The sequence below is a fragment of the Ambystoma mexicanum genome, chromosome 4q (genome assembly GCF_040938575.1).
Source record: "Ambystoma mexicanum isolate Mex_15411 chromosome 4q, UKY_AmexF1_1, whole genome shotgun sequence".
In the NCBI taxonomy this organism is placed as follows: Eukaryota; Metazoa; Chordata; class Amphibia; order Caudata; family Ambystomatidae; genus Ambystoma; species Ambystoma mexicanum.
Window position 1 is genome coordinate 487,392,063 of NC_090928.1, and position 72,089 is coordinate 487,464,151.

Genomic DNA, 72,089 nt, shown 5'->3' on the forward strand with positions numbered 1-72,089 from the left:
TCTCGGTTTCCATAACTAATGGGTTTCACGTCACATTCACTGCTGGGGCCTGTGGGACATGTTCATATGTGTCAGGGGTTCCCTGTTGCAGGGCTTCAGGGGGCACATAGTTGTGATTAGTATAACCTGCTACTGCTTACATGCGGTAATCCCCCTGTGGGGGTGACAGGGCTGTGGGGGATCTAGGGGTATCACATGATACAGAACTACACAAGGTGCAGGGGTGACTTTCGGGACTTCTGGCACAGCCTCCAAATCCTCTACCATCCTCCAAAACTCAAGAATGCTCTGTCTTTTCTTAAACCTCTTTCCTTATATTTTGTGGCAGAATAAGTATACATATGCAGACCCAGCACATCCTTATTATTTGTTGCTTCTTAGGGCCAAGTGTTATACATCCCTCCTCTCGTATCAGTGACCCACTCATAATGGTACTTAACTTTCTTTTCCTGGTATCGTGAAAGCGTGGTACACATGTCTTCAATTGGGGTAAAAGTACTCATGGTTACTTCTGGTTACGCACTCGTAATATTCTTTTGTTTCCTAAACAACAATCCAACAATGCCAATCTACCCAGAATTCCCTACACTGCCCACCCTCCCTGTTCCCCCTTGCCTTTTCTTTGCACCTCACACACCACACATCTTTTACACCACAACTCTCTTCACACACTCACACACCACTCTGCACTATAATAATTGTATAAACACCACAAACCACAATTCAATAAAAAACAATTATATACACAATGGTTTGGACCCTTCCTAAACCTCCTCTTCAGGATACCTCTTGGTATCATGAAAGCGTGGTACACATGTCTTCAATTGGGGTAAAAGTACTCATGGTTACTTCTGGTTACGCACTCGTAATATTCTTTTGTTTCCTAAACAACAATCCAACAATGCCAATCTACCCAGAATTCCCTACACTGCCCACCCTCCCTGTTCCCCCTTGCCTTTTCTTTGCACCTCACACACCACACATCTTTTACACCACAACTCTCTTCACACACTCACACACCACTCTGCACTATAATAATTGTATAAACACCACAAACCACAATTCAATAAAAAACAATTATATACACAATGGTTTGGACCCTTCCTAAACCTCCTCTTCAAGATAAGGGAATTTACTTCCTTACGTCCCCTTGTGCCACGTGAAGGGATCCCAGATCTGCCATATAATGGACCTACACATCAAAATCAGACTTATTTACACACTGGTATAGACCCTTCCTCTGTCCCCTTGCCTCAGTACGAGGGAATGTTCCCTCCTCGCACTACATTTTGTCAGGTGGAGGCATCCCAGATCCTACATATACTGGACCTCTACTCTACTTGCAGTGCTGCCTTTCTCCTGTGTTGGAGGAAATCTTGTTTCCTCTCTGTTATCTTTTTTCACACTATATTACTGTGACGTCACCTTTCCTCTCGATGGAAGAGATCCCTCTATCCATCTTTCTATATAAAAGAAAGCCACTTTATATTGCCACGTGGTCTATTACAATCCAAACACTCACAATCAGTTCACTCCACACACATTCTCCTCTCGTTGATTTCTCCTGCAAAGGTGCACTTACATCTATGCATTCTCTCAAATGCCTATGATACAAGAATCCCCAGCAATCTCCCTACACAACTGGGCACAGTGACCCACTCCAAGGAGCAGGCAGACCGTTTGGCAACATGGGGCTTGCAAACCTCTTCAAGTTGTGCACAGGGTCTGATCAATGCAGAAGTGTGCTGCAACCCAGGATGCCCATCTGGCACACCCCCAACATCACAGAAAGTCTGGGATCGCATCAGGCAAACGTGGATCGCATCAGGCAAACGTGGTGTAAAAAACATTTGTGTACGAGCGCGATAGAAATAAAATATCAATCAATCAATCAGGGTCACCAATTTTGTAAAGAAAGACATAACCCAAAACTTGTATGAAAAAAATAATCCAAAAGGTCAAAGAAACAACGCACCACTTTGAAAGGGAAAGCAAGGTATATTACATGGGAAAAAAGTCTCAGACGGTCCTCTAGAACCAAACTGACGCAGAGCACATCACACCCCAAGATGGTACAGGTTATATAGCAGAACATGGCATATTTGCATACATAGGTTGCAATGTCATCCCACCACCCTCATTGGTTACTGCCTACAGCACATGCTAACATAACCTATATTCCCTGGAACGATTGGCCACACCTCATATAAACCCAATCCCCTATCCACGTGGCCCACTACATGACCTTGGGACCCTGGAGTTCTACCCCATCTATTCTACCCTGTGGCATTTCCCAGGGGTTCTCTCTTTTCCCTCTTCTCTTCAATCTAAATCTACATTCCTTAGCAGATCTTGTCGCCACCATGGAGTGCTTTTCCACACCTCTGCAGATGATACACAACTGGTTTTCTGTCTCAACTCCCCTCCCTGGGTTAGGACCACCCAGGCAAACTAAAATCTTCTCTATCTGCAATAGATAAATGGATGACGGAAAAATATCTGAAATTAATGGTGATGAAACCGAGGTTCTACGGGTTGGCTCCCATAGCCCCAACTTCAATTGAAGCTCTGAATTTTGGCCTGAAACCCTGGGACCATGCCCCAATCCAAGTAGTTATGTCAAAAGCTTGGAGGCAAAACTTTTATCATCAGGCTCAAGAGATGCTCAGATTACTGCAGTCTGTCATGCAGGCTTTGTCAAGATGAGAGTTATTAAGAAAGTCCTTCCTTTTCTTCCTCCTGAGTGTAGAACTCAGGTAGTCACATGTTCTATTATGGGGGTGCTTGACTACTCCAATGGGATCTATCTTGGCTAGCCCTTATTCCAGATTAAACGACTACAAGTCCTCCAGAACTCAGCAGCTTGGCTAGCTCTTAATGCCCTTTGCTTGTCTTCAGCTCAGGCTTTGCTGTGCCTGCTCCACTGGCTCCCTGTCTGCTCCTGTAATACACTTAAGGTGCTGAGCATGACACATCATACACAATGTTGGAGCCTTATATTTGCAGGAGAAAGTATCACATTTCCAATCTGGCAGGCCCTTATGGTCTGCCTTCGAGAACGTGTTGAAGGTCCCCCATTATCCTACCTTATTTCCCGAAACACTTTGGGAAATAACCAACCATGTTAATGAAAGAAAGGGTCTAAAAACGTGTCTGTTTCAATTGCGGTAATGGCATTTCTCTCTCGTGTGTTTCGCTGCAGTCTTCCTTTTCTGCTTCCTATAGCGCCTTGATGCCCTTGAGCCTTGGAAGCGATGTATAACACTCATATACATACATACATGCATATACATTGGGCCTCATTACACGGATGCCGGTGGACCAAGGTGCTATTAGCACCTTGGTCCATGCCGGTAAAATACTGGCACCGCCTTGGTGGAAAGGGGAATTACCGCCCTATTCCAAGGTTGGTGGGGCGGTAATTCCCCTTTCCCCCATTCCCCTTCCCCATTCCCATTTTTGCCCCATAGGGCTCTATGGGAATGGGGAAGGCGCTAATTACGATGCCGCAAATTGCGGTACCGTAATTAGTTCCCTGGTCCCTTTGCGGGTTGGTTTTTAACGCCTGCAAAAAGCAGGCGTTAAATTCTCCAACCCGCAAAGGGACCTCGTAGTAAGGCGGTAAGGTTTTACTGGTACTGGTAAAATACCGGTACCGGTAAACCCTTACCGCCGTCCGTGTAATGAGGCCCATTGTCACTATTGAATCCAGGTACATGATTGGATGACACATACACTATTACACCATTAAATTGTGACAGTCACATAATGTGCTCCCCTTCCGACTCAGATGCTTTAAAAGTAAGACTGGCGAGGCCAACTATGCTTTGAAAGACAATAGGCATCGGGCCTCATTACAAGTTTGCCGGTAAAAAAATAGAATTACCGGCATGCCTGTGCTACTGTGTCCGTGTAGCACTGCTGCCGGAATCTACGGTAGATTCTGAGTCAGCGTTCATGCGCATTCCGGCATGCCGGTACTGGTAGCACTGGCATGCCAGTAATACCCCCAAACCCTTGATACCAGCATCCTCAAATTATCGGTACCCCGATGCCGGTAACACTGGCACCGAAAGCAACGTCATTGCGCCGGTACGGGAAATGCACTGGCAGCCATCTTTAAAAACGCAATCCATTGCAATCCTCAGCCCACAGCACCTGGACCGGAGAAAAGTGCAGTCAGGAAGCAAGCTGAGGAAGATGGCAACAAGACAATGCACAGTCCGTCGCAGAAAGCCAAGGTTCAGCGAAGTAGAGCTGAATATGCTGGTTGACACCTTGGTGGAACATACTAATGTTTTTTGTCGCCAACCAGCACCTCGCAGCCCAACTGCACAAGAAAGTTGTGTGGAAGGAGGTTGCCCAAAAGGTATCTGCAGTGGGGACAACAACCGGGACTGTCCGCAACTGCCACAAGTGGTGGGATGACCTCAGTCTGCGGGTCCGCAACCTTCCCTCCGCTGACCGCAGCCAGGTTCTGGGCACAGGAGGTGGACTACCATCCCCAATCAAACTGCTACCGTGGTTGGAGACGTGCAGCACATTAATGAATATGGAAGGCATTGAGGCCGTGGGGACCGTCGAGATGGGAGTGGCAACATCTGACGATGCCTGTGAGTGTCCCTTAGCGTAATACCAAAGTCACAACACACACCTTCAACCCCAACGTCAATGCCGAAGTCCAAATGGCAAGTAGATGGGAGCAAATAAATGCTGCATAACCTTCCACCTAAAGCCACCTCCAACATAACCACATGTCCCTGCCACAAACACACCCAGCAAACCCAAATGACACAACCCCATGAGTCCACAGTTGCCAAAACAAGCAACATCTGCATGTGCACAAACACATACACATCACTGTACAGATGCAGGCCTCACCACCGTGCCATCTCATGACACGGTGCACACATCACCACTGCCAATTGCACACATGAACCACCCACCATGATGATACACGCAATGTTAACATCAATGCATCCATGTACAGAATTGGAGCACATCAGTTTCACAATTAGACAACAAATGGCACACAGCCCCTGTGGCATGGTCACAACACACACACCACTAGACAACTGTAGGGCGCCCAACAGACACCATGCATGACATGGCTGCAACAGAAGGATGCACCGACACTGCACCCCCCCATTCCTGTATGCATCATGCCTGGCCTACGAACATGTCCATGACAATGTGCATGAATCGGAATGTAATACCATCAATGCATGTAGCATATATGATGATCCATGACTAATGCCCTTCCTCACTGTCCCCCACAGGCACAGGAACAGACAGTGAGGCAGAACATGCCATAACACCACAGACAGCCGCTGCACGTCGGTTCCGACAGCAACATGGAGGAAGTAATGTACAGCCCTGAAGCCCACAAACACTGCCTCCCGTGCCAGCACCTGCTGCACAACAAATGATCGAAAAGCTGGGGCGGCTGTCATGCATTAATGGGCGGCAGCAGGCCATGCAGGGCATAGTGCAACAGTATATGACTGATGTCCAAGCAACAAGGCAGGCCATGTAGAAAGCCCAGCAGGAGAACGCAAGGGTTTTAAACTGGGCTGTGTACCGCGTGGCATGGCGCGTGCACAAAGGGAACACTGTGATGGCAGCCATGGCCCAGACCATCACACAGTTGGTGTCCGCTATGGTGGAGCAAAGAAATGCCAACACCAACCCCCAACCTGCTCCCTCATGGACCACGACACGGACCAGGTCCACCCAAACAAGTCTGGTGCGTCGTTCTCAGCGATGTTTGCACCGCTCAGACCCTCCACCCCCACCTCCAAAAAGGGGGCATAAGTAGTCATACTCACAGGTGCATGTTGGGAGGGGGCAGCAGTCAAGTAGTAGTGCGGTCACTTGTGTTGGCGGTGGGGGAGTTGGGGTAATGGGTGTTGGGGTAGTGGGTGTTGAGGCAATGGGTGTTGGGGTAGTGGGTTTTGGGGTAATGGGTGTGAGGGCACCAGGGGATGGTATTGGGGCTGGGTCTGGTGGGTTCAGGAGTGTTTGGGATGGGGGTAGTCAGTTCTATTATTTGGTATTGTGGTGCACGTGGAGTCATGGTAATGTGTGCACAGTTCAAATACAGTTGGTGTGAGTTGAAAAAAACATGACTGGACATTGATTATTGGTTGTGTGTCAATTTAATTGTGTACAGTGCCCAGTGCCCAGTGTGGCCCATTCCCAGTGCCTTTTGTTCCACAGTGAGAAGTATTGGGCAATCAGATCTTGGCGTGACGCCCGTCCTTCATTCACATTGTAGCGCAGAGGATTGCCAGCATCTTCCCCATCATCCTCATACTCAGGGGGCATCAGGTCCATGTCAGGGGGCAGGGGTACGTTGGGAAAGATGCACATGTTGTGTAGCATGGCACATACTACCACAATCTTGCCCACCTTCTCCGGACCATAAATGAGTGCTCGACCCGACCTGCTGAGGTAGAGAAACCGGGCCTTCAACAGACCAAAAGTCTGCTCAATTGTGACACGAGTGCGTGCATGTGCACGCTTGTAGTCCTCTTTGTGCCTGTTGACTGGTTGCCTGATGGGGGTCAGAGGCCACAGCTTCAGGGGACACCCAGCATCACCTGCATATGAGCAATAGGAAGCATACTTGTGGTTAATTCAGTTATTCCTTGTAAGCACTGTCTATACAGTGTTTGTGTTCACATGCAACCGAATAAACATGACTGCACATAACATTTTCCTAATTCAAAGAACCAGGTAAGTGTATCCACGGAAGATCCATCTTTGGGGAGGGGTTGGGTGCTGTTCACGTCTCAGGGACATTCCTATCTGGTATAGCACTCTCACACATGAAGTAAAAAGGTCCACAATGTCCTCACATCTGATGGTTGTGTTTCCCAAGTTCACGGAGTATGCATGTACAGGTCATTATGACACATTAACCTGATGTGCTACATGATACACAGTGGTTTGCAAGTCATGCTTTTGATTACTTGATGTCACCATGTACATGTCCATCAACGCCTTGCCCCATATGACTTAAGCACATTCACATTTGTAGTATGGGCCGCAGGTGAAGTGTTACGTTTCTGGGAGGAGGCTGGGTGGGTATTGGCATGGGGGACATGAGGCACTGATGCTGAGTCCTCTGCCACTCTATCATGTGGTAGTGGTGATGATTGATTGATGATTGCAATAGATTCCATGCTTGGCCCATTGTACTTGAGGTGTCCCTTAAGGTGACTGCACAAGTATACTGGTCTACGCTGTACCCGTGGTGTGGGTGCAGTGACTGAGATTTCGCTCTGTGCCAGTTGTATCTAGCTCCGGCATGGCAGCATGACTTGTAATTTCCTTTGCTGCGATCATGTGTCAGATTTCTGTGTCTGCAGGGTGATGCATCGTGGTACCTGTGGTTCATGTCTTCTGATGTTCCTGATGCATGTGCTGATGTGGGCACTGTGTATGTTGCTTGCATGTATGCACAGCTGTGTAGGCATACCACTGCTGCTTCCATTGGCTGTGTCCCACACTCTGTTGATTTATCTAGGATCACAGTTTCAAGCACCCTGGACGCTGTGTGTGGTCTTGTACCATGTGTGTAAAGTGTCATTGTGCAGGTGGGGGATGTGGAGGTATGTAGGTCTGGTTCCCCATGCGACTTCTATCTCTATAGCCCAATGCAGACTGTCTGCAATACATTTTCAGGGGTGATTATGGATACATGCATGTAGTGTGCACTTGTGCTGCTCATGCATGCAATTCTTGTGCTATGTTCCTACGCCCCTCATGGACCAGCCAGCAGGCAGGTTGCCTATGCTTGTGGTACCGTCCCCCCATCCACACCCCTCATGGCCATGTGGTTTTACTCACCCAGCAGCCAGGTACGTTGTGCAGCATGTCGTGCCAGGTAGCGGGGTAGTGTGGAGTTGCGCAGCCCCATGGCATCATGTGTGGAGCTAGGGAATCCTGCACAGCAATGCGTTATAATTTTGCGTGCATTGCACACCATCTGGACATTCATGGAATGGTAGAGCTTCCTGTTGCGGTACACTACCTCCACACCATGCCAGACTACAAGCTCTACATGGGTGCAGTCGATGGCACCAATGACGTTTGGCATGCCTGCCAGTGCATGGAATGCTATTTTGGTTGCATTCACCTCCTCCGCGGTCTGTGGTAGCTTGATGTGGTCCCTGGCATGTTTCAGGAGTGCATCTTCCACCTGGTTCAGCACACGGGAGAAACAGGGTTGTGAGATTCCATGCAGCTGCCGCACTGTGTGCTGGTAGGTGCCTGTGGCAAGGAAGTGTAGCACAGACACTACCTTCAGCAAGGGGGGGGTGTGGCTGTCCGGATGTTGATGAGACTCACCAGGTCATCATGGATGAGGTCCACTATTGTGGTGATGGTGTCCCTGTCCAGGCAGTACAGGATGTGGGTCTGTGCAGGGGTTAGGTCAAATGGGCTGGCCCTTTGGTGAGGGATAGGTGGCTGCCTGCGGGGTACAACTTCCTGCGCTATTGGTATTTGCTGGCCAGTCTCGCCCTCCTTCTCCTCCTACGCCTCTGCTGCATTCTCTGGTTCACTGCCTGCTCAAGGATTAGCAGTGCAGGCATGTCCACCAACCCCAATATTGCAACTGCCAATGGTAGCATTGTCGATTTGTGAGGGGTGTGATGTGTGGGAGTGCTCCATTTGTGCTGTGATTGACTCCATTGGCTCCGCCTCTACTGATTGCGTGCACCTGTGGCAGGTTTCTGCACAGCAGATTGCTATTAACGTCTGCTCTGCGATGCCGGTGTTGACAGCATCAAGTTATCCGTAATTACTGGCATCTCCATGCTGGAAATTGAATGTCCGTGCAACTCATAATGTGTACTTTGCAGCTGCATGCCGGTGTCACAGGCAAGGCTGCCGCATGTCCGTGCTCATTCCAGCAAGGAGGAGCCTGGTCACAGTGGGTCCCTCCCGATGCCGGTGACACCGGCATCGCTGCTCGTAATACTCCGGTCTGGTAAACAATGCCAGTATGACCGTACCGGCATCATTTTTACCGGACCCGCAACCTTGTAATGAGGCCCATTCTCATTATACCAGATGCCATAGCGCATAGATGCTCCCCTTCCAAATTTGTATTAACTTTACTGGCATCACCTCTGCTCATCCTTTACCAAATCTCAGAACGTTCCAGACATGGCTCCACCCTTATCTTCTTTAAATCCTAGGTGCCCAGTATTGATGTGATCTGGGCATCACTCTTGAGTCTGAATTTCAGGGATTTTTTTGCTTTGGTTATACATTTACTTGTAATTCAAATGGGATGACTGCTCCTTGGGACAGCAGTAATCTTTATCTGGCCTATTGGAATCACAAAACCTCATGCCCAATGCTCATGAATTTGTCCTTCGAAGGGCGCATCCCTAGCTTCTCTCCCACATCTAATAATCCATTCCCACCACATTCAGGCTCTGAAGCTGGATACAATTAGTGTTTATCTTTCCACCGGAGGTGCCTCAGATCTCTATTTCTTTGTGGGGAAAGGGATTTATCTTGGAACTAATCTAACCCGAGCCAGCCGCAGCTCCACATCAATGTCTTCATTCCGTTCATTGTGTACTAGGCGTTAAAAATCCAATATGGCGGCACACCTGCCATGTGAACACGCTAACCATGATGCAACCACAGTACCTTTCTGATTCCATCTTCCAGCTACTACAGCTCTCTCCTTGTACTTCATTAAAGAAGATAACTGTGTGTACTATGTCTAAACATGGGGCCTATAACAGTGCCCTATCTATAACCTCTGCAACCGCAACATTAATATGTGTTGCTCCTTCTGTATTACTATGTGTAGGTATCTATCTATAACCTCTGTAACCGCAACATTAATATATTTGTTGCTCCTTCTGTGTTACTATGTGTAGGTATCTAGTATGTGTCAAAACTAACTACAAGTGATATGTGCGCCTTCTGTGCTGCAAAATTTTACCTGCTCTCACTGTGGTACATGCCAATAGGTGTTTCTCAGCCTAAACCTTTTTGACTGTCTGGGACACTGTGAGTGCATCCAATTATCTAATTATTCTCTATTTCTAGATGGTTTTCCCTGCCTAATAACCTAATAAAATGCATGGGTTTGTCAGATCATCCATCAAAAGTAATGTTCTTTCCATACTCTGTCCAATTACCTTCGAGTTTTAACTAATGTAAAGTCTGTGTTTCCTTCATCAGGAGAATTACTCCACTCTCCTGGTTTTTACACTTCAGTCTCACAATGGAACAGTAGAATGGATCCCGTCTCGTGGTCCTTCTGCAAATGTTTTTCACAAAAATGGTCTCTGAGTTCTTGAGCAGAAACTCTGGAGAAGTCTCTTTGCCTCCTTTCATGAGGCATACAAACCTATGGCTTATTTGGCGTCCATGGCGTACTCTTATGACGGAAACTATTCACAGGACTCTTAGTGCTTTCTGTATATGTCTCTTTGTAGATTTCTTCATAGGGCGGCACTGTGAGCAGAGAGCTGACTCCCGAGGCAGACTGATTTAATAGTGTTTTTTCTTGCTCCACCACGCTGAGGCAGATGACTCCCGATACCCACTGTTTCTCTAGCGTTATTTCTCCTGCCACTGCACCAAGGGAGATGACTCCCGAGGCACTCTTCTTCACTGGTGATATTTCGGCTACCACTACACCGATGGGGATAAGTCTGGATATGCAGTTCACAATTCCTGCTTTCAGAAACCTTCCTGCTGCTACTATCACAAGGGAGTATATTCCTGATACATAAGTCACAGTTTCTATTCCAGTAGACTTCCTTTTGCTACTGTCATGAGGGAGTTCACTCACAATGCAGAATTCAGTCTCTGGGGTCTCTTATAGTTGCCCCACCCGACCCAATCGGGTCTCCCTTGCTTCCTGTTGTCTGGTTTCACCACAGGACATGTCACCAGCTCTTCCAGGGTCCTTGCTCCATTCTGCTGATGTCTTCGGCTCTGCCATGTTTCGCAGCACCCCCACAGGTCTTTCCAGTCTCTGACGGCTTTGGCACCATTTTCAAACCTAATGGTCCACCTTCCTAAGGTCGTGCCACTGCCTTTCTGCTGTTTCTTCCCAGGGTTACCCTTCCTCGTTCCGGTTCAATGCCCACATGATTTCCTGATGGGCGAAGGTTCTGCCAGTGGAGAGAAATCAATTAAAAAGTGGCATCAGCCTTTGTTTCCGCAATGCACGCCGAAGTGAAATCTGAAGGACATTCTACCTCTTTCTCTCCGCTGTCAAAAATGCCCCTAGTAATAGTGAAAGGTGAGGTGAACAAGCTAGAGTTTGCCTCATGGCTAGATTACCATAAGGTGCACAACTAGAAGCTGGATGTCGGTCTCTTATGAGCATATTAGTTCAACCCCCTGCCACGAGAGGAATGAGGGGGGGAGGCTGACATTTTAGATGGTGATCTAGACTCCCAAGTGGACACATCAGGGTGAGGTTAACGGATATAGGTAGATAACTGCAATATGCAAGATGAACGTAGATTCTTTAAACACGTTTTGTCAGCTCAGGCATGGTGGAGCGATTGCTTTCCTAAGCAATTCTGACTCTTGAGTTTTCCAAGTTGTTCAAAATATATTGTTCATAGTCCCTTATAGGAAGAGAAGATTCCATAAACAGTTTCAACACTTTCATTGATGAAAGGTGATATCCTGCTTCTGTACCATGACCATATGCACAAAAGATGTGGCACAGTCACCCAAAGGATTTGTACTGTCACCTGGTTCAGTTTAGCAAAGTGCATTTATTACATCAAGTCATACGACAATCGGGTTGAAAAGCAGAGGGAAAGTGTGAGTGGCTTTTTAAGGGTTGGTTTAGCAATCAGCATTTGGTGGAGAAATGCAGAGCTATCCTTTTTATATGTTTCAGCACCATTAGTGGATGCAGGGAATTTAGTTATGTTAGTAGTACAAGAACATATTGTCAATTCTGTACTTGGTGGTAGCAGCTTGCAGAGCTCCTAGATTGCACAGCAAGGCAAACACACGTGTACATAGCTTTGGCCATGAGTGATTGTGAGTGGTGACCTGTCATTTCTCCAAACTGGACAGAGGAAGAGAGTTCCATTCTAATTATTTCTATTGTAGCATTAATGTAACAGTTCTCAAACTTAAAAAAAAGAAAATACATATTGAATAAGGTAAATCTTGTCTGATCGTCAGTGTTTCTTCTTTTGCAAGGTCATGGATTGACTAATTGCATACATTATTCATTAGATGTATATTTGCATGGGTAATTTGTTGTCTTTATTCAGAGGGAAACAAAATCACTACTTTCCAAATTATATTTTTAGCGCAAGGGGGCAAGGGTGTTTTTCCTTGATCTGCCACTGGCCACTGGAGCAAACTGACAACAATGGTGCATTTGATTTCCTGAGTTCGGAATATGTATGTCCACGTGTTTAAACTGTATGTCCCCTGCTGATTGATGTAATCAAAGACATGCTCTTCTTTATGACAGGAAAAATAAACTATTGTTGCTAATGAATTGTGTTGTTTGCTCGTGATATATTCACGTTGTTCAACACACGTGAGATCAGGTTAACCACTTGCTGTAATGCAGTCTTCGTGGAAATGTCATGCCATGTCCGCATCCTCGAGTCATTACAGTTGTTCATTCAGGGGAAGGAATCAACTTGTAGCAAACACTGAGATCACGCTGGGTGCAGATGGGTGCCAGGCCTATCCGTATATTTTAAATGGCAATGAAGCTCTAGTGTGTCACCAACGTGAGGGAGATTTATGCTAGCAATATAGGCCGTGTTTTTCTAATGTGATCATTTTGCAATAATGAGATCCCTGATTTATTGTTGCTATCATTGCCTTGAAGTTAAAGAAATGCAGGCTCAGAGAAACACGCCAAGTGAATTTGTCTTACTCCGTGCAAAGGAAATATATTCAGCAGATGAATCCATTGTCTCCTCGTTGCACTGCTCTGTTCTACATGCTCAGCCCGCCTACGCTCACTTTTCAGAGCGAGCCAACGTGCAGTCCTATTGAGCCACCAGTCACACCAGTAATGTAGCAGTAATCAGAAATTGAGGGAGGTGTTATGTGATCCTATAATATATGAAATTATCCTGTGACTGCCATCCCACCCCTGTCACAGCAGCATATCAAAATGTACAACACATTTTATGTCACAAAAATACAGAAGTACAGTGGTGTAGCCAGGATTTCTAAGCAGAGTGGGCCTGCACATTATACATGAGGGCCAAGGGCCCTTTAAACTAAAGTAGGTGTTCTTACTTTATCAAGGTGTCTTCTTTAGCATGCTCCCACTGGCCGGACCAAGGTTTAAGCTATGCTAGACTATTGTACACTTTAAATCAGTCAAAAGACACAAATCAACCTAATACCCATTTCCGCTGTATCAGAACGTAAAAGTGATGTGAGCCCAGCAACATTTCTCCTCTGACTCCTACTACTGCTGTTTTATGGTTATCTGCTTGTAGTCATTGTTTTACAGGGGCGTGCAGCTTGTTGTCGTTTCCAATGTGATGAAGTTGTGAAGTGCAACACAAAAGGAAACAGTATGTGTGTGGCATTATAGAAATAACCTAAAAAGAAAGGAGGTTACTTGGTTATTCAATGTATCATCTTGAAATAAAATATACTAAATGGGATCTTTGGGGACCTTGTAATAATTGTATTTATTTATTTTTAATTATTTATTTATAACTCGCCGTAAACCCACAGGCATCTGGACACCACATAAACACAATAGAGCATAACAAAAAAACAGGATGTATTGATATCACTACATATCAAGAGGATGGTTCATCCCTGACTGGGAACCAGCAACTTATTTAAAGAGAATAGTTTTTAGAAAAGCCCTAAATGTTTTCACATATGTTTCCATATTAGTGCAGCTTGGTTGGTAAAGGCCTTCCCTAGACCACCCACCCTTTTGAATCTGTCTTTGTTAATTGTTCCTGAATTTGCAGAACAGTGCGCACTAGTGTGTAGGTTTTGAGTACTCTTCTGGTACGCTGGTGCCTTTCTGTATAAACATTTGTTTAGTGGCCCCTATCATCAGTGAGTTACAGTAGTCGAAGCGGGAGAGAATGATGGCTTGAACAATTGAGGCACAGTTGTCTTCTGGCATAAAGGGCTTAATATTTCTGAGAAGAGAAGTCTTAGTAGTTGCAATTTTTAGATATGTAATTAGTCTGGGTCTCAAAACCCAGTGTCGAGTTTAGGAAGACCCCCAGAGTCTTTACTTTTTCTTCTACTGATATAGGGCACTCCTTGATACTCAAGTGAAAATATTATTTCCCCAACTTAGATCTAGCCCCAGGGCTGACAAACAGTAGGAGTTCAGTCTTTGCTCTGTTCATAGAGAGCCAATTTTCCATCATCCACTGTTCGATGAGTCCATCGATGGCGTTCAGAGTCTTGGTTTCCTTTTCATAATCCCCAGTGATTTTCAGCATCAGCAGGGTGTCATCAGCATAATTTATAAAAGAGACCCCATAAGTCTCTAACAGGTGACAGTGTGGTCTGATGTATAGATTAAAACGTGTGGGTGAAATACAAGCACCATGGGGGACTCCGCAGGAGATGGGGGCAGGTTTAAAGGAGGCACCTTCCCAGCAGACCAATTAGAGTCAGCCCACCTGGAATGATTTAACCCTACTAGCTACTGGTGGGGAACAGTTCCCTCTGCCTGAGAGGGGGTGGATCAAGTGTTGACTCGATTTCAGGACAGGTTTGGGGTAAATCCATATAGGAGTTTTTAAATTATTCGACTGGGAATGGGGTGTCCTCTGATCCCCAAAGAATAGCTATATTCCAGATGGTGCTTTGCAGCAGATATACTGAGAGCTGCCATTTTTACCCAAAATTCAATTGTTAAAAACTTTTTACTTGCTGTATGAATGTTGATGACAATTCTAAACAGAAAGGTTGTCAAGACCCACCGAGCCCCAATGGGATATTTTGGCAACAATATGTTAATAAATGAAAATGTTATTAAGAAAACAAAAAACGCATATTGTTTTCAGCCTTCTCCCATTAATTTTCCCATACAGCAAAAGTGCAGTTTTTTAACAGCTGTAGCTCGAAAAACACTGGCCATATTTGGACCAAGAAGAAATAACTGGGGCACACAGTGTTGACTTACTATCCTTGACTGGATTGGGGTAAATCCATCCAGTAGTCTTTCAAAAATGAAAAGTCCCCATTTTATTTTGCTCAATGTGAGCGATTCACGCAGTAATACCGGGAGAAGGCAAACATTGAAGAACTGAAAACGCTATTTGGAGGTGGAAAATACATTCCATCAAGCTTAGAAATGCACCCCAACATGACTTTAGAGAGTCTATTGAACTTCTTCACTTAAAATTCGCCTGTTTATGTAGTCACTCCTAGTGGAACACTGTTTTGAATGACAGCACTTGGATGGCCTGGCCGTAGGCACTATATAAATACCAATAGTAATAACATCAGACTAGAGGTCTTGAGTGGGAAAGAAGACACTATGTGAAGTTACGGCTTTGTAGGTGGGTTGGAGAGCCAGTTAAGGGTAGAAAATGTTTGGTTTATCTGGGGAAGACAATGGTAATCTCACGAGATTACTGTGATAACACCGCAAAACATGCTCAGAAAAGAATGTGGGTCCCACAAAACAATGGTTAATGGAGTAATAGGAGTGTGTTAGGGATGAAAAGGGCAACAGGGTGGAGTTAGAGGTTCCTTTGGGGATGTGGAGGACTTTCTAATTCTAATCATGTTTTCCCATTATCGTAGGAGTCGGAGAACTCCCACTCTACAGCAGGAATTTCTGTTATTGGAAACGATTACTGTGAAATTATAGCAGCCCCTATATCTACTGGGCAGGGAGAAATGTGTATTTGATGACAAATTAATGGTGTGACATGGCCAGTGACCACTAACAGAGCCAAATGAAAGCTGTTGGTGCAATATGTACAGAAGTGCACGGTCAAAGCCCATAGCTAGTGAGACCTCAAGAAACTATGCAACACGTTCGGCCATGGTCACTGCCCATGTCTGAAGGCCGTGGGAAATGTGCCCAAAATAAAACTATTGGTGCAGAATGTACTGTGGCCACGGCTGAAGGCCATGGCTAGTTAGCCCTGAGGAAACTATAGTATAACAAAACGCAGGAAATTCAGTGAAAGAATATTAATTAAGAGAGGGTAAATGTGATCAGAATAAACTCAACAAAACCCCTAAAATTCAGCGCAAACATTTCAAGCAAGTGCAATTTAACTATGCACCCACAATTGCACAGAGTTTAACCACAATGATGACATCACAGATGACATCACTGGTGACATCAGTAATTACATCACACATGACATCACTGATGAAGTGACTAATGGCATCATACAAGACATCACTGATGAGATCAATAATTACATCATGTTTGATATTATTGATTATAGATGTTCGAATATCTCTGTTCACCTCTTTTGATACAAATTTTATTACATTGCACTTCACAATGATATAAAAATACCATACTATTATTTTCATTATTTTTTTATTAACTTGCTACATAACTATACAAACAACAGTTTTTCAGCACAATACGATAAGTACCCGCATTTCCTGATGACCATCCAAGAAATCTCGTGTTCCAATGAACTTCCTCCCACCCATTCAGCCCTCATTATTACCTGTGGAACATTAATTTGTAGTATTTATCAACGTTTACAATGTAATGTATAAAAATATGTAGCGTTATACAAATAGTTTGAATTTCATGGATTAGTAAGCAATTACAACACTTAATTGCTGGGAAAGTACCTGAATCAGGTACACCTATTTCAGGTATTTGAAATATAAAACAATACGCATTTGTAACATTTAAACAAATAAGAATCGATAGAAGTAGAAACATGTTTAATATAAGTGTTATACAGACAGTAACTGTACACATGTATATGTACAATTCTCCTTACCTTAATAACATTATATGAACCCATTATTTTCTAAATGACATGTTTTATTTAAAAAATGATAACATATAACAGAAAGTGTGCATTGTAATTCAAAGTGTGATAAATATACAAACAAATCAGTTACTTACACTACATCATTGTGCACTGTACACTACATTTAAAGAAACAAGGGCAGAATATTGTGTAAGTAAGACATATGTAGATATATGTTATTCAATGAAAATTTTTTGTTAAAGGGACGTTACGGTTAAGTTGCATTAATAAAAACCTATGAAATTCAATGAGAAAACTTTGTTAAAGGGACGTTATGATTGCAAGTAGAACCCAGAAATTTGTCAGTTATGCTAAGCAACCATAACTCGTGCCACCACCGTGCACTGCTAAGACTAACACCCAGGACATCAACGATGACATCACTGATGACATCACATGTAAAATACATTTTGATGAAAAGTCCCTTCAATGGGTTGTGTTTATATTGTTGGTAACAAGATATCAGGGGTGATCGAGAGACCTATCATGAACTAATTAATCTATTAAAGGATGTACTCATCTAAATCATTGTATTGGAGTGTTATTGTTAACACAGAAACCTAATCAGATATAAACATAGGCAATGACTGCAGCATGCACCATAGAAGTAAAATATTTATAATCTTGTAATTTTGGATAGTACAATAATGAATGCTACCTTATCAGAGTTTTGAGTAATGTTAAACATGTAATAACTAGCTAACAATTCAATAATTACAACACTAGAAAAAACAATGTATACAAATCAGAGCCACATACAGGGAAACTAAAGTAAGGAAGAAAGAAGCAGCATCATCAGAAAATGTTAATAACATTAAAGTTTATCTTCATGTATACAAATTAAATGTGTGTTTGAGGCCTGCTCATTTCCCCATGTATGTGCACCATGAGCTGAGAGCAAACCTTAAGGAAAGTACTTCAAGAACATATGACAGGGTTAACGTCTAGATATATAACAACTTTTCAATTTTAATATTCTGACTGTCAGTGAAAAAAAACACCTTAACTATATATGTCAGTGAACAAAAACAAGTGGCGCAGATATGTGATGTTATCAGTGATGTCATCAATTACATTTGAGATGTCATCTTTGATGTCCTGGGTGTAAGTGTTAGCAGTGCATGGTGGTGGTGTGAGTTATGGTTGCTTAGCGTACCATAACTGGCAAATTTCTGGGGTTTTCGGTTTTACATGTAAACATAACATCCCTTTAACAAAGTTTTTTCATTGAATATATATGTTCAGTGAACTAAAACATTGTTAAAGGGACGTTTTGGTTAAGTTGTGCTACTAAAAACCTACGAAATTCAGTGAAAAAAATGTTGTTAAAGGGACGTTATGGTTCCAAGTAAAACTGAAAAACCCTTGAAATGTTCCAGTTATGGTAAGCCAAGCAACCATAACTTGCGCTACCACTTGCACTGCTAAAACTAACACCTAGGACATCAAAGATGACATCACAAATGTCATTGATAACATCACTGATGACATCACATGTGCATTTACTTTTCATGAAAAGTCTGTTCAAGAGATTCTTATTGTAATATTGATAAAAAAAAAGTGTCAAGGATCATTAGAATAAATGTCATGAAGTATGTAGTGCATTAAGCAATGCATTGATATAAATAGCATTCTATTATAAAGTTCTTTCCCGTATACTAAGCTACTCATGTAGAACCGGCGGCATTGCGTGCAGCATACATGATGGAGGTGGAATATTAATAATCTTGCCATGTGGAATAGTGAAATGATAAAAGCTTTCTTATTAGAGTTTAGCGTACTGTGAAACATTTAATAAGTACATAATAAAACCCACTTACTACATAATTCCACCATTGATGGAAAGACAAAAGCTCATGCGAACTAGGTGATCTGCACTCAGTGCTGCATGGTGGTGAGTCGTGGCAAGCCTGGTTCGTATAGCTTGGCACTAAATCAATGAAGCAACACCTAAAGTCATTCCATGGTGGCGCTATTCGTAAGGTTGTACCTTGCAATAAACGTAGTAGGTTGAGTTCCTCTGCAGCATCCTCCATTTACACTCCTGTCACAACAAAAGACACTCCTGTGGGACAGTGCATCCCTCCAGCTGCCTCATAGGCCATTCATGATGCTGTTGACCCTTACCTTTCGAGGGTCACAATATTATGCATGTACTGCGACGCAGTACTCTGCGGGGGGAGAAACTTTGGACTGCTTTCGAGACTGCCGTCAAGGAGCATCAGAATGCCTGTGACCTACCTGAATAAGACCCACCCTACATCTTCCTCTCTCTACCTGCCCTTTCTTAACCCCGTGGTTGGTGTCCCTTCCTTACCCTCCAATCTCCTCCTTTCCTTGTGTGTCGTGTTTAAAAAAAACAAAAATAATATAAAACAACAAAAACCAAAAAATAAAAAAGGCTCTTTTCAGAGAAGCCTTTCACAGTTTAAAAATAGAAGTGATAAATAAATAGTGCAGGGCCCTGTGCTTTTTTAGGAGTCCGCAGACATTTGTTTTTGTGGGGTGCTGCCCTATCAGAACCATTGCACTTTTCTATAGGAGGAAGTGGTGGCTCTGAAAAGAGCCTTTCCAAAAAAGGTCACAATGCATTTTTTATATTTCGCAGAAAAATCTGATTGCCCGCATAAGTAAGATGTACTCCATCTCTGCGAAAAATGTGTGTGCTACAAAACATCATGTTTTCATTCTGAAAAGAGGACATACCAACATCTCTCAAAAAGGCACAAACAACCTTGTTAACATTGCGCCTTGCTTTCTCCATTTGTGGACCAAATGATAAAGAACGCAACCACATTTGTCTCTGCGCAATATGGGAAAAAATTACTCTGGAGTTTGGATACATGTCCATGGTTTTCCCAAGTCCTTCTTTCATTGCAAATTGCAAAGAGATTCCAGACACATGTCCTAAACTGTTCTGTCCACAATGAGTAATATTAATGTCTGGATGATGCTGTGTCACCAAAGAAGCACGGAGAGGTACCAAATCCACCCACTTCATTCCACGCACTCCATGCCAGTGCACTTCCATATGAGAGAATCCAATATGTGCAGCCACTCCTCAGTGATCTGCATGCACCTCCAACCAATTTATCCACAAATCTCCCAAAATCCAAACAATCTGCTTTCTGAAACACACAGCCATAGCTATCTGCTCTTCTCTCAGGAAAAATACCTACTGACAAACTCTCTCCTTACACAACATACCCAGTAAACCCTATTGACTAATCCTTTGCCTCTCAATCCCAAAATCCCTGCATGTAATATGTGCTGTCCGCGGAAAACAGACAAATCGAAAAATCTGAGCAATGAATCTGGGGAATGAAAATTTAAATAGTGTGCCCCAATTCCCCCTTTGAGGTTAGCTCTGAAAAGAGCCTTTTTTGGGGTTTTTTTGCAGATACCTCAGAAACACCTTTTATTTTGTTTTATTATTTTCCTCCAAAAATCTTCACTATAGCTTCTCCAAAGCAACCCTTATGTTCCAAACCAGCATGACATCTCTCATAAAAGATAAAGAAATGCCATCTTCTTTAAAATAAACATGACCAGAATCAATGTTCTCATTATTACAAAAGAACATAGCAGCTCTAAGCATGAAAGCAAACATGCCTCGGTTGATTGCACAAGAAGCAATATTTTGCTGAGGACAAAAAACAGAACTATTGTCCCATACTGCTCTAAGTAACAAAGCAGAAAAAATAACCTTGGCATTTGGAAGGACTTTCATGATTGCCTGAACCAAGTTTTGCAGATCTTGCAACAAAGTAGGGGCACTGACATAGTCCAAATGCACACCACCACAGTGTAGGACAACTACATGTGGATTATGAAACCTAGCCATATCCTGACAAACTACTAGAATTGCCTGCAAATTCAAATCAGGCACAGTGTTCCACACCACATCCACTCCTTTTGTATCAAAATAGTTAGCCACATTCCTAGATTTACCATACTGTTCGAAACCATTCACAAACATATCTCCAACCACCAACACCCTGATTTTCTGCACCTCCGCCATCTTCACTACACACAGCCTCTCTCAATATGAAGCAGAACCTCAACACCTTGTGGAATATTTTTATCCACGCCAATGCGCCACACTGCACCCCTTTGCCAATGCGGAAAGAAAACTGCCAAAAATGAAGGCGATAACCCCCATGCGCACTAAATATGCAAAATTGTGCATGGTTCACAAACCACAAACAAGCTGCACACCCTGCCACACATACAGGCAAAATTGGTATAAAGACAGGAATCAATGCTGTCACCTGTCATCTGTCATCTGTCACCTGTCACCTGAAACAAGGTCAGAGAAGTGCAAAATCTGAAAATGCCCTTAAAAATTCAGCCATTTCCCAGAGAATTATGGAAGTCAGAGGAATCCAGGCATCACTGCCTGACAGCTGCCTAAAGAAATTGGCTGTCAAACCCAGTTCAAAACTGTTTTCTTTTTCCTGAGGAAGTGAAAAATCCACCTGTTTAAAGCATTTTTCTGTGAAGGGCTTAATTCCTTTAAATGTCAAAATCGATTATAAACTCTGTTCATTTTATATATTTTAAATAAAAGATTGTAGGTGAATTTTACAGGAACTCAGTCTGGAGCTAATCAACTATTTAATTCTGATCTGACAGTGCATGGCCTGGGAAAGTTGTCATCTCAGGATTAAGTGATGCTAATGGTTCCCGCATAATGACAACAAGCAGGACAATGGGACCTCAGTAGACTTTTGTCTGGGGCTGAGCCGAGGACCATGGCAAGCTGCCCAACTCATTTCTAGAGGGGAGCTTCCCTCCAGGGAGGGGGACACACCTCCCTAATCAAAAGGACTGGAGAGATGCTACTTGAGAAGGGAAGGTTACAAAGGAGGACTTTGATGTTAAATCCTTATGTTTGATTAAAGTTTAGATCTCTTTAACTGAGCAACCCAAAGAGGAACAAATCTGAAAATGGGTAGACATTAAACTAATTTCAGCCTTTTGATTTGAAGACACTGATGAAACTTGTACCATTTATGAAACCAAAGTTATGAAAAATGTCTTATTGTAGTAGAAGATCAATGTTGCAAACCTAAAATTGTATGTACATGTTCCACTGATCAGCGCCCAGAGATATACTGAATTAAAAATGATTAATCCAAATTGTTATAATTGAAATTGATAAAAATATGTTGAATGATCAACACAGCTCGCACAAGGATGGGGAGTGAATGTGAATGTAGACAATCTAATATAAAATGTATGTGTTCAATTTTAGTAGGGTACATAATGTTAGAAATGTACATTTGTGCAAACGTTATGTTTGGTAAAAATCCAGGTGGGAGTTCCTAAATCCTGTCATAAAAGATGGCAGCTCTGTTCAGACCGCCAACCAGGACAAAGCACATGCCTGTAGCCACTCACAGACATAGAGGTGTGTTTTTGAAGTTCTGCCCACGCCATAAACTTTGCAATGGATAAATATAGGAGTTACACTACACATAGCGACACAGACTGCTTCTAGAACCCATCCAGATGTCCGTGCAGAACCTTATTCCAGAACTCTTCATCTTGTTGCTGACTCCAGAATTCTTTGAAGATCCAGATTTCTTTGCAGAATCCAGATTTAGCATTGCTGAACTATTGCTAGCTTTAACCAATTGCAAACATACAGAATTTAAAAGAATAATTCTGATTCTGCTTGGCTTACTACCATTAAGACATGCCTGCTGAAACTTGCATACTGCTATCTACCGTGTCCAGTAACCAGAAGGGGCCCTTCCAAATCCAGTCTAAGGTGCAGTCCAAAGTTGATCAGAACCGCGCCGCTGATCCAAATCCCTCCAGAGGTGCTCTGCTGCCAGTAGAACTGATCCAATTCATTGACCAGAGCTGACGGTCCAATTTAATTACAAAGGACTGTAAGTATGAATAGGAAGAACAGTGACCCATAGTATATCTGCATTGTATTGTCCCAATCTCAAACCATCCCATCTTTAAATTCAGAACCATAGTTTTGTTAGATTTCTCTTGCGCTGATTTTTTCCTCATGTGTGTTACAAAACCATAACTCCTTAGTGATTTTGAATAACTAAAGTAAATCCCAGAAATCGAGTATCCACCACTGGTTGCGCTGGCCACGTAGCTGTGAAGTTTCATGTGTGGCATTCTCTTTTTCATAGTCCTTAATATAGTATAGAAAACCTATCTGTCATTTAAAAAAATCAAATTTCTGTTTCCATTTTCGTGCCTATTTTGCAAAAACGCCTCTTGCTAAAAACGTCTATAACTTCTTCAACTTTAAAGATAGAAACTCTCACTGATACCTAAGACCCTTAGCTACATCTACAACTAAAAACCGCATCACAGAACAGTGTATTTGACCCTTTTTTCTCCAATATCGCATAGTAAGAGTTTACTGCGAATTTGCAATTTTAGTCAAAGTTACATGTGTATTTTGCCCATTGCAAAGTGCTTCTTCCATCCCATCCTGATCTTAAGTGTGTATTGTTTATATTATAGCTCATGTGTGTTAGGACTTGTTTGGTGTTGATTTCCTTAGAACTTTTCTCCATCTAAGAATTTTTGCACCCTTTTGCAGTATTTTACAAAGCCATTTTCATCTGTCAGTTTAAAGTGTCATTTAAAAAAGTGTTTTTCTCTCTTCTTTAGGGAGGGAAGATTGCCTATAAACTTTAGAACCTTGTCTTTCATTCCTGAATCCTGCTGATTACTCACATTGTTGTATTGCTCATTTTTATGTAAACAAAAATTTGCAGGGGGAATATTAACCTAAGCGCTATCTGTGCACAAACCAAAACTGTTTTTTATCCTGGGCTTTCTCTGCTTCATCATTATAAGGGAATTCAATTGCTTTACTTATATTCAGAATTGTATTGTCACTGTTCTTTATAAACTAGCCTGATTCCTGGTTCAGTGTGACCTGGCAGGTATTTTGAGATAGGTGTGATATGAGTGGTATATCATTCAGAATATTGAACTTACAAACAAAAATAAATAAGGGTTTCATTGCGCGCTACATGCTAGGCGAGACCTGGGTGAGTGCCTGATTGAAACCCCTTACAACCTGATTAGCTAATCCTCAAAATACACTCCAACTTCATGTTCGGAATCCCTGGATGTGGCATGTCCTATCTGAGAACAGCCGTGCTGTGCGCGGAGCGTGTAAGTAACACTGGGGCAGCCCTTCTACCCGTTCCACTGCACTCTCTGCACCATTACCTCATTGGCTACTGTTAAGCAGTCACACAATCATCCACCAATCACATCCAATAACTCTACATCTAACTCTATCATCACAGATCAGCACTTTGGATGTACTATTGATCACTCTCAGTACAATTCGGCTGTGACTGCAAAGGACCTACACCAACAACTACTACAAAACTCCCCAAGATTTCTACTTACAGATTCATGCACATCCACATACATGAACACAGATTACAGTTATGAATATTTTCGACACAGTACATGTACAGCCCTTCTAGGAATACAAAACATCCCAGGAGCATAGCTCAGTGGCAACGTGCGCGCCTTGGAAGCAAGATGACACAAAGAAACACAGGTTAGATCCCGGGTCTGCGCTTAGAAACCTCTGGGTGTTTAAGCGCATTATGAATACGCAACTGAGACAAAATAATTACGCAACTAAAAAACAAACAATTCATGTAACAGCGCCTCGATGCCCGTGGGCTGTGTAAGCGCTTAAAAAATGTAAAATAAAATAAATAAAAAAATGAACAGAGTGTATAAACTGTAAAATGAACTTACTGTCATTTCTCCCATCTGCTATGATGAAGTGTCAATTGCAAACCTTTCAGCTCTCCAAATTTTTGTTTACACACACGCCTATCTAAAAAAATATTGTTTCATATTATAAGATGGGAGAAATAACAGTATAATTATGAAAAAGACTGTCCAGTATGTTATAAACTTACACGCAGCCAGCATGAGTACATGCATCTTCATTCAAGAACACACACAGACAATATCATTATGAAGGCTCCAAGATCAAACAACACCACTGCCTCTATATAAAATCCTTCTGTTTCATTTCCCACACCTTCACAAAGGCATACATTGCATGCTTTTCTGTACAATCTCTGCCATTTAAAAAACCAAGTGTGCTCTATACGTTTACTATTATACTCATCTGTAAAACATATTCAACTAACAGATTCTAAATAAAATATACAGGATGCACATAGGCAAAGGAAAGTGCATGTGCATACCATGCTCAGTTGTAAGAAAACACTACTACTACAAAAAACAATATGTCTACATTAACAAAATGCTATAAACACACATATTCACCAACTTCTTTCTTTTGCAATTGCAGTGAAGACCACTCTCCTGAAAATCAGCAGTGTCTGAAGTATGAACAAGGACTTAGAAGAAACATACTCTTTCCATACAAAAAAAGTACAAAACTAACATAATGTTCTAACTGTTACTCAAACACACTAGCATTTTAGTATTGTAGAACAAACACGTATATTAACCCTTTACCATTTGATGTAGTATTAGTGCTTCCCCTTACCCGTTGCATACTTTATACTGTCATCTGAAGCCCAGTATAGTAACACACAAATATAAGAATAACCTTCCCAACTTGATGTAGCTGCCCATTGCACAATCACACACCTCCACAATCATATTTACCATCATACTCAGACACTCATGCACAAAGCATGCATACACAGCACAACAGCCCAACCCACACTTTCTTTTTTTCTCCAACAGACTGCAAAGAATGCCTACCAAAAAGCAACTCTGTAGAAAACAATGCAGAAGTAGAGCCAATCAAAATAAACGTGTCCAAAATAAGCATCCATCTGTAGCAGATTTTGTACAAAAAGTTAAAACAAAACAGCTAATACAGTCATTAAGCGAAACAAAACAAGGTTCTAGTACAGAAACTTCCCCTCCTCTATCAAAATGTAAAACGAAACAGAAAGTGATTAACAAGACTTCAGCTACCACTACTGCTAACGCTGCACCTATAAATTTTGATGTAGCGGCAAGTACCCAGGCCAACATTTTTTTTACAAAAAATGTCCCGCCACAGAGTCCTTCAGAACCTTATAAAAACAGGAGAGAAATCATGCACAACCCTTAAAACCTACCGTAGGAAATTAATCCTACAAGCTCCCATAGACAGTGCAATCCTTCTCAAATGGAAGTTATTTATTTTTATTTTAAACAGGATGAAACCACTAACAAAATTAACTACTAAACTACAAAAAAGACTTCTCAATAAACAGAATGTCAACATAAATAGCTTCTTAAACATTTGTGGAGGTCAATGGAGTCACACCACGACCACAGAACCATATTTTAATGAAGAAGCATATAAACAAAAGCAAACAAACCCAATTGCCATACATAGCACTGGACGAGGGTATGAAAAACATAATAACACCATTATGGATCAAGAAACTCCGTTCACAAAATTATCCCCAGAAAACTCAGTATCACCTCCACATTCTACTGAACCAAAACGTCCAATCTACAAATGGCCGTGCACATCAATGTGTAGCATTGCCAAAAAATCTTTCAAATCTTTCTGCAAGTTCCTCAATCAGTATGTAAAAAGCAAAGACAAATTCAAAATGAAACTACTACAAAATATGGATACCTGTCCAGTTTAAAAATGCACAGGACTAAAAGGACATTCATTAGCCTGCCTTTCAGGACCTATTTGCAAAAGCACCTTCCATCATATCAAAATGATATCAACACATCATTCAACTATAAGAAATCTGGTCCAAAAACTCTACTTTGCTAAAAGTCCTGCTTTAGCACAAGCCAATTTAAATAACAATCTTCTACATGGTACAGCCAAACAACTACTCGAAGAAATAGACCATATCCAGAGAAAATATTTTGGAATTGAAAGCCACTTACAAAATGCAATAGATGTACAACAAACTAGCAACTACTGTACAAATAGAAACATTCTATTAAATACATAGAAAAAAGAAATACTGAAGTTTAAAAGTACTTCTGCTGAAGTACCAAACCATGTGTGTGTGTTTTGCCGCAGGACCTTTTATAAAAGTAGCACAAAAACTGTAGACATAAAATACACAATAGAAGACAATGAACATTCCGAATGGTTCCAATTAGCTCTCTACCTTATAGCAGAAAACAAATACGACATTACTGACCCCTTAATACTTTGCAATTACTGCACTGCAAAACTTGACAACAACCAAACACATTCACATGCCTATCACAAATAACTTGGAATTATTTCCACTACAAAAACCCCTGCAACAACTAAATGTATATGAGAGCAGCATAATTCAAACAGTGCACCTATTTCAAGCAATAATACGCCTTCAATGAAAAACAGCAAAATTACCTACCTCTGAATTAGTGAAAGGCATTTGTGGCAAAGTAGTTTATTTACCATTAGATCTCAAAGAAAATGTACACACTCTAGGAGTGCAATGGCCAATAGATCAATCTTTAATTGTATTAGCAAATGGCGTACCAATATAAGACAAACAACTAATGGACTTACATAAAGTTAGACAAGCCCTGCAATATCTAAAAAACAACAATGAACACTACAAGAAAACGTTGGACAAACCATTGAAATAATTCAAGAATCACCAGAAACTTGTCAATTTCAACTTCTAAATCCTGCTACAGAATCCAATATTTTAGACCATTCATCCTTTACACTCTAAAGACACTATAGATGAAGCACTGGAAACGTACCAAATGCAACAAGCCAAAGGATCTCCGATCATCATATGGGAAAAGAGAATAGAAGCAAGGGCCTTTCTGCTACTCTTTCCTACTGGAAAAGGAGGAAGGCACGATGATAGACCCACACAGATAACAGCATCAGAATATCGCTCTTTATGAATGTATTCTGACGACCCCAGATTCAGACAAAATGTGGAATACATATTCCACCTTCTCTTTGAAAGTGACCTAGCAACTGTATGCTACGGAGTTGCACACACATTAAAATCAGGTACCCATTTTGAAAATATGTCAGCTATGCAATTATTACAAAAAGTGCAAGAAAAAGATGAGGTTTTATAGTCAAGTATTACAAATCTTTTAGCAAACATGCGTGGTACAAAAGAATACTGGTACTGACATCACAGAGATGTACGCTGTATGATAAGAAAACTTGGCCCACCCACTTGGTTTGTTACATTAAGTTGTGCAGAATATGCATGGGAAGATGTACACGATTTCCTACGCATAGCAAACAAAAATGAAACAAACACAGATATAAAAAAACACCAGGAGAACTCTGCTCTCTAGATCCTGTTAATGTATCAAGATATTCCGTCATTGCTTCATTACTATGCAACACTTTATTTGTAATAAGACTGTTCCTGCGCTCAGAAACGGTCAACACTGCTTTTGGAGAAAAGAATACCAAGCCAGAATAGCACCACACATCCACATGCTATCATGGATTCAAGATGCTCCTAAATATTGTGAGGACAGTGATGCCACTATTTTGCAGTTCATCCAAAAATATGTCACTTAAGAAATCCCTTCACAAACAACACATAGTGACCTTCATGCACACATTTTACAATTTCAAAGACACAAATGTGGGACATATTGTTGTCCCAAACAAAAAAAAGGGAAATACTACACCAAATGCCACTTTGGTTTCCGAAGACCAGCTTCAGCAACAGGTCAAGTAACCAACTTCATGTCTTCAGTCAGACATAGTGTCAAAGATAAATCACCTAAGAACACATATTACATGAAAAGAACGGAAGAATCAAAATACATCAATGATTACAATGCAATCATTGCCCTCCTATGGAATTCAAACATAGATGTGCAGTACATTGCAGATAATTCCACTGCAGTTGCACAATATGTCACAGCCTACTTAACCAAAGCAGTGAAAACAGAGCTTCAGGACCTCTCGGATGACATATCATCTGACAAAACACTATCACAGAAATTGTACAGCTTAGGCATACAAATGCTCTGTCATAGTGAATGTGGCTGCTATGAAGCTGCAGACCGTTTAACCAGTACTGCCTTGTATTGAAAATCTGACAATATAGTATGGCTAAGTCTTGGTCCTGATAAATCTAGAAAAAGAGTTCTCAAATCATATATGGACATAGAAACAATAGGCAAAAATTATCCCAACAGCCAAGACATTTTGAAAAACAATTTACTAGACGCATACTACCCAAACAGTGTACCACTTTGGAAACCATGTGTCTCTACCACGTAGCCCAAAACTTCACATACAAAATTAATATTAAACCAGATGAAAAGAAAGGTAGATACAGATTTGTAAATTGTGAAGGCAGCTTAGTGAAAATTACCAAACACAGCTTAATTAATCATATCAAATTGTCATTAAAAACTCCTAAACATAAATAACTGTATTACATGTCCCTGCTACAACTTTTTAAACCATGGAGAAAAGAAGGAGAGTTACTGGATACATATGACTCCTATGAAGACCCTTTCAAAGCAAATGAAAGCACTATAACAGACGTAAACTTTACACAGTACCAAACAATGTTGCATAATGAACAGCAACACGAAGAAGAACTCCAGGCCCAACTACAAGTGGACACTCCAGACAGTAGTCAGCCTTCTGTAACAGGAAGCCAAGAAACACTTGGACAGCCACTAATAGCAAATGAGGCAGAATTAGCCATGATAGAAGTAGAAAACACCATGTGTCAGTATGAACAAGCTACAGAAGACTTTGCTGTACTAAAATCACAACTGAACAATGAGCAGCATAGCATTTTCCAAGACATAACAAAACAAATTGAACATTGTGTGAAACATGAAAATAAAAACTGTAGTACCTGTCAAGACTACAAACCTATACTGCTATACGTGAGTGTGAATCTGGTTCAGGCAAAACATTCTTAATAAAAATCATCAGCAAGTTCCTACAACAATTGCCCAACAACAGTCAGCTGTTGTAACTGCCCCCACAGGTTTAGCTGCCTACAACATAGGCACTGTCACTTTACACCGATTACTACTCCTTCCAGTAGAACACCAAAACAAATTAGACTATTGCAAACTTTCCGCAGAAGCTGCAATGGAACTACGCAGAGTTTTCAAACAAATGAAAATGCTGCTAATAGATGAGGTGAGCATGGTCTCCAACCTAATGTTGGCTTTGATTCACCTCAGTTTACAAGAGGTCCTCAAAACAGACTACGAAGAGCTCTTTGGAGGAAAACACATTATTCTTTTTGGAGATCTTCATTTGACACCAGTGAAAGCTGAACCTATTTTTAAAACCTTAGGGCACAAACCGTGCCGTAAAACTCTTGGCAGCAGAAGAAAAATGTCAACCTTTGGCAACATTTCCAATACAGCGAATTAACTCAAAACATGCGCCAGTCTGCAGACATCACATACACCATCATTTTAAAAAGTATTAGAGTTAATGTACTATCTCAAGAAGCACAATCAATAATAAAAACCAGGCACATACATGCACTCTATGGCCATAACTCATGTGCTACTGATGTAATGCAAAGCTTAACACACAAAATGTCAATTGTATGTCCTTGATGCCAAATCCTGCAAGCTGTCCCAAATTAAATGAAACAATGTTGAAAAAAGAAATGCAATCAATAATTGAAATTTGCTCCACAGATAAACTGGACGTAGATGGTATGACACTACCCATGAGTCAACAAGCCACAACAAGACTAAATACCTTAGAAAACTCTATCTCCAACACAGCTGGTTTGTAGGAAATATTAAAATTATCTTTAAACTGTAGAGTAATGCTTAAACGTAACCTTGACATGGAGCAAAGACTAGTTAATGGAGCACTTGGTAGGTTGTTGGATTTCAAACATACCCACGTGACAACAACATTCAATTTGTCAATACTCTCTTTGACAAACTATCAGAAGTTGAAAGGATAGGACGTTCAACAGCCCGCTTCCTTCTTTTCAAAGACATCAATGTATGGAGAGAACAATTTTCACTAATTCTAGCATTCGCAGTTACCATTCACAAATTACAAGGTCTTACCCTAGATAAAGCATTAATAGATATTGATAGCACAGTCTTTAAAGAAGGCGTGAGCTATGTAGACTATCACGCATATACACTTGACGGGCTATTTCTAATCAACTTTGATGCAAGTAAAGTAAATGCAGATATTCCTTGCATTCTAGAATACAATAGGCTGCATTCACTCTACACCCCATCTAAAAACCTATCCTATTCCGCAAAAAGCAAAACATTGTAAAAGAAAACTACTTCAAATTGAAACGATACAGGATATCATTGCAATTCTTCCAAAGGAAAAAAAAAACTAATACTTCATCAAGTACCACAACCAAAGAAGAATCTACTAGTCAAAGTAACTCAACTACTTCTTCAAATAAGCAACACATACTCCAAACAAATGACTTTGATGCAGAACTGTCAGGTCCATTAACATGTTCAAATACAACTGGTGTAAATTGCTACGCAAATGTAGCAATAAATATACTATTCCAATTGCCACCAATTATTGACAACATTTACTTACACAGTACAGACCAATTGTGTTTGCAAATGTTAGTCCTTCATAGAAATGCAACCAACAACCCTGACAACACTTACAGTGTTCATGGGATAAGCCAAGAATTGGACTACTGTGCTGGAACGGTCAAATTCACTGTAAACTCACAGGAAAATCCACATCAATTTCTAATGTACTTACTACAAGTACTGGAAAACAAAAACATACCTATACATGAAATCTTCCAGATTTCATACATTTGGAAACATACACACACTCTCTGCAGCCATGTTGCACAGGAACAAGTCCCTAATGAACGCTTTGTGTATGTAAACATACCTAACTGTGAATCCATTCCATTTCAGCAACTTGTACAAAATGCAAACCATGGCAGATTATGTACTACCAGCAATTCAGATAATCGCTCCACCTTACAAATACACACACATAGTAAATACGTAATAGTAATGCTTTTACATTACAATGCAGATGGTAACAAAAACAACTGTACACTGACTGGATTCACACATGGTCAAGTATTACTTGGTAAGAAAACCTTCACAACAATAGGTATAATTTACCACGCAGGAGCCACAACCAATGCAGGTCACTACACTGCATATATAAAAAAGAATTGTGGATGGTTTGAATGTAATGATAGAACCATTACTCTAAAGCAGAGATTACCAGCAAATCTTGTAAACGCTTACTTAATATTCTTAAAACCAAAATTCAAAACGTAATCTGTGTATGAAAATAAGCAAAACTTCAACTTCAAAACTGTGCACAATTAGAGTACGCAAACATGTATCTAACTGCCCCACGATTCTGCAACAAGCAAACAGATAAATGAATACCACTAAAATGTAACAAGAAATACACAGTTAGAATACACCAACAGGTATCTAACTGCCCCAAGATTCTACAACATGAAAAGAGATAAATAAATACTACTAAAACCAAACAAGAAATGTACAGTTAGAAAACGCCAACAGGTATCTAACTGCCCCAAAAAATCTGCAACAACCCACAGATACATGAATAGCATAAAAGTAGAAATAAACAATTAGAATACACCAACAGGTATCTGTGCAACAATCTTTTTCCCACAGACCCAATGATTTAGAAACCAAACACAGAAACTGAGCAAATTGTGCAGTACGCTGGTTTGAACTATAGTACTTGTAAAGTACTAAATATGAGGGTAAAAAAAATACAGAAATGTCAATTATGCAATGCAACAACTCATTATGAACTACCTACTCTAACATATGATCTTTTATTTTATCACAGAGATCGAAAAAGTATGTCTGGTCCAGTTACCCATGTCATGAAAAAACTGCATACAACCACAAAAGACTCAACCCGTTAGTATAAAATAAATAGACTCTCAAACACCACTGCATAACACAGCCATTCAAGCAAAAATCTACCCATACACCACAATCCAAAATGTTTACTTCCAAGTGTATCTTATGACACATTCCTTGCTACAAACTCTACAATCTTAACTGCATAGCCTAGCCAAAACTTCACATACAAACTCTACAAATGAAACAGTACGCACAATTTTGGGTGTGGATATTTAATGGGTGTTTGATTCTATGGGTGTGTTATGCTGTGGTGGTTGTGACCAGGGCCTAGAGTCTTGGGTCTGGCCACAACCACCGCAGCATTACACACCTATGCTACCAAACATTTTGACTGTGGTATATGGGCTGCTTATAGGGGATATGAATTACAATCAATGCTCTACTAACAACCCAAAACCAACATCATACTATAATAAAATAGCCAGTAGTGCATTTATTATGTCTGTTGACAGCCGGGAAGACCGCGGGCATGGCAAACACATCAGGGGCGCCTGCCACCTAAACTAATACAGTATTTGACCCATCTCTAAGTCCCCAACCCTCCCCAAACACTCCTGCACACCATCACACTCCCCAAAATTGCATTTTGCCTCTGTTCGCTGGCACGTTGTCGGCAAATCCAAGATGGCGGGCGCATCGAAACAATGTGATGCACCTCACGCCTCACTCCAGCCAATCGGCAGACACGTTGCGTGTCTGCAGACATGACACAGGTCGATAAGCCATTTGGTGTCCTGTCCACAGAGCGATCAGTGAAGTGTGTCCATGGAGCGGACATAGATATCACTAATTTTTTTGCCTTACATTTTGGTAATTAAAAAAATGCTGCTGCACATGTGGTGGAAATCCGTCCAGCGGTTTGAGCTGTAGGCGTGCACAAAGTGTTTTCCCATTATGCCTATGGGAAAAAAAGACATTTTGGGACCCCCCCTATAACTTTGCCCCCCCTGGACCAAACCTCACCAAAATTTACAAAAAAATTCAGAGTGGCCCATATACGTACCAAAGTTTGCTAAGGATTCACCCAAAAAGTGCTCATCCTATGGGATTAGCAACTAACGCATAACTGCACAGCCACTACCGTGGGCTGTGTAACAAAATAGAGTTATATTTCAAAAGGTAATTCAATAAAGCTGTGACATCAGTGATGCCATCAGTGATGTAATGTGCTATATAATTAGTGGCTATGGTTAGTGTGCCCAAAGAAACCTATTGGTGCAATATGTACAGTGGTCAAGAACTAATGCAATGGATAGCGGTCCCCAAAGTAACTTAATTTGTTTCAAAATGTACAGTGGTCACTGCTGAAGTCCATGGCTAGTGAGCCCTATAGAAAGCTATTGGTGCAACATGGACATCGGCCAAGGCCGAAGGCTATGACTAGTGGCCATGGGCATGCACGGCAAGTGGGTCCCAAAGAAATGTATTGGTGCAACATGTAAAGTTGCCACAACTGACGGTCTTGGCTAGTGGGCCACAACGAAACCTATTGATGCAACATGTGTAGTGGCCATGGCCGAATGCCATGGCATCTAGTCATGGCCGAAGGCCATACATAGTGAGCTCCAAAGAAACGTATTGGTGTAGCATGAACTGTAGCCAAGACCAAAGGCTGTGGCCACTGGTCATGTCCAAAACCATGGCTTCTGGGCCCCAAAGAAAGCTATTGGTGCAACATGGATCGTGGCCAAAGTCAAAGGCTGTGGCCACTCGTCATGGCCGAAGGCTTTGTCTAGTGGTCCGCAAATAAACCTATTGGTGCAATGTATACAGTGGCCAAGACCAAAGGATATGGCTAGTGACTCCCAATGAAAAAGTTGTTGCAACATGTGCAGTGGCCAAGCCTGAAGGCCATTGCTAGTAGGCCCCAAAGAAAACCTTTGTAATATTTACAGTGTCCAAGTCGGATGATGGTGGCAACTAGTCATGTCTGAAGGCAATGGCTAGTGGGCTCCAATGAAAGCTATTTATGCAATATGGATAGTGGCCAGGGCCAAACTCCATGGGTAATGTGCACAAAGAAACCTATTGGTGCAACATGTTTAGTGGCCATGGTCGAAGGCCATTACTAGTGGACCCCAAAGAAAAGTATTTGTGCAACATGTACAGTGATGATGGCCGTGGGTCCAAAGAAACCTATTGGTACAAAATGTACAGTGGCCGAGGATGAAGGCCATGAGTAGTGGGCCCCAAAGAAACTATAGTATATAAAAACCTTGAAATTCAGTGGAAAAACTTGAGCAAAGAGAGAGTTGAGGGATTAAGTTATAACTTGAAAAATATTTTAACAACAAAACCTTTGTAATTCACTGAAAAAAACATTTAGTTTGAAAACAGTTAGGAGAACAATACATTGCAAAAACACCTTTAAAATTCAGTGTATACCGGGGGAGACAGGATGCCAGGTGTTGGTCTTACATTGTTAGAAGGCAGGATACAAAATCATGGTCTGGTGTTGTGCAGTGGTGGGTACATAGAGATGAGTGTTGTGAGGTGGGTGAGGCATTATTGTAAAAGTATATATTGCATTAATACCGCCTGATAGTAAACATTGGCCTAAGCACATTTGCATTGCACTGTACATCGCATTGAATTAACCTGAAACAGGCTGTGTACGCCGCCATTTTGAGTTAGCCGCCATTTTGATCACCTCTTGCTTTCTGTCGCATGTTAGAATTTGTCTATTTGGCTCCAGCAGAGAGAAATTAACTTTGTACTGTTTCCATGATGTCAACGTAGATGACAGGAGGATTATTTGTCCCACACTGAAGGAACTCCGGAGCTAAACAAAAGCCGTACTGATCAGTAATTTAGATACCATCTGTACCAACAGTGTCTTCCCCGTTCAAACAGCAAAGTAGAATGATGAATAGCTGAACACTTGCTTTTGCAGAAATCGCTGTTCTGGTTTCACTCCTTGAAACTAAGCTGACTTTAAACTCAAGAACAAAAGGTAGACAAATATAATCGGGTAAAATAAGGAATGTTACCTTTGTGTCTTATGTTTGGAAAACATGTGAAATGTTTAAGGGAAAACAACCAACTATTCAAAGATGTTTAAACATGAATTAGATATGTGGAAAAGCTATGAATCCTAGGTAAATGTATTACTCGAAGAGGGGCTGGATGATGTGTCCGGGATTTTGAAAAACTTGTATAAATACTTGTGTTTTTTTAAATGTCCAGTACTCTCTAATCTCACGGTGTCTGCTTGCACACCTTGTGGGGTGTTGAGAGCCCGACAGCTGCTTTTTAATAAATGTACATGGTACCTTTGTACTCGTGATTGTATATTTCTATTATGTGGTATTAAGCCTCAATATTCTTTTATCTTTCAGATGGCACCCAAATAGGAACCCTCGATATTGATGCCATATCGCTTGATGAAGACGAGGCTACCAGATCGGGATAGGAGAGTGATGGTGCACCCTACAAAGTGAGACACGATTCCTCTGCAGTACTGCATGCCCGATTTCTGGATAGTGAGAAGTGTTTAGTAGGGCATCATGACGAGGGTCCCCATATCGAGGCCTGTCTATCGAAAACACCAGCCACAACGATTTGATGTCCGATCTGACCCTTTGATTTGAAACCAGGTGAGGCGTACCATGATTCTTAAAAGTCCTGATATTTGTTGCAAGTGTTGTCTCTGCAGAAACAAACATAGCCAGGTAAGATCGCAATTTAACTATGGCTGGGAAATTGTCATCCTGTTGCGGGGTATTATTCCGCAGAGAAAGACAATCTTTGAAACAAGGCCAAACAGTGCCACCAAATGAGTCACCGGCTTATTTAATGTATTGTAAGTATGGCCTAGAAACTATTGTATTTAATGAAATTTGGCAGAGACAGACCAGACATGTTTCCGAACTTCAGTAGCCAGTTTATGGTTGTTTTGAAATTGCCTGCCTAGAGCATTTAGAATCTGTATTGTTGAGAAAAAAGACTAGGCCTGCAGCATTTGATGCAGTTAGAGATTGGAGGAAGGAAGCTATGCAGCAACTCAGAAGTAGAGAAAAGCATGCACGTAGACACATGATGAATGCTGAGAAAGCATTATTGCATGATCAGCAGAAACAGTCAGAATCCATTAGAAGTATGAACAGGGATTTCCAACTAGATATGCAAAAGATATATCCCTCTCAGGATTTTCATACATTAGACGAGTTAATTAATAAATTATTGAATGAACATAGAACTGTGACAACAGCACCACCTCCTTAAGTGCCTCCTCTCGTTGTTGTTCCTCCTCCTCCCGTTGTTGTTCCTCTTCTTCCCATTGTTCCCCCTCCTGCACCTCCACCCATGCCAACAGTTGCCATCCACATAATTCCATCTGCACCGCCAGTGGTATTGCCTCCACTACCTATTGAACAAGAATTGTATTTACTCTCTTTGCCAGGTGGTTCTGTTCCACCTGTAGTGGTTGAAGGGGTGAGAGCTGATCCAAGAATAGTGACTTGTGGTGCAGTATCTAAAGACAGAAAGAGAGAATTGTATACGCGGGCTAAAAAGTACATAGAAGAGGGTGATGAATCGGCTGTTTTAGTTGCAATTTCTGATCAAGGGGGTATCCCTGAACAGAATATTTTGATAGAATGGATGGAAACGTATTTAACTGATATATGGAGTGATTTGACGGACATGAATGTCCCACAGGGGTTGAGGGATTTGAATGTCCTTGCCCGCTCAAGGGACACTGCAGCCAAAGTAAATAAGCATGTAGAGAACGTATTTGAGTTTAAAAGGGAGATAGATTGGTTACAGAAAGATGAGATGGATGTAAATGGATGGCAGGCTTCATATGTGCAGAAGTGACTTCTTATTCCATTGAAACCAATGAGTGAAGAAATGTGCATTTGCACAAGAGATGCTCTTAGATGGAATTCGGATGTTTCAATTTCTCCCATTGAAGTGCATGACACGTTTAGTCAGTATGCTTCGGCAATGCAAAGGGAAGTGTTAAAGGTGATGGTTGAATATTTACAACATGAATTTATGAAGAGAAAGGAATGTTGTCCTGCAGATTTGATAGATATTTTTAAAAGAGCATTTTCACCCGATACTGCATAGACTTTTTTGTCACTTGATTTAGACTTGTTTCTTAATAGACGTTCAGATTTGCCTAATTTGCAATTTCTGATGAGGGAGGTTCCTCTGACATTTGTTCCGAAAGTAGAGATTCCTGCTAATGCTGCAGCAGGAACACCTGCCACCACTATTGAAGCCCATTATGTCTCACAGTTTGTCCATGTCCAGTTTTCTAGACAGGAAATGAATACCATTAGGCAATCAATTCCAGATATTAGGAAAAATCCAACAGGATTTCATAAAGAAATTGAATCTGTCCTGCATTTGTCAGTTTTCAGGTTGGGTGATATAGTTTTGTTGTTTCCCGTGATACTTCCTGCTGATTTGTGGAAGCAGCTTAGAACTGCAGATGATCAGGCAGGGATGGGTGATAGATGGGATGCCTTAGTACAAGCAGATGGGGAAAGGAATGCTGGTGAGAAACCGCCACAGGTGATACTGATTTTGCCAGACAGAATAGGAACTAAATTAAAAACTGAAAAAAAGAATTATATGGGATAAGTTTACGGCTTGCATGCAAGGGAAGTCAGAAGGTGCGACAGAGTATTTTAACAGATTTGAGCAAATATTTTCGGATTTTAGTTGTCAAGATTTAAGTACAGAGCCAGGAAAGAGGCTATTTGTTGCTAAGTTTATGCGTGGATTATTGCCTGAAATCCAATCACAGATTATAACTTCTGTGAGTGCTTGGCAAGCGAAATCACAATCTGAAGTGTAACACATGGCTCAATACTATGTACATAGGGTTAATACAGAGAAGGAGAAGGTGGAAAAGAAGAAGGGAGACCTAAAGACTAGAGTGGTGTTACAGCAAATAGCTAGAGGAGACAGGCCTGGGAATACACAGTTCAGAGGCCCATTTACACCACAAGATGGTGCATAACTGGGTCCCGTACACATAAACCAGTGTGCATATTGTAGACAGGAGGGTCATTGGCGAGCACAATGCCCGATCCTTCAGCAGAGATCAAATAGCACGTATGATGCCATGGGCAGACAATCCAGAGGCCGTCCTGGGATAGGGGGTCCTGGTAGAAATCAGTTTGCACAGAACCAACAGACACATCACAAGATAATCAGCAACAGAGTGTTAGTAGTGGGAATATTTTTGATAATCCTTCGAATGTCTATCTTTCTGAGGATTTTGTATCCGACGATATACTGTTCCGTTAGGAGAGCTCGAAGCAGGATCTGGAACTGATACCTATTCCCGTTAATTAGAGAGGGTTCCACATTGAAATGAAGGTGGGGAATAGGGAGCATCTCTTTTTGATAGATACAGGAGCACAGAAGTATTCTATTGATCATTCACGGCCTCCAGATATTCCACTGTCAGGGCAGAACAACATTTGTGTAGGGTTCTCTGGTACGCCAGTAGTTAGTCTGGTCTCGCACCCGGTACCAATTTCACTGGGACCCTTTACTGATTCTTGTCCATTTTTATTGATGACAAATTGTGGCGAAAATTTGTTGGGATTGTATTTATTAAAAAAATTGAATGCTGTGATTTATTGTTCTCCGGATGGAGCGTACTTAATGATTTTGCCCCAACAGACTTCCGTTCCACAATTTTTGTCTATGCCCTTACCAACTGAATTGAATAAGGTTCTGACATGTTTATGGGCAGTTACAAATTGAGCCAGTTAAAATTGTGTTGAAACTAGGTGTTAAATTGCCACGTATTCTGCAATATAAGATTTCGGTTGAAGGTGAACAGGCGTTGAAGAGTATTATTTCTGATTTCGTACACCAAGGTGTAATTGAAGAAATTGCAGGGAGTGTGTGCAATAGTCCGATTTTACCAGCCTACAAAAAAGGGGATAATGTGATTTATTTTTGTTTTATTATTGATTTGTTCGCAATTAATAAGGTTGTTGTTCCACAGTTTCTGATTGTACCTGATGTCACCACAATTCTGACTACGATTCCAGCCATGGCTACACATTTTAGTGTTGTGGATTTTAAAAACGCTTTATTTAGTATTCCAGTGCATGTTGAAAGTAGATATGTGTTTGCGTTCACCCTAGGTGGATGATCGTTCACATTCACTTGTGTGCCGTGAGGGAACACTGAGAGTCCCGGCATCTATAGTAGAGCGTTGAAAGAGCAGCTTGATACTCTTGAGTTACCTTCCACTTCCACATTGTTGCAGTATGTTGATGATCTATTTCTAGCTGCTGATTCTGAAGATGCTTGCAAAGCAGGCACTGTGTTGCTACTTATTCATTTAGCAGAACATGTGCATAATGCTTTGCTGAAGAAGTTTCAATATTGTCCACAGTAGGTCACCTCTTTGGGCTATCTCCTGTCGAAGGAGGGAAGAAGACTGACACCTGAACGCATACAAAGCATCTCTGATATGTATGTTCCAAAAACACAGAAAGAGGCCAGAGCTTTAATAGGCATGGCCTCATATTGTAGATAGTGGATCATCAATTTTTCGTTGTTGATAAAATCTATGTTGGCACTGACAAAGAAGGACATTTCCGTGGAACATGGATTGCCAGAACGTTTTTGATTTGCTTAAGGCTGTGTTGTGTTCAGCACCAGTTTTGGGCACACCAAATTACGAAAAAGGCTTTGTTTTATATGTGCATGAACGTGATGGATGTGATTTGGCTGTTTTGACACAGGAACATGGGGCAAGAATAGGTTGTGTGGCTATTTTTCCTCCACGTTAGACCCTGTTGCATGCACTTTGCCAAGATGTTTGAGAGCTGTAGCTGCTGCTGCTGCATCTGTGAAAAAGAATGAGTTTTAAGTCACTCTTTAACCATGATGTTACCCCATTCTGTAGATGTTCCATTTAACAGAACGCAGACGCAACATCTCACATCAGCTCGACTAACAAGGGACAAGCTGAATCTATTTATTCTGCATATTCAAATTAAGAGATGTTGTTCATTGAATCCGGTTGAATTATTGCCACAAGAGAAGGATTGCAGTGACGAAATGTCACATGATTGCCTCTTTATTACAGAACAAGAAACAAAGGGCAGAATTGATTTAATTGATACAACTCCGCTAGGGAAGCTATTCTGTGATGTCTCCTGTTTCAAACTACCAGATTGTACATCCACTGCTGCTTATGCAATCACCATGTCAAGCACAGATGTGGAGAGTAAATGAATTCCGCATAATTCTGCTTCAGAGATTATTGCGTTAACCAGAGCTTGTGAAATTTCTGAAGGGCTTAGTGAAAACCTATATACAGATAGCCAATATGCATTTGGGGTGGTTCATAATTTTGGCCGACTATGGGCTGAGAGAGGATTCTTGACTTCACATGGAAATAAAATTCAACATGGCACTCTGATAGTCCGGTTGCTGTCAGCACTTGTGCTTTCTACACAACTAGCAATAATGAAGTGCGTGGCACACCAGAAAGTGACGGACGATGTAGGAAAAGGAAACACTTTTGCTGACAGAATAGCCAAAAAAGACTGCTATTGATTTTCACTCAAAAATGTATGTGCTGGATGCAGCAAGATGGGTTACTTATACTTGTATGATAAACAAAGGGGTTAGCAGTGTAAAAGAAATTCAGGCCGAAGCTAATCCAGAAGAAATCAAACTGTGGGCTGAGGGTCCAGCAGGTTTAGATGATGAGTGTTGTTGGGTGGATAATGAGAAACAAAGATGGATGCTACTCAACGCCTATGTCATTGCTATGGTCACCATGGCTCATGCCCCACAACACACATATGTGCTAAAAAGATTTGTCAATAGTTAGATCCTGTCTGGTATAACACTAATATTCAGAAAAATGCTGAACGTTTAGTCCAGAGTTGCATGATATGTTTGCAACATAATATTGGGAAGAGAACTCCGACACAGAAGGGCAGTTTTGGTCCCCCATCCATTCCTTTTGAGGTGATCCACTTTGATTTCATTGAGATGGAATGTTGCCAAAACTATACATATGTCTTAGTTGTGATCTGTGCCTTTAGCCAATGGGTTGAGGCTTTCCCACTAAAAGACGCCACAGCTATGTCAATGGCAAAGACCATGCTTAAGGAATATTTTCCTAAGTTTGGCTTGCCGAGAGTAATTTGGTCCGATAATGGCCCATATTTTATCGCTTCTTTCATCCGGGATTACAGATTGATAAACGGTTCCACTCGGCCAGACATGCTCAGAGTGCTGGCCTTGTGGAACGCCATAACGGTATCTTAAAGAATAAAATCGCTACAATCTGTGCACACAGCAATCTAAAATGGCTGGACACTTTGCCAATAGCAGTACTATTGATGCGGACGACTGCACAGTCAAAGACAGGGCTCTCCCTTTATGAGATTTTCATGGGGAGACCAGCCAATGTATGGAATGCTCTGAGACCCAAGCAGTTGAAAGATATTGAGTACCCGCTTTTGTCTGACTATTGTGATCAGTTGACTCAAAACTTGCATTTGATTCACCAACAGGTACGAACAGCCCTCCCTGTAAAATCGACTCTGACCTGGTCAGTGGGTCTTGGTCAAAAATGTTGTGGGGGCACCTACCTTGCACCTCGTTGGAAAGGACCACATCAGATCCCTTTGGCCACGCAAACTGCAGCACAAGTGACCGGAAAGAAACACTGGATCCACGTGACACATGTGAAGCGTATTCCTTTTCCTCTGCCCTATGATGAAGGGGAGGAGAAGGGAATTGATGATCCTGACGCTCATAACGAGCCTGCTTTGAGCGACACTGAGGGTGCCACGAAAATACTTCCTGAGCCCGTGAGGCCTAGAGAGATGGTTGCTTTTTCTTCGAAAGTCCTTCCTGAGCCCCTAAGGGCCTGGGGCGATTGCTTCTTCCTCTTTACATTTTCTTCTTCTCCATTGATCAATCTTGTTTCTGCTTCTTCATCTTCTTCAGGAAAGGATGACGTTTTGTTCACTGATCGTTCTGTACCTGAAGTCTCAAGGTACAATCTGCGACCACATAACAGAATTTAGATTTAGAGCTTGCTCAAATTACATTAATGTAAATACAATAAGAAAGTACAGCTAGGATTCTGTGCCCACAAGAAACCCACAAGAAACCAACGTTGAGCCAGTCCCTCGTCATTCCTCTGCTGCATACGATAAGAGGCAGGGACCGGCCAAGTTACCTTCAATCAAGATAGGCCACGTGGTCAAGTGCCACCCACGGATGAACTAAAAGAGCCTAACAGTGAGGCTTCTTAACGGACACTGAGAAACTATGCCTGTGTTTGGGGCCACTCGTACTAAAAAGGATACTGATTGTTTTGTTGATGATGAGTCCGCTCATCGAGGGCCATGGTACCCTAGGACCAAATGGATACTGATCACAATAACAGCTTGTATGGTAATTACATTGACATGCGGGTTTTGCTTTAGGAGAGTATGCATCTGCTTGATATTTTATTGCCAGCTGCAAGTATCTCCACTGTGTCTCCACCATATGTGTATTCAGACACTGTAAGGGCCTCATTACACGGACGGTAGTGGACCAAGGTGCTATTAGCACCTTGATCCTTGTCGGTAAAATACCGGCACCACCTTGGAGGAAAGGGGAATTACCGCCCTATTCCAAGGTTGGTGGGGCGGTAATTCCCCCTTCCCCCATTGCCCTTCCCCATTCCCATTTTTGCCCCATAGGGCATAATGGGAATGGGGAAGGTGCTAATTACGGCACTGCAAATTGCGGTACCGTAATTAGCCCCCTGGTCCCTTTGCGGGTTGGTGTTTAACGCCTGCAAAAAGCAGGCGTTAAATTCTCCAACCCGCAAAGGGACCTCGTAGTAAGGCGGTAAGGGTTAGCGGTCACCAGTACCATTAACGGTGACCGTTATCGCCGTCCGTGTAATGAGGCCCTAAGTCCTCGAGACCTCCAACATAGAGGGATTACCACAACAACACCCTCTTGATGATCATGAATGCCACACATGCCATTCTAAATAAGACCAATTGTTAGATATGTTCACATCTGCTACAAAATGGGGAAAAGGGATTGGGCTGGTGTATACATCCTCTCCCTCTAACTACTGCTTGTTATGCTTCATTTTGGGCATTATTCTTCGGCTGATGAAACGATAGTGTCACTGGAGATTTTGATGGGACTAATCTTAACGAGTTTGAAAAACCAGTTTTAGCACCTCTAGAATGTTCTCTGTTTGCAAATAGGAGCAAGATAAATGTTGCCTCTATTAGGCCTTCTAATAGACTCTCTAGGCCTTTCCAATCTATGATTACCTTTAAAATGGCGCCCATAGGTAATATGGATGCCATGCCTCCTTCCTATACCATTAACCATAGTCCACACTTTGTTCCATTCTGTATACAAAGAGAGGGTTCCGAACCAATGGGTACATTTGAAGGATGTACGACTACTGCTGTACTAACCAGTGAAGAAGACTTCTGTACGTAGGAGATCCTGTTTACTTTGTTTGCAGTAATGAGGCATATCCATGGTTAACAAGAGACTGGGAGGGTACTTGTTATTTAGGAATACTGTTAACAGGTGTATATGTCGCAACCACTGCTGAAGTTTCTAAAACTCGTCCCAGGCGGGATGAGGATGGTGGCAATCCCTCACAGATTTTGGGTGACATTGCTAAATCCTTTGTGCCATTTTGGGGACAGATAACAAACTCCCAAGATATTAGAAAATGGGCAAAATTGGCAAGGGTTTTACAGAAAACCATCAATGAAACCACTGACATCCTATATAACATGACACTAGAGCAAAAGACTATTCTATTAGTAGCTCTTCAAAATATGACGGTGCTAGACATCATTCTAGCTAAGCATGCAAAATGGTAGGATCTGCGTGTTGCGTTTTTGTTCCCGATTCCACAGTGCTGGAACAAGAGCATTGTTGCAACCTCAACAGATATTACTGCTGCCATTCCTATAACCTGCTCACCCAGGAAATACATAAGCCACATTCTGAGGTGAAATAGAATGTGGCTTCCTGGTTTGACCAATACCTGGCTATTGAGAAGTGGTGTCATCATATGCTTTTGTTTGCAGCTAGATAACAACATAATCCGTTTCTTGGTCACCTTAATTATAGCATTGCTATGCACGAGAGTTCACTATACTATTACATCTATTTTTTGTGTAGTTTGTAAAGTAATTTGATAGGTCAAAACTAGCTTCAGGTATCCATAAAGTTTTAAACAGGGAGTACTGCACACAATACATGACGTAATTCTCTTGACAGTATTACACAATTATTCAGGGGGGTATTACAAGGTGATTCAATGACTCTTTGCTATGCTAGATGCTGCAAATGATTGGGGGCAAAATTGTGGGCTGTTCAGAGAAAGAGCAAAGGGGAATAGGCTGTGCTTATAGTGAATTGACTCCACGGTGTGAACATGCCATGGCAGATTGAAATAATCTTAGTAGCCTCAAACTTAAACCCGATGGACCATATACGTTTTTATACAGTTCTGGCTGGGTTTATTTGTCATTTCTTTTTGTAAAAGTCTTTCTCGTGTTTTACTCTGCACGCCAAACCAGGTTAGGTTCCTTTGATCGCTGACCTTTCGCGGGCTTCTGCACAGAAGCTCTCCTTAGGCGCCTGAATGTCTGAGGGGGACAGGATCTGAGGGAGGGGTTTGAGACTCCCTGCACAGGGTCTCCTTGGAGACCCATGTCGCACTCTGGTATGATTGGCTGTGGTGACTGTCCCGGCGGGACAGCCACCCTGCTGTGTGATTGACAGCCAGGCTAGGTGAATGGGGGAAAACTGCTTAAAAGGCAGGTTTCTGGGACTGAGAAGGCAGAGTCACCACTGGATCGAGAGAACTGAAAAGAATTTGACAAAAAAGGACCTCTACCATGACTGAAGCTCCCGGTGAAGCCCTGCTGTGGGTCCGAATCGCCAAACTTCAATGACAGGGAAGAACTGCAAGGAATCTTCTCCCCTTGAGCTGTTGGGAACAACCAGTTCGCCAAACTGCAAGCCAGGCCTCCTTCCTCTGGTCGAATTTGCTGTGCACAGCTACAGTGAACCGGATTGCAAGGAGGAACGGACCCTGCTTGGGTTTTAAGGAGTGCCCCTTTTATTTGTCACTTTGCTCTGCTGCTGGTTTCTTCTCTGGGCAGTGCAGGACCCTCCAGTCTTCCTCCTTTTTGTTAGTCTGACAGTCGCTTCAGGAGCCGTGAGCCTGCAGGACCTGCCAGGAATGTCTGCCTCAGCTACAGCATTCTTTTGCTCTAAAGGTACTGTGCTAACCTGGTTGTTTGTTTCTCCGACCGAGGTGAAAGTGTGTGAAACCTTTCGCCAATCTTAGTAGCTTGTCCTTCTCTATTCTTTAAAGTAACTTTTCGCCAAACCAACTTTGTTCTGAACTCTTGGCAAAGACTTAACCGCAAACTACCCTGAACTGTGTGATCCTCTGCAAAGACTTTGGTCCATTGACTTTGGCCTTGGCCTCTTGATTTGATTTCCCCACTGTAGTTCCTTTTTCGAGATTGCCCTGCTTACTTACTCGTTGGTGCTGCTCAACTTCTGTCTAACTTTGTCTTTCCCTCCTTTTTTATTACTGGAGTGCCATTTTGCTCATACTTCATTTTGAGCCTAACTTTTCCAGAATCTATTGGGTGTGGTGTCGTGTATGAGAATCAGGATTTTTCAATTGCTTGATAATAGTGAAATGTTTAATAACTGAGGTGTAAATAAATGTCTATTCTTTTACTCAGAAACCCTGAGTCAGTGTTTGTTTGAATCATAGTAATTGCTGTCCTTTGTGTAACTATTGATACTGCTCACTTTACTTTAAATACAGCTATGATTACAAACCAAAATTAAACACATTAAAAGTAGTACATGCCAATTGACCCTGAGATGATCATAAAGAAATTAGCCATGTTTGATGACCAAAACCTGGTGTGAATTTTCAACAAAGAAACACATTTTAAGAAGCTTTTCTTTTTAAAAGTCAGATGTTTCAGTTTCAGTTCAAGCTAGTGCCAGGGGCAGAACGTCCCATAGTATAAATGGTTTATCAACATGTAGCATCCTGTGCAAAACTAGTATGTACATACCAAATAAATGGTAACACAGCCGTTTGTAAACACATGTTTTTCACATTTTAATTGAGAATTCTTTAAAAAAAATTAAAAAGAGAAAGAACTCAACATGAACAACAGCCTCAAGAAGAATTAAAAAGGGATCAACACCTGCAACATGCTGATGAAAGGTCAGCTGCAATTGTCCTGGATGTTGAAGAAAAGCAACACTTGCTGGAAGGAGCTACTTGGAGCATACACAATACAAACAAATATTACATTATTCGAACAGCATTATCCATGGACATCATAGTAAAGACATTTCATTTTTACGGATATTTCTCTTCGCCAGTACACAAACTTGATTAACTTAAAAAACGGCCTCTGACCTCGACTACTGGAAAAGTAAATTAAAGAGGTGGAGCTAATAACCTCAAACTATGAAGACACGGGGTAAAAGGGCCAGAAGCCCAACAAAGAACAAGGGTGGGGCAAATACAGCACAGAGGAAAAAAAGGTGGCATGTATTAGCACAATGCCACAACAGAACTTACAGCAAAAAAAATCTCAGGAACTGCCGGAACTTAATGAACAACCCCGTGACACGGCAGAACTGGATTCGATTCTTTCAATAGACAATAATGGATCTTTTTGAAGCTATGTAAAGTGGCTAAAAGGAAATCCATGATGCCAGGTGACCTTGAACCCAACAACTTGCTGTTATCAAATCTATCAGCCACCCCGACTTGGTAAACTTCATGACTCTATCTGAATCATCTATTGATGAGACGGATGATGAGGAGTTCAGTATGGCAAGCAAAGTAGAAGAAGTAGGGGGAAGTGGGACCTTGGTGAATTAACAACTCTCACCAGGCATGGCGAAGGGCCTGGAGGTGCTGGAATGCAATATTGAAGCCCTTTTCCAACTATGCGCTAATGTGGCAGCGGAACAAAAGATAGCGAGAGAGAAACCCTTAGAGATGATTTTTCATTGAAAAATGTGAAGGCTCATACCATTGCCGTGATGGAAGAGGATGGCGTCAAACACTCCAGAACTCTAACATCATCCCTGAAAAAACCTAAAATGCCCCCTGACATGGCATATGTGGTGGCAGAATCGGACAGCGGGGCACTTGAAGCCATATGTGCAGAGCTATCATTAATGAATGCACCTGAATCGCCCCAAGAAAATATAGAAGAATTCAGCTGTCGGGAGTCCAAAGAAAGAAGCAAAAAGTAAGTTGTAAGGAAGAAACGCAAGATCCTATAGTGAAACAGAAAAACGAACCCAGGGGTAAGGTGACAATTACAATGACCAATGCACTTTTAAATGGGGAGATCAGAAAAGTCCAGCTTAGAGGCCCGCTGGACTGGTGGATTGCGAAACCGCAAAGATTCCCTACTAGCAAAAACTAGGAGGATCTGAGTATGAGGATCTCAGCCCAGCAATGTCCAGAATAGACTCAAACTCAACCACGGATACAAAATTCCACAGAGCCGATAGAATCGGATATAATGAAACCCTTATTAAGGGGTCAGAAGGTAGGGCCACCTGTGACAACTACAAAGCCCTTCGGGCACAGTGAGGTCAGTACTATGGTGGAAGGAACAAGGGATTCAGAATTCCTGACAACTTGGGCGGGGCGAGTGGCCCAACTAAGACCTAGACTTGATATTAAAGGGTTTACAAATAAAGATCCACGGTGGTGTGCAGAGTTAATACATATAAAACTGGTGGGAAAAAAACAATGACAAACAGCCCTTTCTTAAATAGAATGTGGCTGCTGGCATTACTTCACATGATACCGGACTTGGCGTTAATCTCATCCAAAAACATTGCTAAAATAGAACTACCTAATCCTGACCAGTGGACAGTTGGGTGGTAATAACATGCATCTCTCCTCTGGTGACTGAAAGGATTTGTAAGAACTTTCAAGCACTGAACCAACTGGGATTTGAGATACAAATATTCATTCCAGCTTCTCAGAAGTTGACCACCCTAAAGGAAAGTAGTTATGGGAAAAGGCAAGGGGTCCTGCCCAAACATACTACAGAATTGAATGTTAGGGGGCTCGAGGGCCACTGGAAAGAAATCCAGGTACCAGCCTATTGATGGAAGACTTTGAATGTGCCTAAAGGACTGACGTTATTATCATGGAACCCTAGAGGGCATGGATCCTTTTCACGTAATGTTGAGACACTGCAGATACTGAATGAAATGGCTTGTTTTTGCCTACAGGAAACGTGGCTGTGTGAGCCTTGTACAATAGACGGCTACACAATGATTTTTCAGCTATCAAAACATCCTGTATTGGGCAGACCCAAAGGGGGCCTATGCATAGGGGCCAAAACCTGGCTTAATATAAGGGAATATAATGTGAGTCCCCCAAATACAAATTTTATGGCAGCTACCATCTCGAATCCCAATGACAGTGTGCAACCAATTTTGGTGGAGACATTATTTGACGCACCCAGGTGGACATATGACCACTGAAATCAGAGAGGTCCTGATAAGAACACTTAGGGCATGGCGAGTAATACACAAGGGGGGTGGGATAGTTATAATGGTTGATTATAACGTGGACTGTTGTCAAATATAGCCAGGGATGTTGGTGGGAAGGTGAATCACGACCCAAGGGGGAGGCATAGAGCCAAGGCGTGGATGAGAACTATGGCCGAATACGATCTCGCACCTATTTATCCGGTAATGGGGTAAAAGGTACCACCTTGTCCAAAAGTAAAATAGAGTCTAGAATTGACTGATTTTTTGTGAACAAACACAATTTAATACTAGATATAAAGGACACAAAAGTTAATAACCGTGCAATGTTGATTACTAACCTACAAGAAATCAACCTAAGGCCATAAGCCCACTTAAGGGACAAACTTGAGGTCAATGCTAGTGGAAAAATATTTATGTTGGACCCCTAAAACTATGGCTAAATATAATGCTTTATTGAAATACCAACTGGTGGCCATGGACGGGACTAGGGTGCCAGATATTATGGCAGAACTTCTCTGTAGAGTAACTACCGAAGCTGCAACCTCTAAAAAAGTGGGGAATAAAAATGTACCTCGCCCTGTCCGATGGTTTGACCCACTTATTGCCAAGAAAAAGAATGAGCTAAATTCCACAATTAATAAACTGAAAAAAGAGTATGAGTGGTCAGACCTAGAACTTAAGAACTGATCTCATCCATAAGGAATAACTACAAATAATGGCTTTGTAATGATAGGGTGTCTTGTGGTGATGAGGGGTGGAAGTACCTGAAGAAATGAATAAGAACGAATGATGCAAAATATTTTTGGCACTGGTTGGGTAAGGCTCACGGCCCACATACGGGTCTGAAGGAAATCATTTTGCTAACTGAGAGGAAATGGATAGACTATGTAAAAGGACATTCCAGGGCCCTCCAAATTCATTTCAGACCGTCTGCTCAATGTCAAATACTATGGTGGGTGAACATCTCAAAACAGTAGACTTGGTAGCCAAAATGAAACAATTAAAATTGTCTAGTGCAACCAGCCCTGATGGCCTTACTAACTTGACCCTGAAAGGTGATCTGGAATTTTGGGCAAGTACGCTAAAGCAATTGTATTTGCAGGTCTGCCAAACTGGGTTGATACTCGAGACCTGGAAAAGTGCCATCCTAATTCCCATTTAAAAAAAAAAAAGCCAGAGAGGAAGCTCGGGAAACTACAGACTCCTGGCTATGCTGGACTGTAGCAGGAAAGTATTCACTAACATCTTACTGGAACTACTCACGGAATGGGTAGCCCCAAAAGGAATACTAACCTATCATCAAACATCAAACAGGGTTCAGAAAGGGATGTTCGACAACTCATCTACTCTGGACCCTGCTGACACTAATCTCTGACCTTGAAACTAAACCAGGAATGACTTTATTTGCATATTTTGTGGACTACTCATCTGCGTTTAATAGCGTGGACAGAAGGAAGTTGTGAACAATGTTAGAGGAATGGGAAATAGATCCCTCACTGCTTTATTTTATAAAAGCCCTGTACGGAGATACAGTAGTTAAAATCAGGCTATCCCAGGATAGGACACTCTTGGACTCCATCCCTACATGGAAAGGTTTAAAACATGGGTGTGCGTTAGCACCTTTATTTTTTAACATCTACCTCTCCCAGCTCATAAAATGGATAGGAGAAGCATTTAATACTGCCCCCAATATGGGAACACGGGCCAGGTATGCCTATCCTATGCAGCTGATGTGGTGATTCTGGATAGGATTAAAGTGGGCCTGCAACGATCACTCCAGACTCTGTCAACTTTTTCTGCTGAATTGGCCTTGAAGCCTAATATTAGTAAAACAAAAATCATGGTATTCGGTAAAACGGCAGCTGTTAATAAAGACAAACATTGGTGGTTAGGAGGAGAGAGAGTGGAAACCACCAACAGCTACTGTTATCTTGGAATAACTATAAGGACAACATTTTCAGCAGTGATCATTCTAGAAGAGGTGACTCAGAAAGCATGGAGGAAATTGTTAGTTTTAAGGAAGACGATCGACGCCCAAAGGAGGAGATGCCTCGAAGCAAAAATAATAGCATACCGAACATCAATTGTGCCCACGATCATGTATGCTTTGGAGGTCTTCCCTTTGAAGTAGGTAGAATCGGTTAGTTAACTTGAGGGAAAGATTCTACGTTCCATGTTAAACTTACCCCCTGGCACTCATGTTCAGGTAATCAGACTGGAACTGGGTTTACCCTCACTAGGTATGATATGGCCAGTAGCGTCTTGTAACCTGTGTGCCAAGATTAAGTATGAACTGGCGGGCCCTGACAGTTTACTGTCACTTACTAGCCAACACATTTCTAGATATGAAACAAGTAAATGGTACAGTGAATTAGATACCAGAGTGACAAGTTACCTGATCAAGATCGGAATTACTCAGATCCCAGAGACATTGCTAGATTTTAATTTGGCATAAATACCAGCAAAAGCAAGGGTCCATGATATAGATACAGCCTTGACACATCTTGGAGCCTTAAAAAAGTTTCATGAATATGCCAGACAATCGTTTGACATTAGTAGCCCAAGTCCTACTTAATAAAAAAAGTAATCTGGCAATGATCAGGTTTATGCTATCGATCAGACTCCAGACAATCAAGGTACTCGAAAACACTGGGGCATGGAGAGGCATTCCATGGCACAATAGGCTATGCAGACTCTGTGGGAAATCGATAGAGACAGCAAGGCATATGCTTAAACAATGAAAAAGGTTAGAATCTACATACGACCGCGCATGCGAGAGGTTTAAAGACCCTGCCTCTGATGTATTTTGGAGTGACAATTCTTCAGTACTAAATACATCAGCAATGCATGTTTGCGAAGAAATTTGTAAAAAAATCACGATTAATAATGATGTTAGTTTTTAAGATTTATATTAATAATGAGTTTATATATGATGTTAATTTTACGAACCACTTTTGTATAATGAATTTACTATTTATGGTAATTCAAATGTAAATATGTAACAATGTATTTCTCTGTATGACAATGCAAAAAGGATGCACGTCATCCATAACGCACCTTAAATAAATTACATTTCTTTTTTTGAATCATTTTTAAAAAGCTAATAACACTAATAGCCTAATTCATGAAATTATTTGCGTGATAAACGCAGATTTGCATGTCTTTCTGCCCGAAAATCCCCATACATCAAACAGGGATTTTCAGGCAGAAAGGCGCGCAAATCTGCATTTTTCACGCAATTAATTCCATGAATCAGGCTGTAAATCTTTCAATATATTGTTTTATTTCATGTTCAGTGTGTTGTAAAGCAGCTAAGCTCTATAACAACACCCTTCCCAACATTATGTTAAAACAGGGTGTGGTATACTGCATAGAGATGTGGAGTTGGATTAAGTCGATTACACAAGCAGTAAAAAGCAAAATTCATTCAAATGTATTCATTTTATGTAAAATCTTATTAATTGTCGTATTATATATTTTTGGATGATCTGATTTTATTCCTGGGATGTATTGCTTGGGTTTTGTATGCAAATTAGTCATAGTGTGAGATTTTGTTTTATTGGGGTAAATTTGGGATTTGGCAGTATTTTCTTACCATAAAAATATTGGCGGTAATTTGGCAGTAAACTAGTCTTACATTTAGATTGGTCTGGTATCACACTATTTTAGAGACCATATCTTGTTGCTTGTATTGGCGGTATTTTAGTGGTATCTTACCTTGCAGTATTTTCAGAATTATCTTATTCCTGCGGTATAGTGGTGAGTATGTTTTTTTATACTATAACCCCATCATAAAACAAACCTTTCTTTTCTATTAGAATGCCTTCTAGTCGCCTGTAGAGAGCCCCAGACTTAGAACACTTCAGAGACCCCAATGAGTTTATTCAAGGCGCCACGTATAGTTTGTGGTTGATATTACTGCCTTATGTACATCAGTAATCTATGTGCTGGATTAGGCACCCCTTCCTTTCAGCATGCAAGGAAGGAATCAGTCATCACATTGCACACAATTTCCTGCCTTGTAGATGTCTATTACTGACTTTCTACTGTTTGCTATTTTAGCTACAGTGATACATTGGTAAATACACTACTGCACTGGTATAAACACCACTTATGTGCCTCATATATAAATAATTCACAGATGCATGAATGACACCAAAATCTAATTTCTGTACTTTGTGTTACAATACAGTTACCAACCACCAAATCTTATCACATGATATTTACAGCATCACCTGAAAGATATAAGAGAACAAAATAGAAACAAGCAGGTATTTTGCAAACATGAACTTATGTTTTTACACTTTAAATATATAGAGAAAAATAAACATACAATGATTTCTAATTTCTCTGCACTGCCAATGGATTCTAGCAACACTCACACACCATTCTCTTTTTTTTTTCCTCACTTGGCACAAATCTCTTACCAAGGCCAGTGATCTGAGATCCCCGCACAACCTCACTGTCTTTTGCAGTCCCAGTCTCAGCATGAATCTCCTCCGTACATGTGTGGGGAGTGCCAACTGATTAGATTCAAAGTCAGTGCTCGACCCTCACAGATAGCACCGTCTGTCTGTCTCCTGAACCGAGCACAAACTTCCAACTGCCTCTTTTTTCTTCATTGGCAAAACTCTCATTCAGCCCCTTGTTGATGTGCCTTGTCTCCCTACAATCCCTACCAATGTGCCCTGTGCCAGCCTTCGTTTTCAAAGCAATGAAGACTTCATGGCCAGAGTAACTGTTTCGTTTTGCTTCCTGAATCTTACATATTTTCTGTTCTCCACAAGCTGAAAAAAAGCCAGTGTGCATTTCCTCATTTAAAAATGAATTTTAAACAGTGAACCCAAAACATGGACTGTACCTCATTATGTATAGAAGACTGCATTATAATGTTAGAGAATTTGAAATTAGTACTTTAGTTAGGTTAGTAATGTTAACCAGTTATGTATTTGCATATGAAGCATCCAATATATATTGTGCACCTCATTATTTTAACCTGACAGCACACTAAGTTTTTTTTTTATGTGTGCTCTGAATGCCTGCAGTTCCAAACTGGGCCTGGCTGTATTTTCTAATGTATATTGTATGCTAGCAAAACTACTATATATTGTATGCTGGCAGAAATGCTATATATGATATGCTGGCAAAAGTCCCATGCATGTCCTTACAATGGTTAGCAAAACATTCAAGGATTGAACAGCCGATTTCCCCCTTTGAATGCAGAGCATATTATGAACCCAAGTTGAATACATTCGAAAGAAGTATGTGTCAGTAGCCCAAGAGATGGTTATAATGGTGTCAACCTAGTTCAGTCTCATGTGCTTGCTTTAACTGCATCCGTATAATCCAATGTGGTAAACAGTTTTCTAAAAGTCAGGTGGTTAAGCTACACAGTAAGTGCCAGTGGCAAAGTATTCTACACCATAAATCGGTTACTTGTGGAAAAATTATATTGTGCATACCAAACCAATTCTCTCATACAAATACAGCACAGTTATGTTAAACTTTGAACTTTCCACATAATACTAATATATTATTATTTGTTATTAAAATATTGTTTCCCTTATTTTTTCACCTGGTATGCTCTGTATGAAACGGAGCAACAGTATACGGTACACCCTTTTAGATTGAAATAATGAAATATACCATTCTTAGTAAACACAATATAACGTCCAATATTCCCTTCATTTCTAGGGGACATTTGTTTTCTTTGTAAGAGTATAGGCATGATTTACAAAAGGCTGTTTCAATGGGAAACCTGTGTTGAAAACACTTTGTAAATCAGGTCCTAATTGTGTAACTGAGTACATTTTTAAAATAGTATGAATGCACTGTCCAATCTTATAACACATTTGGTTCCACATGGTTAAACAGTATTGCCAATGCCAACAGTGTTGGCTTTTGTGTAAGAATGGGAAATGCACTTGCTTTTTTCACTGCCACATTCGTATTAACTGGCTATTGATGGTAGCAGGTGCAAAATGGTGCAAGTACATGGGTATCTAATAGTAGTGTCTGGCAAATGCCTAATACTTTGTCATGACCCCTGCCCCTGGCCCTAATAGGCCTGCGCCACAACCCTCCATCATGGCCTTGAAGGCCTCACCATCTTGCCCAAAACTTTCTTGGAGTCAGTCCTGGCGCCTTTTGGCACGAGGCTCATATGTAATGCAAAGAGAACTTGAAAACTGGGCCTAGCAATTGGCCTTTTGCACAACATGGATGCCCCCGCATAGCTCAGTCCAAGAACCGAGCTATGCGGTCTAGTGTTTTAGGTGTGGTCAGGCCTAGGGATACCTGGGATACCTGGGGGCTATATAAGCCACGCCCATGCTGAGGAACACACTTTGCATTACTCTGCGCTTGGCAGCGTGACGCTCACCACGTTCTGCTCGCATCTTCATCAGCATTCCAGAGCCGGTTACCTGCAAGAACAAGAACACTGTTAGTATACACTTATCTGAGAGGGAATCCTGCTCCTGTCCTCTGCTCGTGGGTCCTGGGAATACAGCGTCTCAGCGACGTTCCCTCAATCTTGAAAGCCGCAAGTTGAGAAGAAAGAGAACGAAAACAGCATTAGTAAGCGTTTACACTCCAATACTGAAATTAACCAAATAATCATGCGCTTACTGGGTTTGAGTCGCCCTCGGCCCACGTCGACTCCGGGCGATAATAATGACCGGCAAGAGTGAGGAAACACCGATTAGCACACAAAAGTTCAAGAAGGTGGCGCATGCTACCCTTTACTCGCTGCTCTCAATCTTCTCAGCAGCATCTATCCTGGGACATCGCAGCGACCTGCAAGGAAGAGAGAACAAACAGGTCAGCATAAGAAAAGGCACATAGAGCCGCACATTGCGCTTTCACTTACCATCTCGTACGCAGCCCCAAGCAGCACGTCACCACTAGAACTCTTCTTGCACCTAAGGAAGAAGGCGAGACATTAATAGGGGCAATTGCAAAGTAAAGGACAAAACTGTCAAACCAGCAGTCCTACCTGGACGAACAGGAGTCGCAGCAGGTCTGGACTCTGAGGGCCCACACCAGTGAAGCAACTAGGTTGTGACGCGCCCATCCAACAATGCACCGCTGCACTGAGAAGTAGGACAGAGAGCACACCATACAATAAAGCAAGGTGAGGAGAGCACTGGGGGGGGGGGGAGTTGGGTCCACAAGGGAGGTGGGCTTGGGACATGAAGAGACACTAAGATTAAACCCAAATTCCTGTGTTTTCAGACCCGGTCCTCAGCCGAACAAGAGTTTAAGGGAGGGAGTTCGAGGTCAGAAGTGGTCGAACCAGACTGAGTGGCGTTCCCGTGGATATCAGGTGAGCGTTACAGAACGCGAAGCCTCACAAACTATAATCCACCTGCACGTCATGGAAACGTCAGAAACCGACCAGTTAGTTCAAATGCTGGGGCAGTTACGTGCTGAGGTGCATTCAGCCAGACAGGAGACCAACGCCCTGCAGAGAGAATTGATAGTGGCAAGGAATGCACTGACGATCTGAGTAGGCAATTCCTCCAGTCACAGGCAGGACAAGCACCATTTCCTGGGAACGTCTCATCAATGTCAGCGCCATCAACCAATCCGGTACAGATAACCCTTCCAGGAGCAGTTCCTTTAGCCCCATCTGAGCGCTTCACGGGAGACTCCAAAAAGTATGCAACATTTATGAACCAATGTCGCCTCCATTTTCTTTGTAGGCCTGGGGTCTTCCCTAATGATCAGTCACAGGTTGCTTTCGTGAAATCTTATTTGAGTGGCAGTGCTGCAGACTGGTCTGTACCTTTTGTTAGTCAGGATTACCCACTGCTACGTGACTTCGGGAGCTTCCAGCAGGAGATGGAAAAGCTCTTCGCTCGTCGTACCCATGGAGAGGCTTTAGACAACAAGCTTTTGTCCCTTCGTCAAGGAAACCAAGACCTGTTAACATATATAGCTAGCTTCAACAGGCTCGTGGTTGAAGCAAGGTGGCCTATGGAGAAGAGAACTATGCTATTCAACCGGGGCTTACAGGGGGAGCTAAAGGATATTCTTGCCCAAGTGGTTGAACCACCAAAAGACTGTGCAGAGTATATTAATCTTGTAGTTCAACTAGATCACAGGTTGCAAGATCAAAGGGCAGATCGGAGTAGACGGGACACTCACCCTATGTATGTACGGTCAAAGGACAATGCCCCACGAGTGAAAGACACTTCGGTGGAACCAATGCAACTAGGAGATGTAAGGCCCCCTTTAACCACAGCCGAAAGAGACAAGAGAAGGGAGCTGCAGCTATGCCTATACAGAGGAAAATCAGGTAATTTCCTCAAAGAGTGTCCTGTGAAACCGCCAAGGAGAATTGTAGGAGCCACTGACAAAGAAAATATGAATGAGGAGTCAGAAAACTACCAAGCCCGGCAAATATAGGGGTCCATTTGTCGAGCGAAGAAAGTGAACTACAGACCTCCCATTTTGCGTTGCCTGTGATCCTAATCAACCATCAGCAACCGTCTAGGATGCATACTGTAGAAGCATACATTGACAGTGGAGCAGTGGGAATTATATGGACCAGGATCTCATAGCAAAGATGGGGCTCCCTCTATGCCCTAAATCGACCACTGAAACAGTCACCACCGTTGATGGTACAGAAATAGCTTCCGTTCCAGTATCCCAATGCACAACAGTCTTAACCCTTCTGTGTCAGGATGGTCACCGGGAAGCTATTGCTTTCAACCTCATCAAGGCGCCCCAGTTCAAGTTGATCTTAGGGATGCCATGGTTGGTAGCTCACAATCCACATGTAGATTGGCGTGCAAGAGAGTTGGTCTTTTCTGAAGGCTGTACTCACACTTGTTACTTCAAAGGAAAGAAGTCAACAAATACAAGCCCATCTGTCCATGGAACAGCGACAATAACTCTGGGTGTGACCGGTACCCTACCAAGTGAATACCAGGACTTTCAAGATGTGTTTCAGAAGGAACAAGCTAATACCTTGCTACCGCACTGCCATATTATTGCCAGATCGACCTGGTACCTGGTGCTGAAAAAACCTTGTGATCGAATCTATGCACTTACAGAACCAGAGAACCAACATTTGAAGTCCTATTTAGATCAATACCTGGCTAATGGTTTCATATGCCCTTCAAAGTCACCAGCAGCATCTCCGCTATTCTTCGTGCTGAAGAAGGAAAGATATTTGAGGATGTGCATCGACTACCGCACATTGAACCAATTCACCATTAAAAATCGCTACCCCCTGCCACTTACTCCAGAACTGTTAGATCCAGTCAAAGACACCCAAATCTACACTAAATTGGACCTTAGAGGAGCGTACCATCTCATTCGAGTGAAAAAGAGGGATGAATGGAAGACCGCTTTTTGTACCAAATATGGCCTATATGAATACCAGGTAATGCCATTTGGACTTTGCAATGGTCCCGCTGCATTCCAGTATTTCATGAACAATGTCTTAAGGGAACTAATTGACGTCTGTGCCCTAGTCTATATTGACGATATTCTTGTATACTCGGCTTCAAAACAGGACCACATCAAGCATGTATGTTCCATTCTTATGAAACTCTGCCAACATCACCTCTATGCCAAACTTGAGAAATGCTCATTTCACATCACCGGGGTAGAGTTCCTCGGCTTCGTCCTTACCCCGAAAGGAATCAGGATGGATGTGCACAAGGTCGATGCCATTCTAAACTGGTCATCACCAAGTTTGTTCAAAGGGTTCCAGAGCATGTTGGGTTTTGCAAATTTCTACCATCGATTTATCCCGTGATTTTTTCAAATAGTACATCAGATCAAATCACTATTAAGGAAAAGCAACAAAAAATTCGAATGGACGGAATAAGCAGAAAAGGCCTTCCAAGACCTTAAGGTGAGGCTCACTTCCGCCCGATCCTACGAGATCCTCGCCCAGACCTTCCATATGTGGTGGAAACAGACACCTCAAGCATGGCAATGGGTGCTGTTCTCTTGCAAAGGGACCCAAAAACCAGTCAGTTGCACCCTGTAGCCTTCTGGTCACATAAATTCTCACCACCTGCACTCAATTACACTATCACGGATAAGGAGCACCTAGCCATCAAATCAGCCTTTAAGGCCTGGCGACACGATCTCCTGGGTGCCAGGCATACAATCATCATGATAACTGACCATCAAAATCTACAATATCTAAAAACAGCAAAGGCTCAATCCTCACAACAGCTACGCTGGGCTCTTTTCTTCGCGGAGTATGATTATGTTATCACGTTTCGACCCAGGGTCAAAAACGGAAAAGCTGATGCCCTGTCCCATATGGGTATTGATGAACAGGTGTATACGACCCTTGATCCAGTGGTCATCATCCCAAGCGACAAGCTCCTGGGCATTACAACATCAGTGACTCAGAATGAACTACAACAAGAGATCCGACGCTTGATGAGTCCCGAGCTGTTACAAGAATGGAATACACGGGGAGAACACTATACAATCAAGGACCAACTACCATATTTCAGGAACCGTTTATTCTTGCCCAAAAAGGAACTACAGGAACAGATCATCTCAGGGTATCATGACTCTTTGATCAAGGGTCACCCTGGGATTGCAAAGACTCTAGCAAAGGTGAAACGAAGCTACTGGTGGCCCACGTGGCGTAAGGACGTCATCCAATTCATCCTATCCTGCGGCGTATGTGCGCAAAATAAGTCATCAAAACAAAAACCAGCTGGACTCCTTAGACCATTGGAAATTCCACCGGTGCCCTGGCATACATTACCTCTTGACTTTTTCACCGATTTACCGCCCAGTCAAGGATACAATACGATTCTAGTGGTTGTAGACTTATTTTCAAAAATGGCACACTTCCTGCTGTTTAAAGGTCTCCCAAATGCATCTAGCCTGGCAAAGGTATTCCTCGACCATATCGTACGACTTCATGGATTTCCTTCAGTGATAATCTCAGACCGAGGTACCCAGTTTGTATCCAACTTCTAGAAAAAATGCTGTTCCATGGCTCAAATCGATATCCGACTGTCCACTAGCCATCACTCCCAAACGGATGGCCAAATAGAAAGAATGAACCAAACACTTGAACAGTACCTACGCTGTATGCTACATCAAGTGGAAGGAAGTTGGAAAGACTTGCTGTGGATAGCTGAATACGCCTATAATAATTCTTTACACAGCAGTACTGGACAAACTCCTTTTAACACAATATACGGCAGACATCGACGCACCTCCGAACTGGACATTCCCACTACTCTGGAAATGCCAGCCATTAAGACTTTGCACACCATAATTTCTCAGACCATCACAAAGGCAGTTGAACATTTACACCAAGATAAAGATCGCCAAAAGCAATACACTGACCAGCGTCGTGAAAGGGCTCCCAAGTACCAGGTTGGAGACGAAGTTTGGTTGGCATCAAAACATGTGCCTATAAAAGGAACCCGGACATTTCGCCCACGATATTTAGGTCCTTTCGCCATCAAATCTATTATTAACCCAGTAGCAGTTAAACTGGCCTTGCCTTCCAAAATGCAAATTCACCCTGTGTTCCAATAGTTACAATACCACCCAAACCAGTAATGGTCAAGGGAGAACCGGAATTTGAAGTCAAGAATATTGTGGACTCAAAGTATGTCAGATCTAAACTATATTATCTAGTGGACTGGAAGGGGTATGGCCCGCAGGACAGGACATGGGAACCCTGCGATTATATCCATGCACCACGTTTGATATGGCGGTTCCATCACGACCATCCCATCAAGCCAGGACCAGACGGAAGAACTACTCTGAGAGGGGCCTTGGGGGGGAGTGCTGTCATGACCCCTGGCCCTGATAGGCCTGCGCCACAACCCTCCATTGTGGCCTTGAAGGCCTCACCATCTCTCTCAAAACTCTCTTGGAGTCAGTCCTGGCGCCTTTGGCACCGGGCTCATATGTGAAGTAAAGAGAACTTGAAAACTGGGCCTGGCAATAGGCCTTTTGCACAACATGGATGCCCCCGCATAGCTCAGTCCAAGAACCGAGCTATGCGGTCTAGTGTTTTAGGTGTGGTCAGGCCTAGGGATACCTGGGATACCTAGGGGCTATATAAACCATGCCTAGGCTGAGGAACGCGCTTCGCGTTACTCTGCACTTGGCAGCGTGATGCTCACCACGTTCTGCTTGCATCTTCATCAGCATTCCGGAGCCGGTTACCTGCAAGAACAGGAACACTGTTAGTGTACACATACCAGAGAGGGAATCCTGCTCCTGTCCTCCAATCGTGGGTCTTGGGAATACAGCATCTCGGTAACGTTCCCTTGATCTTGAAAGCCGCAACCTGAGGAGAAAGAGTAGTAAGCGTTTACACTCCAATACTGAAAATAAACAAATAATCGTGCGCTTACCTGGGTTTGAGACACTCTCGGTCCACGTCCACTCCAGGCCATAATAACGACCTGCAAGAGAGAAGCACTGATTATCACACAACAGTTCAAGGAGGCGGCGCATGCTATGCTTTAGTCGCCGCTCTCCATCTTCTCAGCAACATTCATCCTGGGACATTGCAGCGACCTGCAACGAAAAGAGAACAAACAGGTCAGCATAATAAAAGGCACATAGCGCCATGCATCGCACTTTCACTTACCATATCATGCGCAGCCCCAAGCAGCACAGCACCACTAACACTCTTCCTGCACCTAAGGAAGAAGGAGAGACATTAATAGGGGCAATTGCAAAGTAAAGGACACAACTGTTAAACCAGCAATCTTACCTGGATGAACAGGGGTCACAGCAGGGCTGGACACTGTGGCCCACACCAGTGAAGCAACTAGGTTGCGACGCGCCCATCCAACAATGCACCCCTGCACTGAGAAGCAGGACAGAGAGTGCACCATACAATAAACAAGGTGAGGAGAGCACTGGGGGGGGGGGAGTTGGGTCCACAAGGGAGGTGGGCTCGGGACAGGAAGAGACGCTAAGATTAAACCCCAAATATTTTGTTTTCAGACCCAGTCCTTCGTCGAACAAGAGTCCAAGGGAAGGGGTTCGAGGTCAGAAGTGGTCCAACCAGACTGAGTGGCGTCCCCGTGGATATCAGGTGAGCGTTACATACTTATATACAAGCCAACACTGTTGGCTTTGGCGATGCTTGTTTTTTTTAAACAGGACATCAGTGAAGGACACTCAAAGTGCTTAGAAATAGTGGCTGGAGCCAGAAATGGATACAACACATTTATTACACCAGTACCACATTTATGACGCAAATTAAGTCACTCACTCTCAGAAGACTGCTTTGAAAATACACTGACGTTTAATAGTAAGGCTTGATTAAAGCACACTCAAAGATTGCCCATGAGGGGATGTTTTGGGTGGGGTGGAGCAGGAACTGGGCTTGAATGAACATAGGGATTGGCATGGCCATGGGCAGTCAATGAATGGGCAAATAACCAAAGAACATCTTGTGATGAATCTGGGCAATTGGTCCCTTCTCCACAGAGGAGAGCTACCCCCTTCAAGGCTAGGAATGTGAGCCGACTATCCAAGACCCTCTCCAATCATATAGGCAAGTGAGACCTCACTGGGAGTGAATCCCGTTCTGGGGTATAAGGACTCCCGTTCCAGCAAGGAACTCCCTATCCAACCTATCCTGTCTGTGTATATGGATTTTAGAAAAACTGTTGCATTCCCTGTTATAACTATAATGCACAGCGATTCTTCCCTTATTCTATTGGCCTGAGTGCCATGATCAAGGACAACTGACATAATTTTATTGATTTGAATGACTTATTTAAAAGGAGAACTAACTGTTCTTCTTCTTCTTCCCACCACAGAGGACACAATGATATCAAAGTGGTAAGGTCCACACAATGTTCTTGAAAAAAAGGGTGTTGAACTATGTAGTGTCCCACCCCAACAGACAACAGAAAACCTGGATCTGTCATATAAACCTGACCTTGAAAAAAACTAGTCCCTCACATTTACAACTATCCCAACAGGAAGATCTTTGAGACCTTTTAGTCCAGTTTCCAAAGGTCTTTCCTGAGCAACCAGTTAGAGTGCAGCATTTATTTCACTATATCCGCATCCCCACTGGTCAAATTATGAATCTTAAACCATATCCAATGCCAGAGGAAAGGAGAAAGATTACTGAGACAGAACTCCATGATATGCTCAAGGCCAACATCATTGAGCCCTCAGAGAATCTGTGGTCGTCTCCCATTATATTGGCAGCCAAGACCGACAAGTCTTGTAGCTGTTGCATTGATTTTAGAAAATTAAATTCCATCTCCGCTTTTGATAATTACTGTATGCGCAGAAGTGAAGCTAGAATAATCCAAGTACAGCTCGAAATTAGACCTAACCAAAGGTTATTGGCAGATAGTTCTAAACCCCACTGATAGGGACAAAACCACCCTTTCCACCCCTAAAGGGCTCTTTCAATTCATGCTACTGCCTTTTCGGGTGCACGGTGCCTTGCCACATTCCAACAACTTATGAACAAATTCTTAAAACCCTATTTAGCTACTCCGGAGCCTATTCAGATTATATTATTATGCATGATAAGACCTGGCTTGAAAACCCATGCACCACTTTTATGTGATTGCAAGAGTCCGGGGAGAGCAGATAAAACAACCAAACCAAATAAAATGTCACCTACACCAGCAAGCTGTAAAATATCTGGTCTATTTTGTGGGAAATGGACTGAAAAAAAACACAGACAGGAAAAGACAAAGCAGTACACGCAATGCCAGTACCAAAACCAAACATAGAGCTATGTGCTTTCCTTGGATTGACAGGCTAGTGCTGAAGATTGACCACAAATGATTCTACTTTGGCCACCAATCTTACAGACAAGCTCAGGAATTCACAGCCCCACAAGCTTGTCTGGGAAAGTAAAGACCAAAGAAGCATTGAAAGTCTAAAAATAAAATCCTTTCCACCAACCTATTTTAAAGATGTCTGTTTTCAACTGAGAATGTATTGTTTAGACAGATTCATCTAAGATCGGACTGGGAGTTGTGTTTTCACGAGAACATGATAGCTTGGAACACTCTGTTTTATACACAATCCTGGAAATTGTTCCCTGGAGAATAGTCATATACGACAATAGAAGTTGAAGCCTGGCCATCAAGTGGGCAGTCCTGAACCTATGCTATTACCTCAAAGGAAGGAGATTCTGGCTCATGACTGATCACTCTCCCCTAACCTGGATGAGTCTGAGAAAAGATTGTGATGCCAGAGTCATGAGATGTTTTTTAGATCAACAACCATGTTGTTTCTCGGCAAAGCATCGAAAAGGGAAAAAAGAATAAGGCTGTGTGGACCTTTTAGTTCCTGTCCCACTTCCAAATCAAGGGGGAGACTCTCATTTAACATGGGTGGTAATTGATTAATCTGGACAATATGTCCCTTCTCGCCAGAGGGGTTCCACCCACTTTAAGGCTAGGAAGAGGAGCCACTAGGCAATACCCTCCCTAGTGGTTTGGGAAAGTGGCACCTCACTGGAAGAGATTCCCCTCATAGAAACAAGGGCTTCTATTCCAGCATGGAACTCAGCCTAACCCACCATGTGTTGGAAAAACTGTTGCATTAGCTGGTACAACTATAATGCACAAGGATGCTTTCTTGAGTCTATTGGCTTCAGGCAATGATGAACCTTGCCTAAGGGCCATGATCAAGGATGCCTAACATAATGTAATTAACTCTAATGACATACATAAACGGAGAACAACATATGAACGAAGGAGGAACCCCCCTCTGGGAGGAGAGCAAGTGTTAAACAGAGGTGAGCCTCTGGGGCACCAATGTCCTGGAAGGGTGGAGTCACATCAACTCACAGAGTGGTGAGGTGCTGAGCGAGAGACCTACTAGTTGTAGGCTGAAGCAAGAACAAGCAAAAGGCTCTCATCAAGGGAAAAGAAAGAACAAAAAGCCAACCTTCTTTGTGGGTGGTGTGACCACTGAAGAGCAGTGTTGGGCCTGGCACCCAGCAACCAACACGGAGACTCAAAAGAAGAGAGGAGCATAAGGTCCTGAGCTCTTGCCGACAAGCGGCGCTCTTGCTGCGAGTAGTATGGACAGGGAAAGAGATGCTGAGGACATGTGGAGGTGAGCAAGACATACAACTGTGGAGGAGTGAAACAACATAAGAGATACAAATTAAATCTGAAGGTTACCCAGCCCCACTAACTCAGAGAGAAAAGGTTATAAACACTGTGCTTCAAAGATGGAATAACCACCAAACATGTGAAAGCTTATGAAAACTTAACAGGCACCCGGCCCCACTAATAAAGAGAAAAGGGATATGAACACTGTAACGCCAAGCTAGAATAGCCACCAAAAGCCAGAGAGGTGAAGAGAAATAGGTGGGCACACTTCCCCAATAAATGTGGAGTGGGAAAGATACAGGCATTGTGTACCCAAGCTGAAACAACCACTAATAGTATCAAGGATGCACAGACACAAGGCATATGTTGAAACAGAGACGGGAAGGTGAATGTTCTGTAACTCTGACTGCAAAGTGCATGAAATCTTGGGAAGCTGTATTCCTGACATTGAAGACATTCTGAAGGGATTAGAACATACACAACCAAAAACTGGTTCCTTATCTAAGGGAGACAGAAACCCAGAATGATGATATTTGTTAATTGTCTGAAAGGACTTGATGTTAAAGCTGAGAAGACATCTGCACAATCTGTGAGACTGAAAACAAATTGAATACTAGTGGGCCAGGCAGAAGTCCATAGCAAGGCTTTTATAAAAGCCTCCCTTTCCTTTTTCGTTAGGTATTTTTCTAAAGTGGTAGGACCAGTTAGATACTGGGTGTTGGACCGAAGACTTTTTGTTTGGTCTTGACGTGCACCCTTAGTTTTACTTTTGTTAGGTAGTGAACTTCCCTCATAGTGATAGGGCAAGCATTTTCTTTTCATTTAAATAAACTTCTTGTTGAACATGTCACTAAACTGGCTGACTCCTTCTGGTTCACCACAACCTACAAGCTGTGTGCCCCTCCTTATAGTCCATTTCACCCTATCTTTACTCTATTGCAATAGTTTCAGCTTATAGGTGGTGCTATTATGCTACCTAATAGCCCAAACTAAAAATGGCATCGATACGTTAAAAATTCAACCCAAAAAGGAATTGGAAGATCCTTTGCAAATGAGACGATACAGAAACATTCTTTGAACACTTTTTAAATGCTGGAAATCATGCTGATACTTCACAAGTTAAGCATTGACATGGTCTGTTTAAATCTATTCCAAAACATAACTGTAAAACATGCCAACTACCATTACAAATGAGCTTCTTCTACTAAATTAATGATTTATTTTTCTGTTAGAATGGTGCACTCTTTCAGAGCCTGACCAGCAAATGAAAAGTCAATCTACAGTGTAAAGTTCAGACGACTAGAACAAGAAATGTATTGGTTGCTGATAGCCTCTCTGTTTAAAATCTAGAAATAAAGTGCTAAAGATCTTGAAAAAAATTTGATCTAAGGATATCCACCACAGCCTGCAACATTCACATATTTGGCTAGGATTCAATTTTACTGTTATCACAAATCGCAATTTTCCCAACACATAATCTATCCCTGTAAAATATGTCATCATCAACTGTCATGTCAAACAAAACACCAAGGCTATTCTGTAATAATGTTCCCATATTCTATGTACGTTCACATGTTCACTCTTTGCATAGGATTTCCTGGAATTATGCATAAGTCAAAATTCTCCAGATTCCATTGAAAGAAACATGATGAATGGACTTTTACCAAACCAAGCCAAGCACTGGAGTTGGCCCAGATGTAAGATTCTCGTCAAGGTTTGGAGAACGTCCATTCAGATTTTTGTTTTTGTTTTATGTAGACGAGGGCATACATTTCATAGGCGAATTAAAATGGGAAATGCATTTAAGAGACACCCAAACTTTGGCCACCCTGGGCAGAAAATGTATGATTTTTCTTGGCAAGAGTTGTGCATATCTGTAAAACGGCACCAAAGTGGCAAATGTATCAATATTGCTTGATACTATGGACACGCCAATTTACCCATAACTGCATAGATTGTGGCCCTGTACAATAACGTTCGGAAACATAGGGGGACACACAAAATATTTCAAATCAGGAGAAAATATCTTCGTAAGATCCAATGTTAGGTAAAGAGCATCCTACGTCGGCCACAGCAGTCACTACAATGACATCCCATTTTGCGTTCTTACATGCCGGTATTTACGACAGACATTTACTTTTCCAGGCACTGTATTTCAGATTTTGACTTGCTAAAATACCCTCCCAGCAACCCTGGTATAACCATAAATAACTCCTGATACATGTTTTACTCTCATCTGAGCCCATCAGAGTATATTGCTTGATCAAGAAGGAGCTGATCACCCACTAAACTTGGAAATTAAATGACCAGAACCATAGGGTAACACATAACAATGTGCAAAAACAGGCTAGGAACTCTTGGTAAGTCCCAGTTATAGATGGAGAAGACCCGAGGTAGGCTGTATCTGCCGCACTAACATCACCATATTTCCGTATTCTGGCAAAATGTTTAAACACTGGATTAAGAAAATACCGACTACGTGAAACCAGAAAATGGCAGACATTTATGATTCTCTAATATTGTTCTAGTTCCATTGTCATCCTCATCTGGATGATTTCTGGCGTAGACCACAACTCACCAGAATTGTGTGTTTGAATTAACTACATGGATGAATGCTAGTTAGAAAAAAGTGAGAAACACTATTTTTAGACTGGGTAATTTCAGTTACAAAGCCTGTCCATGCTATATGTATGTTTTCCATGCCTTTGCAGTGTCGGATTGCCCGATGTTAATAATAATATATTTTATACTGCTGGAATTAGGGAGCTGCTATTTGTTTGCTATTTCCATTGTATCTGGGGCTGGCGCTGTACTAATAATCCATATTATTACTAGTTCAGGCCCACACACCAAACAAATACGAATATTATTCTATGAACCACAAGTGGCCAATACAAATATAGCTCTATCGTTTTGGGAGGGCTCGCAAAACTCACATTGAGATGATTCTGACCGCTTGGTGAGCTGCAGCATTTGCAAGTCTCCTCAATTTCATGAGAGAGACAGTCCACAAGCAAAAAGGTCCATTATTCTGATAGCAGTTGGCCAGTCCTAATGACCGTCCATATGTGATCAGTGTTGCTCACCCACTTCATGGTATATCTAATAGCATAGTATTTCTTTTGGACTCTTTTTTCACTTGGCAACAATATGCATTCTGAACCCATGGTTGCTAGCGAACGATCAGTTTGCTTGGTGCACAAAGTTTACCCACTGGAATAAACCAATGCTGCTACGTCTAGTCGTCTCATGCCTCCCTCTACTCAATCCCCACTTGCATCTGGTCTGCACACTCACCTTGTTCCAGGTTTTCCTGCAGCACTTTCCGCCTTGTAGACCTTTTCACTCTGGTTAGGTTTGCACATCTTGCATGTTCTCTGCCAGTCTCTTTTCTCCCATGCCTGTCATCCTCAAGTCCTTCACTTGATTCTTCGCCTTTCTTCTTCACTTGGCCCCATTTGTTCATCTTCTGCAAGATGGGGTGATAATTAGGCAATAAGCCCCGAGCTGGCAGACCATTCCCACGTTCGGTAATGCCCCCGGGGCCCAATTGTACAGGCCTGAGCGTAGGGAATATTGCATTTAGTACCCATGCCCAATAGACAAAGGTACTAATGGTCTTTTTTATCGGTTGTGAGACAGGTCGCGTTTCACAGCCCAGAAAAAAAATGTCTGCTGCAGTCTGGGAAATGTAGTCTGTTTTCCCTTTCTATTGCGGCCATGGAAAACAAAGAAAATGGCCACCATGAAACAGGAGAAGGGACTACACGTAGTCCCATTTCCCTTTCCATGGCGTCCATTGAGACAAATGTAAAAATATAAAAATTAATGGCCACCATGAAGAGGGAGAAGGGACTACATAAAGTCCCTTCTCCCTTTCCATGGTGGCCTGACGGGAGAAAGAAATCGGACTCGTCACAACGTGATCGGGATTATAGGCGAGGTAAGGCTGGCAATCGCTCCAATCAGAGCGTAGATTTCATTTTATGTTTGACACACCAGGTACTAATTAAACTTTTTCTCAAGGCTGAATTTGCTTCCCGGTCTGGATCAGGGAATTAACCATCCTCTTGAACTACTCATACTTTCTGAATGTTGTTGACGGGTAGTTATTAGCGATGTTCAAGATTGATAACATTTGAATAGAGTGTTTGTTATTATGTGACCTATCTAAAATTGAGGGTGATACACGAACAATAATAAGATGTTCAATACCATAGAAAACAGTGCAATATACAATGGAACCCAGTAATAGGAGATAATGTAGCCACGTATAATCAATGAAAAGGATGCAAGGACATTAAATTGTCATTAGTGTTAGATGTATCAATTGTCTATGTGACGGTGGCTCTTGCACTGTTTGACCTTGGTCTTAAACATATCGGATCATGGATATTGAAGCATTTCTGTTTACTTGGGGCTGTGCTACCAGTATCATTGTAGTCCTTTTCTCTATGTCAGATACCGAACCACCTCCATCACAGTATACGTATTTTGTTAACAATGAATGCAGTTTTTAATCAAGTGGTTGGCCTTTTTGCCTACAAAGTGTCAGTCGAAAGAAGCGTGGCAGCCATTTTGACACCTGGATGTTAACAATCCATTGCAGGAGACAGACAGGCTAATAGGAAGGGGCAGAGAGAAGCAAGAATGTTTGAGACATTGGCTGGTTTAATATAGTAGTGTGCATCGGTTTTTATCAAGGTTGTTACAGACCAATTGTTTATTAGTACTAGAAGCACAAGTGTTCTCCATTATCTGGGTCAGCTGTGACGTTTGAAGTGATTCTAAATTAAAAAAGAAATGTCAGCACAGCAGAGCCGCGCCATTATCTCCCAACGTTACAAGGTGACTGACAATGATTGAACTTTCGGAGCTTATTTCCTCGCACCTTGCTTAGCTAGCTATGCAAAAGCGACAGCTCCTGGTAATTAAATTCAGTCAATGTGTCAGGAACTGTGCTGAGCGTTTCACACTACACAATACTTCACTGAGTTTAAAACGCTCAAAGTTTAAAACGCTTAGAGTTACACATTTGGGGCATTGTTAGTCACACGGACAATCCATTAAAATTTACTGGGAGCAGTGGTTTTGTTATTGTGGTAATTCATCTCACCTTCAATGTACATTCGAAGTTTAACTTGACGGCCAACATACGAAATTAAATAATGTGTTATTAGCGTAACTATTAATGTGAACGCGGGTTGCATTCGACGGTGCTGTCTATCATTCACACGCTTCACTTTGAGAGACAGAGTCCTACTTATATTTTAAAAGTTCACAATATTAACTAAAAGGCAATCCATTTCAAAGTTCAAGTACATAAGCAGTTATTATTATTATTATTATTATTATTATTATTATTATTATTATTATTATTATTATTATTATTCAGTTTATCATCACTGCGGCAGAGAAGAACGCATCAAAACAGATCCAGCCATCCTCAAACAATCACATGGGGCCAGCAGCATACCACTGCAACCAAAATTGTTTCGCACAGGACTACAAGAAGAGGCAAAAAGCTGCAGCAATGCCATCAGGGGTGTTTCTAGGTCTGGAAAAGACCCGGGGCTACGCTGATGTCGGAACTGTTGGGACTGGGGGCTACCTAGCCTTTTGGCTGTAGCTCCTGAGAATATATCCGGGGCTATGACCAAAAGACCAGGGGCTATAGCCCCCTTAGCCCCCCCCTAGCGACGCCTCTGAATACCATTATACACGTGCACAACAGAACGTTCCTCATTTGGCGAAATATATGAGAGAAATGTGGGTAAAGAGAAATAACTCATAGCAGCAGTGCCCAACCCAGACCCCTGGGAAACACACACATGCTTGCCCTTACAACTAAAGATGTAATATGTGTACGGATTTCAGCAACCAAAATAAAGTTCTGTCTGAGCTTCTTCCAGCTCCTGGTTTGCTGTTCAGGTTCCGCTTCCCCAACTTCAAAACAGTTCCACAGAAAGATCTCAGGGTTCTCTTCCCCAAGTTCAGCACAGTTCTACAAAAAAAGGCCTCAGGGTTCCTTTCCCCAAATTCAACACAATGCACAAAGTCTCAGGGTTCACCTCCCCAAGAAGGCAGCTCTTCTAGCTTAAAATCACAGTAAGTTCAATTATTTTAGCTTTCCATAAGTATTCCAAACCAACGTTGTAACCTGTCAGTGTTCCATATCTTAAAATAGCAGATAAAATGGCTGTGTATACAAAATATTGCGGCAAAAATGTTGTGGTTTTACCACCAGAACCATGTAAAGCAAGCGGGGGACAACCCCGCAACCCCCTCTCCCCTTAAATTGTACAATGGGGTACACTTTTACTGAGTGAAACCACAGCACTTTTGCTGTGATATATTTTACCTGCGACATTTTTTCCGCCAATTTTATTACCTGATACCCCTTTCAGGATTTTTTACAGTTCACATAGCTTGTTCCTTTCTTTAAGCACTTTAACACTTGTTAGGCAAAACAGCTTCCGTATCTTGACTTTACTTGGTTCACTCCAAGTAGGGGTTACTCGGTCTAGGTGCAGTTGTTGGACCACACAGTCCACCTACTACAGGTCACACAACCGATTGCTCTGGG